The following is a 72,089-nucleotide window of genomic DNA, read 5'->3' on the forward strand; positions in this document are numbered from 1 at the left end:
CATTCCAATATTTATGCAAATAAATTTGCACTAAATTCACTTTTAAAAGTGAAAACGATTCAATACAACTCAATAGTTAATTACACGAACAACCCGGTACACCCTAATTCACACAGAGATCATAATAAAATAACACATAGCGATTGAAACTAATACACATATTTTATTTAACTATTTATTTAATAATTACACTTTTAAATAATATAAAAGTATACGAGTTGTTATAAATATAACTCAACATGAAATAAAAATAGATAAATAATATTGACTGTAAAGCATAGGAATCCTGAAGATGAAGATTGGATAAATACAAAGAATCAAAACATGGAATTAATGCTCTAAGTCCGTAACCAGGATATGGAAAGAAGTTCATTAATATGTTCAAGCCTTCGTGAAGAATAAAATGTCAAAGAACTTCCAGGGTCAATGAAATATATTTATTTGAAGTATTTGAGATCGAGGGTTTAGTGTTTGAAGCAATAAATGACCAACATAGTTGTATCAGCTCAGAATTGTAAAGATATTGAATTAAATCAATTCAGTGCTAGTTGTTTGTGAACCAGACCAGTGCACTAAGCATCGCCACATCAGAAAAAATTAATCTAATCAGGCAGAAGATATCAAGTTGATACAATATAAATGGGATTAAATGATGAAGAACTATTAAAGTCAGAAACGTTTCTAAGAGAAAAACAATTCTAGTGGTCGCAAGTTAGAAAGTAGTTCTACAAGGGAAAAACAATTTTATTAGTCATAAGTTAGAAAGTTTTTCTAAGTGAAAGCTTCAATAGTACTCGCAATTCAGAAAAGGTTTTTCTTAGTGAAATATTTCATTGGTACTCGCAACTTAGGAAAACTGTCTAAGGCAAATGTCTACCTTCCTATGCGCAACTCAGGAGTAATTATCAAGGCAAAGCTTTTCCTGTACTCGCAACTCAGAAGTAAAACAAGGAATTCCTTATTCCTTGTATGCGCAAGTAAAAACAAAGAAAAGACAAATTCTTCCCCTCTAGTCTCCAGTTAAATACTTTGTAATATTTATTGGATGCAGAAGCAATTGTTTTTTATTACTTGCTTGAAATTAAGCCACGTGTACAAATAATTGAAAGTCTACCCAAACAGAAGCAGAATAAATTTAATTTATTCAGTAATCTTCCTCACCTCCCAACTGTTATTTTACGAAGCTCCATTGAAGGTCAAATTTATTAACTTTTAAACATATTGTTATGTTGTTGAATTTATTGTAGCTAATCCTTTGATTGATTAGAGTGTAGCAACTTCAAGGTTTATAGTAATAAAATAATATATTTCTTGAATTGTTTTGTGTATATTTTTATTTTGTATATTTAAAGAAGAACTTGAAATGAATTGAAAAAGATTATACATATTCAACCCTCCGTCTACGATACCTTGGGACTAACAAAGACAAAATCATCTTGATAATCCTAAGGATAAGTTGTATGATAATTCAATTAAATTCTGTAATTATATTTCTTGAGTTTGTAAAAATACTAAGTAGATTACACTGGAGGATTTTTCTACAAATAACCATCAAACTAAGGAATAAAATCTGGAAGAAGATAAATATTGATCATGCCTCGGATAGAAGTGTAGAAGTTTAGAGTTGAATAATGTTGTTCTAAGATAAATGTTCTAAGTCAGATATCAACAATTCACAGATCAAGGAATATAGAGAAGTATGTCAAGAAGTCTAAAATGGCTTGTAGAGAAGTCCCAAGAGATATCGACAAGTCAATCTGCATGTAGAGAACTGGAGATATCGATAAGTCAAAAGCTTATGTAGAGAACTGAAGATATCGATAATTCATTCTACTTGTAGAGAAGTAGAGATATCGACAAGTCATTCTATTTGTCGAGAACTAGAGATATCAACAAGTTATTCTACTTGTAGAGAACTGGAGACCTCGAAACGTCATAACACCTATCGAGAAGTGGAGATATCGATAAGTTATTTTACCTATCGATACACGACATCTCTACACAATAGAACAGATCTTGACAAACAACCTCAGAATTCAGAATGCATACAACTTAAAGATCCAATATTATCAGTGAACAAATATTTCTATCATTGAATTGGAAAGCCTACAAATGCAGCTTGAAGATAACAAGATCAAGGGCCAATATGAACTAGACAAAGGAAGGTCACTGACCTAATAGATTATGCATATATATGATAATACTAGAAATAAAAAATAGATAAATTAGCTTTAGAAAATGTTTTAGTCTATTTTAGTACAAGTTATGTAAATTGTGCATGTTGATCTAGTTCATATGACAAGAAAATGAGTTGAATCCCCTGAATTACATCCTCTTGAAATCCTTAACCATTATAGCAGCCATTTACATGACATTAGAATCTGTCATGTTTTCATCAGTTTCAGAATCATTATCATCATCAGGATTTGATGATGAATCACCAGTATCTGATTCTGGTAGATAGTTCTTTTTCCTTGTAGTTTCCACTGTCTTGTCTTTTGAAGCTTTAGCATTCACTTTTAAGGCAGCTGATTTTGCCTTGATGTTTTTCCTCTGTTTTCTTTGCTGAACTTCCAAGTCATGAGTCTTCAGCATGCCATAGATTTCATCCAGAGTGACTTTTTCGAAATCAGACTGGTGTCGTATGATTGAGGTCTGTGTCTCCCATTCCTTGGCATGTTCATCAACAGTAGGAGTTGCAGGTACCAATTTTGTTGGCTTGTAAGATCCATGATTGATTATATCGAGATATTCTGGATCTGTAGCTTCCAATTGCATTAGCATCTTCACCTTCCATGTAGGATATTCAGCCTTCTTCAACATGGGATTTTGATACTTTCATACTTGTTCAGAGACATGTTTAGATCGTTTCTGATAGTAAATTATCAGTCCGCTCGGATACCAATTGTTGCCCAGTAATGATACAATTGTTTAAGGGGGGTTGGATATAATTGTATAAATATTTCGAACAAGTAATAAAAATATAACATTTCTTTATATTTCTGATAAAAATTGTTACAAACTCTCTCAAGAAATACTGATATTCTTGAGAGATGCTAGGTCGTACAATGCTCAATTTAATTCACTATGTGATGACCTAAACTGTGTTTATATAATACACAATTGCTGTTAATCAATCTAAGATATGCATTATCAAAACCTAACCGAAACTGATACATATCTTTAACTGAATAGATAAAGCCCTATGACTCAGACGTAAGAGATATATATTCCTCAAACTAAGGAACAAAACAAATATTCTAAGCTGACTGCCTCCAGATAATGATGACATATAAATGTTGATGATGTGTCAAATCCTGACGACACATCAAATACTGATGACACCTGAACACAATCAGATCCTGAGCTTCTTCTGATCATTGAGAATCAGCACGTAACAGTGAGTCCTAGTCGAATTATTTCGACTAGAAACCTTTTTAAAGACCAAAATTTCCTCAATTAGGATCCTAGTCAAAATTTAGGTCATGAATTCTGGTTGAAAAACTTCGACTAAGATGTAAAAGCTGGCCAAAATTTCGAGCAGGATCCTAGTCAAAATCCAGGTTGTGGATCCTAGTCGAAAAATAGAAAAAAAATGAGGAAAAAATCAGAAAAAAATGGAAAAATGGCAAACAATTCCAGGAAAATGTTTTTAATTATATGTAATGGTAACTGTAGTGATAAGAATAATTATATTCGGGGAACTGAATAGGTCGCGAAGCTCAAATCTGTTCCGTTAAAAGGGACAAGGAACCCTCTCTCAAGAATCTTGACCTTCTTAGAATACAGTGTGATTCAAGTTGGAAAAATATAAGTAGCCTTGAGAAAGGAAAAACAATTGTAAATGTGTAGGTCTCTCTGCACTTTACGCTAAAAATGATACCCTGCAAATGTTAGTGTTTATGCCTTAGAGACAACACTGTTATGTTCATATTATGAAAAATTTGGATTATTATGATTCTAGAAATTATTCTTTAGTAATTTATTATATCTCTATTTTCCGTGATAAAATGTTAGATTAATAAATGTTCTTGAAATATGATATGCAAATCTATATCTCTAAGTATATGACTTAGAAATGAGATTATGAGAAATGTATTATTAATCCCTAAAGGTCCCTAGTCAAGTATTATTGTTAAGGGACGATAATAAATACGTTGAGACTAGTGTGATTGTTGACTGATGATCACATCTCATTGATCATAGGTATGGTGATACTAAAGTCAGAACACAGGCACATGTATTAAATACATGGTGCTGGATTAACCCGTTGTGAGATACTACATCTTTAAAGTGTCATAAGTTAATCTCACAGTGATAATGATATATTGGTCCTTCAACCTGAAATCATTATTTTCGATACGAGAATTAATATACTTTGATACTATTGAAAGTTATCCTTGACCGGGTAATCATAAAAGTAGACATTGAGTATATTATGAATCGTATGAAAAATATGAATCATCTAGATGGGATTTAGCCCTCTTATATTAAAGGAGTGCTATTATTGGCCTCTTGATTGAGTAAGACTATAAAATGCATGGCCGTGCTCAAATATTGATTTGTTTAATAGTTTACTCATTGATCAAGGAAAGAAGGATTAAACACTTGCAGAGGATGACACAATGCATGCCTCGAGTTTGATCTACAATATAAGGCTAAAGCGATTATATTACATTGTACATTATTCACGAAAGGTTTAATTGAATCACCAAATTATTATTATTACTTGGGTAGCAATGATGTATTACTAGATGCCACTCATTATTTATAATTTTATTATTGGAAAATTAAATAATTGTCAACGTAATAATAACCTAAAGGGTCACACACAAAATGTTTATACGGAGTGTTATTTAAACTATGAAATTTAAATATTTTATTATTATTAATTAAATATAATTATTAAATTAATTAAGTGAGACTTGATTAATTGTATATATATATATATATATATTAGAATTCGAATAATAATACAATACCAAAACATAATGGGTCTTTTGGAGGCCCATTAGGTTTAGGGTTAGGCCCTAATCATCTCTCCCCTATATGTGCATTAAGATGTATATTTTTAGGGTTAGAAGTTGCATCACGTTTTTGGAGAAAAACCCTAGCAGCTCTACATCCTAGAGAGGCTAGAGAGAGAGAGAGAGAGGAAAAGGCAACCAAATCGGCTAGTACCGGCTCCGGTGATCGTTGGACGATCAGACGTTCGTGTGGATACCTTTGGAGAGCAGATCTTCGCAAGGAGGGCTGCTAAGCCTCATCAAGATCAGGACGTCCATTATAATCAGAAAGAAATCTTTATTAAGTTAAATATCTATTCTCCGCAATCATTCAGTGTTTGTACATAGATCCTACGGTAGGGATTCGAAATTTTTTGATTTTCCGTTGTGGTTTAATACTCGAATCCCTAATAGCAAGGGCATTTAGAAACTTAACTTCTACAAAATCTTATATGTTTTCCTAGAAGTTGGGGGACAAATGATAGCAGATAAAAAATAATCTAATTGCGTAATAAATAAGCGCATCAACTAGACCTGATTTGGTCTAAACCCGGTAATTAAGGCTAAGTAATTAATATATCATTAATTAAACTTTAAGGGCCCGCATATCAAAAATTTATTATTAAATTCGTATGTCATAAATCAGGTAAAATTGTGACTGAGAAAATAAGTTCAAATGGGACTGGAACTCTTAAAAGAGTAGGCGTGAGAAGCCTTGAGTCAGATTGGAGTTAGGAGACTTGGTCGGCAAGTCTTAGATTTAGACTGGACTTTGAAGTCATATAATGTATGAATTTGCGTCCTTATGGAAATGGGTGACTTGATTAAGTGAGACTTAATTATTAAATCGGGTTTTCTGCTGTGTGCCCATGGGCACACGCCAAGAAGTATACCTTTACACTTTTTAATGACACTTAATGCCGGTCAGCTACTTTTTTCTTTATTCCCATAAACTTTTTTGTTCTCACTTTTTGATTTTAACAATGTTTAACCCTGTTTAACATGTCTTACTCCAAAGTTTTTTAATTTGTTTGTATAGTTCATGTGTTCTTTTTTTTTAATTTATTCATTTATCCAAATTACATATTTTTATAACAAAAAGATTCGACCACTTTAAAAATATAAAGAATACTAACTAAAAAGATATAAATTCTAGAATATTGTGGCAAATCTTAATAATATTGTCATAAAACATTTAGAATTTTTTACAATATCGATAACTCTAGTAAAAATTTTATTTTCATTTCTCATTTTTTTAAATAAAAGTAAACTACTATTAATTTTAATAATAGTAGATTGGCCACCACTATTTATAAATTGACATATTCTAACTTTTTAATCATCGATTATTTTATATATAAATATAAAAAATTAAAAGATGAACAAAAATGTTAAATAATTTTAACATCAATGTTAATAAAACTGTAGCTAAATATTTTCATATCGTCTTGTATGAAAAATTCAACAAAAAATTAATTACTTCTAATATTTTCAAAATTTAAGATGATAAATTGGGTTCAAACTTTCACTGTTGCAACACTTTTACTTTGTTTCTGAGGCCTTTACAAGTACGTATGGTTTTCTTCCTCTTTTTCCTTGTCTGGACATGTAGTATAGTTGTGACCTTTAATTTTACTTGCTTCATATTCACCTCTTTTCCTCCTTTTGATCCTTTACTCTTTGGACGCCCTTTGGTCTTTGATTTAGGACGACAACAAACAGGGCCAGCTAAATTAGCATCTTCAAAAATATTGCTTTCTCCCTGAGTCTCACTAACCACATCCACCACCCTTTCTTGATCAAATATTATCTTACTATGCCAACGCAGTGGAAATTTGTCCATTCTCTATAACTTCATTCTTTTCTGTATCACCTTGAGCATAATGTTGTACTACAAATCCCCCAACACTATTAGTGTGTACAGTATAATGAGTAGCTCTTTCAAACTGTTCTTGAAATTTTAAGAGAATGAAGTCAAGACTTTCTGTGCTTGGTCTTCCAGGGGAGACAAAGTACGTAGGGAAACTTCTCTATATTTCTCTAACATTCTAGCGTGCAACTGATTTTGTCCAATATCTTCGATAGCCAAATCAACCTATAAAAATATTAATATCACAAATAAAATTACATCTTAATAAATAATGTTATGAAAAATAATAGAAAAGATACTTACATTTAACCTATATTTAACAATATTAATATTAAAATACAACTATATCATAATCAAACTATAACAAAAAAATTAAAAAATACTTACTTGCTTTGTACATTGGCTTAAACATATACGTGAACTTGTAAATCTCTTCATAAATGCATTGAAACTTTTAGATCTCCCAGTTGTGGTCATTCCAGCAAAAAAGTGTTCACGGAGATAAGTAGGTACCCAAGAATGCCTTATGTTGTACAAACCTAATACATGTGTGTTCTTCTCTAGCTTATATTTCTCAACCACTTCAGGACATCTATTTTCAAACTCATCATAAGTATCAAGTCTAAACAAACTATAAAAATCTGAACACCAATTAAAATATTGTTTACGGAGGATTCTTGTGAACTAACTACTAAATTTTGATGTAATGTGCCATATAAAAAAGACATGTTTAGTTAAAGGCATTTCTTCTACAATAGCTTGTGTCATCCAAGGATCTTGATCAGTTAATATTGATTTAGGAGGCTTATTCATTAGGGACATAAATGTCTGCATATAATATACATACACAAATATATAAACAAACAAATATATATGTATTTTAATTAAAAGGACAATTATATATAAATATAAAAAATGAACTTACCCTAATCAACCAAGAAAATATATTTTTAGTCTCATTACGGAGAAGAGCACATCCAAATAATATAGTCATACCATGATTGTCAATTCCAACAAATATACCCAATGGCATGTCATAAGCATTAATCTTGTAAGTTGTATCAAAGATCACAACATCTCCAAATGATTGATACCAAGTAAAAGAGTGAGCTGGCGACCAAAATATATGTTCCACTTTTCTTTCATCATCCAGTGTAACATAGTACTGAAAATTTTGGTTCTCCTCTTTAGCTATCTTGCAATATTCAAAAAAATATAATACATCATTTTTTGCTTGCTCACTACGAATTTTACTAAAAAAATTATGAATATCTTTTGAGGTGAATGAAAGGTGAGCATTTCTAACATTCTTTTCAAACTCCATCACACACATGATTTGTTTCACACTAAGACCTTCATTTTTCAACAAAAGAATACGTCTTTCATCATCTTTTGTCATAAAACGTAAAATCTAAGAAAACGTACCTCTTCTTGTAAAAATAACTCATGATTATGTGTAACAATAAACTCAGTGACATGCCATTGTTCTGGAAAAATTTCAAAACTTTTCTTTAATGTTACCCTCATATAAGCTTTGCAATCATACCTAGTAGATGGAGTATTTCGTTGTTTCACTACTGGATCCACCATCTTTCAAAGTTGCAACCTTCACGATGACACACAAAATCTCTTCTCTTGATTTCTCCATCTTTATTTTTGTCAAATCTTGCTTTACGGATAGAAAAACCATATTGTTTAGCAAATTTGTGATAAAACAAGTATGTTTTTTCTTCAATCAGGAAACATTGGCGAGTGAAAGGCTCAAAGCTCATATTTTCATTTTCTTGTTCTTCTTCTTCACTAGCTTCCTATTCTTCATCTTCAATGGCTTCTTCACAAGATTTGTTTAGATCAATATTATTCCTTTTCATCTTGTAAAAGTTTTAAGAAAAGATAGGGTTTAAGAAAAAAAAATGTGAAATAGGCGCAGTGAGTGTATATGAAACGATTATGCTTGAGTATAGTTATTTATAACAAATTAATAGTAAAATAAAGTTAGGTGACTAATTAAACTTAAAAGAAAGTAGACGAAAATAATATAAATTTATTAAAATTAAGATATTAAAAAATTATTATTAGGTGACAAACAAAACTTTCATATTAAAAATTCATATTAAAATATTTTTTATAAACAATTTCGTAATATTTTTTTTATAAACTTTCAAATTTTGTAATTTTGTAATATTTTTTTTATAAACAAAACTTATAAAAAATATTATTAGGTGACAAATAAAACTTTGATATGAAAATTTATTATTATTTTATAATTTTGTAATATTTATCATCATACAATGTTCTTGTCTAATAATTTCATGTCTTTTTAATTTGGAAAAGAGAAAACAAATTTCTAATATGGAAGTAAAAATTTTACCAGGGTCATTGATATTCACAGAATTTGTATAAATTTTTTATGATAATATTATTGTTACATAATGTTTAGTTAATATTCTAAACTCTTTTTTATTTTTAAAGTGGTCCAGTTATTTTAATATAAAAATATGTGATTTGAAGAACTTAATATATATAAAAAGAACACAGTACAAGAGGGTATGATAAATATAGAATAAGATATGTTAACCATGGTTCTAAGATCAAAAAGTGAAAATATAAGAGTTAATACTTTCTATGGAAATAAACAAAAAAGTTTTAATTGTCATTAAAAAGTGTAAAAATATAGTATTTCTTAGCGTGTGCTCCTGCTGATTAGTAAATTAAAAAGGGAAAAAAATCTTACTAATGGTTGATTAGTAAAAGTTAAAATAAAAAACACGAGAGGGGAAAATAAGAGGAAAAAATAGAAAAAGGAAAGGAGAAAGAGGGGGTAGAAGAGGAAAGGTCGGTAGGGTTTTAGACATTACGACCGAAACATCGGGAAACGATGGCGGCGGCAGAGGAGGATTTTGATTTAAATACAAAAACTACGCCGCAGGAGTTTGAGGCCTCGGAAAGCCCTCCCGAGGATAACTTTTATTTGGTTCAGGAGTTAGCCGAAGCATTGGAGATTCCCATCACGAGTACGTACACAGATTTGGATCAACGTGTCATGCCTCGTCATCAACTAAATTTAAACAAATTTGGTTTAATTAGAGCATTTGAGTGTTTGTATGGTGCTGCAACCGAAGAAATTGATGACAATATTGCGGAATCTTACTCAAAGTGTTACAGATGGTTCCTGAACCGATGCGGAGTGCTGATATGAAGAGAGCCGTGGTTCGGATTTTTAACTTGGGTGGGAGAATTCCGAAAGAATTAGTAGCCAGGCAGAACGAGTGGAGAAATAGCTCTAAAAAAATTCACAAGATTCCCGTAGATAGTAGTCAATACTTAAGGGACAGAAGGCTGTCCTGTTCCACCAGGCTGTCCCTCTGCATGAATGTGAATGTTTGTCTTTCTGTACGACCTACTTTGGATGTTAGATAATTGTTAGAGCATCTCAGCCGGAGTAACTATATTCATTAGCTATATTAGTATAGAAAATAGATATTATGTAAATATTGATGAACCTGTAAGAAATTGGGTATTAGCTATAATGATTAGCTATATTCAAAAAACGGTTTTTATTGTTATTTTCAAATTTTAACAGTTATGTTTTATCAAAAAGGGTTGGTAAGAAGTTATTAATAAAAAATATTTTTTTTAACTTAATTATAAGTGGAAATAATATATATATGTATAAAATAAAAATATTTACTGATGTTATTATAATATTTAAATCATTAAAAAAATTAGTTAACAAACATTACTTTTTTATATTATAAAATATTTAACTAATTTTTTATCCAAGTAATTTTTAATAGTTTTTTATATAAAAATGTACAATAAAAAATAATATAAGTAATTAATAAAATTGGTTAACATGATTTTTTTACGGCTTTTTGATATTAAATTTTTACAATTAATATTACATAAAGTTAAAATAAAAAATTAAATTAGTATTTATATATATATATATATTAAATGTAATTATTATATATATAAATGTAATTTTTTTTGTAAAACTCCACTCAATTCTAAAATCTCAAACCTTAATTATATATATTTGATGAAGCCAGATGTTCTAGCGGGAAGGTGTACCTTGAAGGGAAAATAAGCCGCGGGATAAATATTGTATTGTAGAGGGAAATGACGTAACCCAAATATAGATGATAGTCATTCATTCAACAAATGTGCATCTAAAATTTTACAGGATTGTCACGTAGATATTATTGCTAACAGGTGCTCTCCCCTGGAGATGCTCTTAACCATGTGTGCTCTATATCTGAAATCTAATTTCAAAAACTGTAGTCAGAATAAAACTGAATTTAAACCTTAAAGATCTGTTTTCTGTACAAGTATAAACAGGCAATTTTAAATGTCTAATGCAAATATTATTTTCTTATTGCTGTGTATCTCTATTGTCTTTCTGGTAAGATCAGAAATCTGGCTAGCAAAATCTGTTGAATTAATTATATTTAAAAGTTTTCTTATTGTGTCTGGTCATATAATAGTCGTGTTCGTGTCAGTGTTCCAGATATACGGATACATTTCGTGTCGTTTTTGTGTCTACACATAAAGTACACGAAACACGACATTACACAACACGAAACGACACGACCTGAATGATTTGCCGGGTCCTGAATCAGGACTATACTTTGTCAAAACTATCAAGATCTTCGGAATTTAGAAATATTCGATTTTCCATCATTGTTGTGTGAAATATAAGGTAGCACAGCCTCAGAGACCATTAGAAAATGGAGTCATAATATGACCATGGCTTTGAAGACGATTGCCATGGATGCGTTTCCGTTGAAAATAAAATTCCTGTAGATAAGTCATCATTCACCTTCATAGAATCAGTAGTTACGGGGCTGTGAAAAAATACATTAGTAATTTATTGATACGTTAAAAACCACATGAATATGCATCCATGAGTTCAGCACTTTTACCGAGATATTCGGAGGAATGTTGTTGATAGGCTTAAAATATGTTTTGAGGAATAAAAAATAATAATTATGAATTTCAAATATAGGATAAAACAAAAAACTTAATTGGTTAAGTATATTCTTGTGGAAATGGTTTTCTTGCATAGTTTGCAATGTTTTACTGGCCTGGTAAAAATCGTTTTGTGTAGTAAGATCATGGGTAAACCCTTCCAGGTGGTTTCCATGGTCTAATCCACTTGCCACTGAAAGATAATTGCAAGCCAAATTAGCAGAGAAGTAAGAAATAGGTACAAAGAATAACTTGAACTCGTATCCCAATCTGCTTCTTCCTGTACAATCAGTAATTTAGCAACACATTATGTGTACGCATTGTTTTTACCTAGTAAGTCTAAAACAAACAGTTGAAAGATCTATTTCAGACAACATGGTCCAAATTCCCAGAAAGAATACTTGTACTTGGATGAAAAGTAATACCAGTTTCAACATGGTCCAAATTCTCCTGGAGAGTACTTTAGATTAAATCTAATGTTACCCTCATATTTTCCAATGCTGTCAATTGTACGGAGTCTTTTCGATTTCGGTGACCCTTCAATATCATCGGCTAACTGAACTTGTTTCTCCTGTAATCTGCGCAAACATTTGTCAATTTCAGCATCATTCAACTTCTCCCCATTGCTAGTCACTTCCACACATTGCATTTTGACCAAACATTCTAAACAGGCACAGACAATCTCTGGATCATCACTGAATACTTTTAATGAATCCCACAAAGGCTGTACACTCTCCCCCAAGCATCTGTAGCAAAAGAAAACAGTATCACTCTTGAAGTAAAATAAATTGAAAAATGTTACAATATCATACTATAACATACATTATCTGATCACTGTTAGCACCACGAATCGCGTTTAAAATTGCCCAAGTAGCCTCCTCCTTCACATCTACCAACTTGTGCTTTTTTATAACACCGGCCAGAGATTTAATACACTTGTGTTCAATTACGGCCTATCCGATATAATTATATATGGAAAAAAACATAAATAATTAGTCACGAAGGTTTGATCACAAATGAAGACTAAACTAAAATTATACATGGAGAATACTCACATTTATAAACGTTTCTCCTCTGGCGGTTATGTTTGAAAGTATCCAACAGGGGTCTATCACATAGTTCTTGTCTTTTTCGTGTAACAAACATTCAAGTTCCAAGAGTCCTTCCTTATCAATTATAACCTGGAAGAGCATAAAGTTTAGGTAGATAATTTGCTTCCCAACTTCCATGTTTGGATTTTCAGTTCTACTACTTTACAACTAGTTTGTTTTTACCAGTCAAAAAGTCATTAGATCCTTTCAAGGTTCAAGAATCCCCTGACCTTTTCACTCCATCGGAGTAAATGGAATCAAGCTTTAATTCTTGAAAGGGCAACAAAATTGGAAAGCTTCTTACTTTAAGACTCTCAAAATTCTGAAGATCGGCCGCCAATTTTTTCACAAAGCCACTACCAGTTAATAAGGAAAACAGTTACAAGTTGCAGTGCTTTTAACCATGGAAGAGTATTAGGTATTTGCTTCAGGAATGCCATAATAGTGTTTTAGTTTCAGTGAAGAACTAATTTGTTCTCTAGTCAATTAATTCCTAATGATTTAGTTTCAGGAATGCCATAATAGTGTTACTTTGTTAGAATGATCACACCTCAGAGATGTTAGGATACAAGTTGTTATTCCAAATTCTGAAGTAGTATATTTTATCTCTTGGATACAGAATTTGCACTATTATGAAAATAAAAATGATCATTGGGTTCATTATTTTAATTGTTCTCACAATTTGTTCCATTCAATCTCACACTTATTTATCCTGTATTTTCCCTCCCTCCATAGACAAACTACCTTGAGGAAGTGTGCTATAAATCTTACCAGGCATATGCTTAAGGTAATGTCAAATGAAACCGATGACGCAATTGAAATCTTTTTTACGTACAGATTGTCTTAATTATCCTTTTTATCAAAATTTTATGCTATTAGTCCGTAGACTTGAAATTATAAGAACCAAGAACTGTACATGTAAAGTGCTATCCCTTGAAAATAACAACCCATTATCAAAGAGGAATTCATATATACACACATATAAATACACAAGAATATTGGGCAAGTTATGGTACATATTACACTTGTCACGTTATCATACCTGAACATCATCATCACTGCCCCATCTTACAATGCTTCCGAGTGCTACAAGTGCATTAATGACATTGCTAGGTTCTCGAGATCTGCAAAACAAATGAACACAACAAAAATAAACCCAAAACTAATTTGTTGGCAAAAATGAGATTATACTATATAAGCTTACTCAATGAGCACAAGAAGCTTCTCAGTAACATGGTCGAGGTCATCACGATTAACTAACACCTCTTTATTTCCATCACAAAGCTTTGCAAATCCTTCACATGCGTTTGACGCAATATCAAAACTTCCATATTGTAAAAGATTTATAATAGCACGAAGAGCCAACTTTAACTGCCAAAGTTTTAGCTACAGTTAATAATGAAATGTTTTATTTGTAGATGACTGTACAAAGTCATTTGAATTCTTGACAGAAGATAACCTTATCATCTGGAAGCAGTGGATGTACTTGACAAATGGCTGCCAAAGTCATACTGATGGTCCATAAGACCTTGTTGTCGACAGAGTCAGGACAATTTAACACCTAAGGGTTGGGAGAGTGTTCAGTGATAAAAAGAGTGATACTCTCCAAAGTCTCTTCAATTATAGTCTTAATTTCAATGTCAGGACGATTGGAAAATGCTAAAACAATACTGCGCAGTAACCAGGGAGCCTACAAAGTAAAAAAGGGTCTCACAAATTGAAGCACATTCACGGTTAGGGAGAAAAGGGGAGGTAATTTCGCTTCATTGCTTACCTGCAACCTTAAGTTATAATCCTCTGAGCGAAGAAGGTTTCCCATCATTGGAGGTTCAATAAACTTAATTACCATTTCCCTGTTAGCGGTATAAGCAACAACAGGTGCGAGAATGTAAACAGCATTCAGCTGTCAATGAAAAGAAATAAAACAAATTTATTCCAAAAACATGTTTGAATAAAAATTGATACAAATAACACCGCAAATGATTTGACAATGGCATTACCACAACAGACCTGAAACACTGGATTTTGGTCATCAAAGAGAAAATCAACAAGGAGCTTATAAAAAGGCTCCTTTAGTGCACCAGCCAACCTTGGATCTGTTGGACAAAGAATTTCAAGGATAGCAGTTTTTGATAGTATGATGAGTTAATAGATATATAAAATGAGAAGTGAGCATGTTTTACCTGTTATTATCATATCACCCAACTCTTTAGTGCACTTCTCAATCTCTAACCGGTCTCCGGAAGTGATATTATGTGTTAGTTGATTAATTTTTTCTCTCTGCAATCATAGAATAATAAAACATTGAAAATGGTGGATGCTGAATAGTAACCTTAATTTGTGGTCAAACTGGGTGTTTGCTGAATCTGGAGAGAAACCCCCCAACTTCTCATCAAATTACTCATCGAAAATTCAAGAATTTAATTTGAAATAATTAATTTTGAAAAGTTAAATACTTGATTTTGGTAATTAACACAAACACAATACCGGGGGATAAAAACCGAGGCTAATTTGTATTAGCAATTGCAAAAAAAAGATTATAAACACAACACAAATATACAGAGGGGGGAGAGAGAGAGGGGGGGAGAGAGGGAGAGAGAGAGAGAGGGGGGGAGGGAGAGAGGGGGGGAGGGAGAGAGAGGGAGAGAGGGGGAGAGAGAGAGAGAGAGAGAGAGAGAGAGAGAGAGAGAGAGAGAGACCTTGATGTCGACAGCAATAGGGTCAAGAAAGCGGGCGATCTTAGGTGGGTCGAACCAAAACTCATGAGATAATGAAATCGTATATCCATCATCCGGTCTGTGATCTCTTATAAAAGGATAAACTTGTTTAATATCAAATTTTGCTTCTGCTTTTGAGCCATTTGCCAATTCACCATTTCTTTTCACTTTTTTTCCGGAATCAACACCAATCCCTTCCGACTCCATTTTTATCTACTCTCTCTCTAACTCTTCTTCTATCGTTTTCTGATTATATCCTATATATAGAGCAAGGGGTTTTTGCGTCATATTAGTTGCACGTGGTAATATGTACCTGGTGGGCTAAAGGTTATATTTATTTCATTTATTCAATTATACTGTTATAATAACTACTAACTTCTATAACAAATACAAGTAACTAACTAAAAATTGAACTATAAGTATATGTTTTTAAATGATATTAAGTAATAATAAAAGTATTATATAAATATATATAACACAAGTAACAATTATCTTTTTGACAGAAAAAAGTAACAATTATTTTAATAAAAATAAATATAGGTAACAATTAAGAAATCATTTGTTAATCGTGTTAAAAATAGTATTATTTTTTTACAAAAAATCGAAAAGTGTAAGTTTGATTTAAAAATATTTTTGAAAGATAAGTTCATTTTAATTTTATAAAACAAGAAACACATTTAGATTATATTAGGTATAAATATTACATGATCAATCCTATAAAATATTAAAACGATGAAGAAATATAATAATAATAAAAATATTATAATTTAAAATTGAAATACAAATCTAATAAAAAAATATTATATACTAATTTTTATCATATAAAATACGAAACAAATTTAGATTATATTTTGGTATAAATATTACAAGCATTTTGTTTCAATTTGTAAAAAAAGAAAAGTTACGGATTGACTTTAAAAAAAATTATTAAAATAAGTAACAACAAGTAATTAATTCAGAAATTGAAGTATAATTATAGATTCTTAAATGTTATAAAATTAAATTTAAAGGGTTATATAAAATACAAGCAATAATTATCTTAATAAAAATAAATATAAGTACTAATCAACAAATCATTTGGTAATATCATTTTTTTAAAAAAAATGGAATGTGTAAATTTGATTAAAAATATATTTGAATAGATAATTTTAATTTTTATCTTATAAAATAAGTAACGCAGTTAGATTGTATTTAGGTATAAATATTATATGTGTTTTGCTTTTAACAAAATATTTTTGAATAGATAATTTTAATTTTTATCTTATAAAATAAGTAAGAGTTAGATTGTATATAGGTATAAATATTATATGTGTTTTGCTTCAATGGGAATTGCAGATTTTTTTAAAAAATTTAAAAATGGACTTTTAAAAATTTGAAAAAAATATAATAAAATAATAAGAATGATAAATTATTACAATTCAAAATTTAAATACAAATCTAATAATATATATTTAAAAGTACTATGACAATTAATTGTAAAGTATTTTTTCCCAAAATCATAAAAATTATAAAAAAATTATTACAAACACTGAGAAATGCAAATCCCAAACAACTTTCTAATTTTTGATCAAACTCCACAAGATTAAGAGAAAAATATATATAAATAAAATAATAATTACCTAAACATATTATATGATATGATTAAAATATTATATTTATAAATTTATAATGTGAAAAAATATCAAACAATGGAAGAAATAAAATATATTATAACACATATATATTATATTAATGTAATAAAATACAATAATAACTAAAGATTTAAATACAAAAATCTCAATTTTCGGAAAATACATTATTCATGAAAACATAAATTATATAAAAAAATGATTGGTCAGTATGGCTAACAATGTCATTTCATATTAAAATCATATAAAATTAGCCCAGCCCCTACCACAAAAGATAATTTTCAAGTAAGACTCTAATTATTTCTAATACATTTATAATATACAAGTATTGATGATAAAAAGAAATTAATTAAAGTTAAAATATTATAATATATCAAATTATTAATGTAATTAAAAAATAATACATAAATAAATATAAATTCCAAAGAAAATATTAATTTGTAGAGAATCAAATTAACAAAACGGAAAAATGTAACATGTAAAATATTATATAATACTTGACATGTTTAAAAATATATTCTAGACAATATAATTTAAAAAATATAAATAAGAGAAAATACTAATAACAAATATGTAAAAATAAATTTCACTACACTATTTTGGTAAAATAATAATCATCACATAGATATGTTATCAAAAAAACTTTTAAAGTAACTTTAAATTTGTAAGTACAAATTTCACTTACACTAATATTTTCAATATTTATGCTAAAAAATTAAAAATAGATTAACAAATATAATATAAAATTATACAAAAAGTAGATATTTAGATTTATTAAAATGAATATTTTACAAAAATATAGTTGTAAATAAGTTAAAAATATATAAAAAAACATGAAAATAAATTATATTTCGCTTGACATATTTAAAAATATATTACTATAAAAATAAATAAAATCAAATTTTAAGATTAAATTAACAAACATGACATTTTTAAACAAAAATAAAAATTATAAAAATATTTAAAAATTATCCCATGCATCGGTATAAAGGTAGTATAAGTAACAATGGGATTTTGGTGATAGGGTTTGGTCGTCACATGGTTGCAAGTGCTAAATTATTGTTATAATATATACAATATTTATTTCATTTATTTTATTATTTTACCAAAATATCTAATAATTTGTATAATAAACACAATAGGCAATTAATTAAGAAATTGACAACTATAATTATCTATTCTTAAATGATATAAAATAATATTCAAAGTTTTATATTATATATATATACATATATTTATAATGCAAGCAACAATTATTTTAATAATAATACATATAATAACAATTAACAAATCATTTATAATCAGACTAAAGTTGTATCATTTTAAAAAAAAAATATTGGAGTGGGTAAATTTGATTTAAAATATTTTTGAATAGATAATTTTCATTTATATCTTATAAAATAACGAACACATTTAGATTATATTTAAATATAAATATTACATTGTTTTGTTTCATTTTGTAAAAAGTGAAAATTACGGATTCTCTTTTAAAAAATTTAGAGCACATGAATCCTCTAAAACATAAAAACGAGGAATACATATAATAATAATTTATCTATTACAATTTAAAAAGGAAATACAAATTTAGCAAAAAAAATAATGGATATACAGATCTAATAAATACATTATAGATTATATTTATTATATTTATTTTATTATTCTATTATGATATTTAATAATCTGTATAACAAACACAATAGGTAATTATTTAAGAAATTGAACTATAATTAAATATTATTAAATGATATAAAATAATGTTAAAAGTGTTATATATATAATACAAGCAACAATTATCTTAATAAGATAAATATAAGCAACAATCAACAAATTATTTGTTATCTTCAAAAATTTGGAATGGATAAGTTTGATTTAAAATATTTTTGAATAGATAATTTTAATTTTTATCTTATAAAATGAGGAACATATTAAGATTACATCTGTTTTGTTTCATTTTGTAAAATAGGAAAATCATGGATTGTCTTTTAAAAAATTTAGAGTACATGAATTTTATAAAACATAAAAATTAGGAATACATATAATAATAATAATAATAATAATAATAATAATAAATAACTATTACAATTCAAAATTGAAATACAAATATAATAGAATACATTTAAAAATACTATCAATTGATTACTAAAATAAAGTACTATGACAATTAGATCTAAAGTATTTTTTTCAAAATCATTACTAGAATAAAAAAAATTATATAATATAAAATATTCTCCTTATAAATTTATAATGTGAAAAAGTCAGATAATGAAGAAAAAAAATAAATTATAACACATATATTATATTAAGGTTATCAAATGTCAAATATAAAAATACAATAAGAATTAAATATATAAGTACAAAAAGTACAATTTTTTAAAAAATATATTATTTTTGTAAAACATTAAATTTGTTTAGGAAATAAAATTATTATTTTAAAATTTAGTTAAAAAAAGAAAAAATATTCAAAAAAATTATAAAAAGAAATGATAAGTTAATAAGGACTCGGGTGGGTCATTGTTGGTTCGCGTCCTACTTGCGTGTGCATCTCACAAAAACATTTTAACCATGACAATGTTGTTTTTTCAAAAAATATTCTAAATTATAATTTTAAATAGGTCAACTAATCTTGCGGTGTTAAAAAATATTTTAATTAATACAAGAAAAGACTATTAATTCTGATGGATAAGGAAAATTTTAATGTATTTATATTATATATTAAGAATTTCTATTTTATTTAATATAAGATTAGCTTATATATTAATTTTATATCAAATTTGCTATCCCATTAGTTAAACTATATTAAAAAAATCCATAAGAAAATAAAAATCACATGTTTCCTAGATTTATGATCCCCTGGAAAATAATAACTACCGCTAGCAAACACCTCCAAAAAAGACACCAAAAATAATTCTATATTTACGTACAAATGCACGACTCTCCCTTGCGGAAATTCAAAATATACACCGAATATGTAAGCTAATATGCTCCCATACTTGGGTAGGAAGGTCAGGATTTTTATAATAAATAGATAAAGGTTTATACTTAATTAGCAAGAAGCAAAGTGATGAATAAATATTTTTAATTCTAATATGGTGCCCCATAAATGTATATGATCTATTTAGTTGGTGAAAAAGAACAAAAGAGATTATATCTTTGAGCTACATCCAAAATTTGTAAAACAGAAATGATAAGAAGAGGTTTATAATTGTGGTAGATATTTGTTAGGTAATGAATACAACACAGAGGGGTGAATGTGTTCTGGATTATTTTTAAGCTTTTTGAACTATTATGGATGGTGAACAAAGTAATTTAACTTGTAGAGATAATATGTTTTAACAGTAATAATGAAACATGCACATGAACACACTATCTTTCAAAACTCACTTAATTTTATATTAAAATTAAGTATGTCTTACTACAAATTTGTGGGTTTTTTGTTGATAAGAAACTCAGCTTCTCTCTTGAGAGTTACAAGTATTTTTTAACTATTTTGTTACTACTAAAACAAAGTATCCAGTGTTTTCTTTATAAAACAGTAAACACAGGTTTTACACAGCATGCAATAGCATGTACTAAACCCTACTTTAAGTTAACTAAAATTTTCTATTTCTGTCTTAGTGTCTCTTTGCAGATTGTGCATGTCTGTAACTTTACTTTGTCAGTTAATCTTGGACTTTGATCATGTACTCTTGAAGTTGCTTTTTGTATACTTTTCAAATCAGTGATTGATTTGTTTGTTGATTGATAATCTTGGACATTTAACTGATCTGCATTTTGTACTTGAGTTTTATATCGAGATCTCCAGTTTTTTATATAGAGAACTTGGCATCTCGATAAGTATAATGACTTATCGAGATCTCTTCTTACTCTATAGATGTTTTGACTTATCGAAGTCTTTGAGATCTCCATAAGAGAATTTGGCTTGTCGAGATCTCTGAATTTCTGCATTTAGAAGAGACTTGTCGATATCTCTGAAATCTCTATAGTCATATTGACTTATCGATATCTCTGAGATCTCTAGTGTGAATTTGGCTTGTCGATATCTCCAATCTTCACATATTCAATTTGACTTGTCGATATCTTTGAGTTTTCTATTGCAGAAATGATTTGTCGATATCTCCAATCTTCATATCTTCATTTGACCTGTCGATATCTCTGAGACTTCTCTATAAGCTGATTTTGACTTGTCGATAAATCATTCTAGAATTTTCGAATGACTTCTTTATAAGAATTAATCTTTGACTTGTAGATTTTTTGACTTAGAATATTTTTTCCAAAACAGATTTATTCCATTCTAAACTTCTTCACATTGTCTCTTAGGCATGATCTTCATGATCTTCTTCCAGACTTTATTCTTAGGCTTGAGATTGTTTACAGAAAAATACTCCAGTCTAATTTATTTACACTTTTACAGACTTAAGTGATACAATACAAAATGCAAATTTAGATTATCATATAACTTACTTAGGGGTGTCAATTTGACTTACTCTTGTTAAATTACAGACATGTATTGCACAATAATCTCCCCCAATTTGTGAGAAGATTGCTTATCACAAATTCATGCCTGGTAACAAGACTAACCCCAAGCTAAAATGAACAATAAAAGATTACACACAAAATTGACAGAAATACAACATTTATACATTAGGTGATTTCTTCAGTTTGACAGATACATACATCAGACAAATGTTCCAACTCATGTTTCTTCTCTAATGAGGTCATTTAACTTTACAAGTACTTCCAGTTCCTCTATGATTGGTGTCCCTCTTAGAGCTTCCACAATTTTGAGTTTGTCAGGTAATGGATAACCACTCAATAGATCAATCCTAAATTTTGAGAATCTGCCAGCTTTGACCTTTAGAAATCATCCATCCTTAGTAACTCTTCTCATCCCCTTTGCCTTGAGATCTTCAGAATTTTGAATATACATGTCTATCTCCTCCATATACTTTCTCTTTATCTCTTCACTTTCAGCCTTGTTTCTTACTCTTCTTTCTTCCCTTTCTACAAACCATTCAGCCAAAACAGATCTCCATTGCTTAGTTGCAATATCCTTATCCTTCAGTAAGCTTATCACCCTTTTGGTCTCTGTGGGTGAAAATATGTCCATTAAGTTGCTGCTCAGAAATGTGAAAGATCCATCATGATAGTAGATTCTTACTTCCCTTAGTGTTGCAACCCAAACTCTGACCATTTATTCAGCTAATTTTTGAAAGTGGTCTTTATCTGAGATGTACCATTTTAGAGGAAGAAAATCACTTTGATTAAAGCAGTTACAGATGGCCCTCTCAATTTCTTGAAGGGTCTTTGGTTTTCTACTAACAAACTTGAAATGAATTTTGGTTGGTGCTTAACAAAAGGTAGGTTTGAGATTTTCTAGAGATGTTTGGCATGAGGTGATTGGTATTTTCAGAAAGTGTTAGCAGTTTGTTTGTACAAGAATTTTGGCTTTAAGGTTTAAGGTGGTTTAGAATTTGAGTTTGTTGGCTTAGAGGGTTGAGCTTGGTTGATTTGGATTGGTAGGGATTGTTTTTGTGGTTCTGAGTCATCTTGCCTTTTCTTCCTTCTCCTTTCTTCTCTTCTTTTCTTGTCATCACCTTTCTTCTCATCTTGCTTCCTGTTTGAAGACTGACTTGGATTTGAGCCAGAAGGTTTTTGCTCATCATGCTTCTGCTCATCATCATCCTTGTCATCTTTTGAGTTGTTGATTTTTAGATTTGACAACATGGTATCAGCATTCTGTAAATACCTTTCCAGAATCCTTATCATCTCCTCATCCTCAACCTTCTTGTTCCTTTTATACTTTAGATCTGACTAAAGAGTCATGATCAGCCTTATGTTTGATTTGACAAAGTTTCTGGGAACAAGGAGTTGTTTACATTCTTTGGTTTTTGAACATACATAAGCCACCTCTTTGTTTGGATATAGATAGGCTTCAGGAAAAGCTGCTATCTGTGCATTTTTGAGCTCTATCAGCAGCTGGGTGTCCTCTGGAATAACTGGATTTACTCTGTCAATCATTATGTCCAGCTCAGATGCTCTTAAGGTTTTGAGATTTAGAAGAGACACCTGGAGACATCTGTCCACACCCCCATCATTGATATTTACAACAATCCTTTTCTCCAAATAATTATCAATTTTCACGACCACTGCCCTAATGAAGTTAATGTTCTTGGCCAATGCTCTTTTGTAGGTGATGTAGATGTTTTGAAAAGGCATCCTCAGGACTGCAAGAAGTTCACTGAATTCTTGATCTTGATTTGGTCCTTCTGCAACCTTGTTGATTCTGTCTTTTCCCACATCTTTGAATGGTTGAGCTTGTGAAAAACTTTGGACATGCTGAGTTGATGTGATAGGCTCCTTAGATTTAGATTTACCAGCATTCTTGGATTGTTGAATCCTAACTTCTATCTCCCCCTTAGTCTTGTTGACTGGCATGATTAGGGGAGTTGGTAATTCTGGCCTTACATCTCCAGGAAATGAAGGCAATGGTATATTGAGCTTCCCCATGATGGCTCCCAAAGCCAGGGTATTCTGCATTTGGAGATGCTTGTGAGAGTCCACTGGGGTTTTAATATCTGTTTGCTGACTTTGCACCAAGGATGTGAGAGCATGTACTTATGCACTAAGTAAGTCATTTGAAATTTGGAGAGAAGACACTTGTTGTTGAAGTTCTTGAATTTGCATGTTAAATGAGGATTGAGATGTGGAGGAAGTAGAGACCCCAAAAGTATCCTGCACAGCCTTTTTAATTTCTTCCATAAGCAAGGCTGAAGGAGTGTATCTGTTAGAGTGCATCTGATCCAGCTTCAATCTTGTGTCATTGAAGTGAGTGATATGGTTTTGAACTTGATCATGCAGGGCTACAAATGAGGTTTTAAGATTCTTGACACTTGTGTCCACTCCACTTAGATCATATATTGCCATTTGATCAGCAAAGGTTGTGAATTTATTTTTGATCTCTGTTTGTGAAGGGATGATTTGGTCTATCTTTTCTCTAACCATATTCCTTATCTTGTCTTGCTGCCCAATTAAAGTAATTTGAAGTGCTTTTCCAAAGTTATGGAAAGCTTTGATTTGATCTTGTATACTTCATTTACTGCATCATAAACTTCCTGTGGATATAAGGATCTGGCATTGCTCCCCAAGATGGTTAGATACTTCTCCCTGAATTGGGCTAACACAACATCCATTTTAATTGAAAATTCCTTGTCCAGCCATGCATCACATTTTGCATCCTGACCAGCTTCATTAACAATTTTAGTCTGTTGATCTTCAATCTCTGTCTGGTAGGATAACATGATGGCCTGGTAGTCTTGATTTGACATGTTGGATGTGAGAAGTTGTTGTGATAATTCTGTAAGGCCACCAAGTTGGTCAACCATTAGATCATCAACTGTTGAAGGTTGAGATGCAACTTCTTGTAACCATCGGGATATGAGGTGAGGTTCTTGTGGTTGAGAGGTGGAAGGTTAATTGGTTGGGTGTGAAGGAGATAGGGTAACGAAACCACATGTGATAGGAGTCACAGTTTGACTCACAGTTTGCACTGTGGTTGTGACAGGGTGTTGTTCTCCACTTGTGATGGGAACCTCCAGTTGAATTGGAGGGGATTTGGCTGGGTGACTGTCATGTGAACCAGTCTCAAACCCTTGTGCTTCTTACAGAGCAATGTCACATGAATGTGATGTTCTTGCCTCTCCCATAGGAGGGTCATTGGCAATTGAACTCTAGCTTTAATTGTTAGTGCAATTTCAGCTAGGTTTTTTAGGGGAGTTGTGTTAGTGTTTGTGCCCTAGAGACAACACTATTACGTTTATATTATGAAACATTTGGATTATTAATTATGAAATATTTGGACTATTCTTTAGTAATTTATTATATCTTTATTTTCTGTGATAAGATGTTAGATTAATAAATGTCCTTGGAATATGATATGTAAATCTATATCTCTAAGTACGTGACTTAGAAATGAGATTATGAGAATATTATTGATATTCCTAAAGGTCCCTAGTCAAGTATTATTGTTAAGGGACGATAATGAATACATTGAGACTAGTGTGTTTGTTGACTAATGATCACATCTCATTGATCATAGGTATGGTGATACTAAAGTCAAAACACAGGCACATGTATTAAATACATGGTGCTGGATTGACCCGTTGTGAGATACTACATGTTTATAGTGTCATAAGTTAATCTAATAGTGATAATGATGTATTGGTCCTTTGACCTGAAATCATTATATTTCTATACAAGAATTAATATACTTTGATACTATTGAAAGTTATCCTTGACCGGGTAATAATGAAAGTAGACATTGGGTACATTATGAATCGTATGAGAAATATGAATGATCTAGATGTGATTTAGCCCTCCTTTATTAAAGAAGTGATATTATTGACCTCTTGATTGAGTAAGACTATAAAATGCATGGCCGTGCTCAAATACTGATTTGTTTAATAGTTTACTCATTGATCAAGGAAAGAAGGATTTAAAGTTAACAGAGGATGACACAATACATGCCTCGAGTTTGATTTATAATATAAGGCTAAAGAGATTATATTACATTGTACATTATTCACGAAAGGTTTAATTAATCACCGATTTAATTATTATTACTTGAATAACAATGATGTATTACTAGATGCCGCTCATTGTTTATGATTTTAAATTAGATTTAAAATTGTTGCCAACGTATAATAACCTAAAGGGTCGCGCAAAGAATAATTGGAGGATTATTTAATTTAAATTTGGATTTAAATTAAATTTAAGTAATTCGAATTATTTGTTATTAATTAAGTGTGACTTAATTAATTAAATAAATAGGAAATTTGAATTTAATATTAAATCCGAAATTAAGTTATTGGATGATTAAGTGAGACTTAATAATACAATAATTAGAATTTCTAATAGGTTTAGGTTTGGAGGCCCATTAGCTCTTGCCTATATAATATCTCTTTCTAATATAATTAGGGTTACACGTTTTATTTGATAAAACATAAACCCTAGCAGCTTGAAGAGAGATAGAGAGAGCAAGAAGGCGGCCTCAAGAACGTGCTAGTACACACCCATCCTCCGGGCGATCATTCATGTGGATGCCTTCAAGGCGTAGATCGTTCCAGCGACGGACTACGTGGTGATCATTCAAGACCTCCATCTTTCCATTAACGTAAAGTTTTTTAAGGTAAACATACTGAACTACGAATTAAATATAGTTTTCGCATGGATCCTACGGAGGGTTTCGATTTTTAAGATTTAAATTTACGTTTTTCGTTACGTTTATGTGCTAAAACCCTTCAATGACATCAGAGCTACTTGCGAAAAGTTTTTAATTCGTTTATGTGTTTAACCGTTTTCGATATATGAGCATGTACGTGATTCGCCATGATTTGATGTTGATATAATATGCTTGTATGTGTATGGTTTTGAATATATGATATTCATGTGAGTTGTATAATCAGAAGATGATTATGTAATATGTATATATACTGATAAATACATGATTTATGTTTGTTCTAATTATGAGAATCGTATTAGATACGGATTCTGAATTGGCTGCTACAGATTTGCTGAAATCTGGGTCTGGTGTACCCTATTCGATAGGTAAACGAGCGTCTCAACAACACTGATAGCTAAGGCTATCATCGACTCATCTGTAAGGTGTTTGACGTCGTTTACTACCCGTAAACACTGATTCTTGTTTTTCTGATTTGATTCTGATTTTTCTGATTTTTGTCATATTTCTTTTTATGATTAGATCATGGATAATATGATATATTAAGATCAGATTATGTATTTTAACATGCTTTTATGTGTTGTATGAACATGGTGGATGGTTATGGCCTTTAGACCTTAGTGTAATGGTTTTGGTTTTGGTTTTTAATACGACTTGCATGTCGTCAATCTTTGTAATGATAAATCTCGAATGTAACTCGAGTTATTCTTGTAAGTTCATTAGATTAGTTTTACATTCAATCATGTAATGTAATTGAAGACTCAAGAAGGCTATCCAATGGAGGTGATTCAAAGAAGAAGATGAGGCATACAAGAAGTCTAAACAAAGAAGAAGACTTATGTAATAAGTAGTTGTATTTATTTCCATCACCACATTATATTGACATTGATCTTTATAATGAGCTTGATAAAGATCATATAGGATAGGGCCATAACCAAACACATTTACTTTATTGCACTTTACATATTGATGTATGAATGTATGTATAGAATAGTTAATGATGCATGCTTTAATTAGATTAATCATGCATGAATGTATGTATTAGATATGTCACCCATGCCATGCCTAAACAAGATAAAATCTGTAACGACTTAAGATTTTAAAATTTAGAAACGATTATGAGATTCTCGTGTTTATGAAACACGAAATAAAATACGAATCTTCTTTATTTCCGACATGGCGCGATTCTGTCAACAACGGGTTCATAGAACTTGTAAGGCTGTGGGTTTTAAGCGAGACCGATGTGACTCCTCCCCTACCTGGAAATCAAACCATTGACGATTATTGATTTGAAGTATTTTATTCAAGGAAAAAATTAAGAATCTCTTTATGGTGGGATCATGATCATTATAATACTAACAAAACCTTAATGTTTATATTAAGTTATTTAGATGCCTTCCAATATGTCCAACGCGTTAACCCCTAGATCGATAAGGAGTGAGTTTGCCAGAGCAAAGTACTCCCATCTATTGTGGGACAGCGTGTTGAAGTATATGATACTTTTTAGACCTTTGGGTTTTAACTTAACTAAGTTACCATAATAAGATTGTGAACTTAGAGGCATAGAGTTTGGTGAGATATATTGAATAAATAAGAATAAATGTTGTTCCACTAAACTATCCAAGAGTTATATAGTTGATATAATTGATAAATGTTGTCTACCTTATTGAATCATGTTTTAGGAGTAAAGCCAAAGTTGAACTAAAACGTTGTGAAAATTTGGATCTTGGCTCAGTAGAAAGTATATAGAAGATACTCTTTTCGAATTAATAGTTAGGGATATTAATTTGATAAAATAGTGGGAGATATATATTTTGAATATATATGAATAATCACTTGAATATAATTTAATAATCATCTGTAAACTAATTTATCTTATGCATTTTAAATATTATAGATATCAAATGGCAATCAATTCAAACAACTTCTTTGTGCGATCAGTCCTTGAGAAGGACAAGCTGACAGGAACAAACTTCCTTGACTGGCAGAGGAACTTGAGGATTGTCCTCAAATAAGAGCGCAAGCTCTATGTCATAGATATCCCTCACCCTGCACCTCTCTGAAAGGATTATGTCCTAAGTCCAATCAGGTATTAGGATTTAGGAATAACTTTTATGTAATCTGTTTTGATTTTATTGTTATTAATAAAAGACTTGTTTTGTTTTTATTACGGGCTTTATCAATTTAAGTGTTTAAATAAGATATACCATAGTTTAGAGTAAAGCTTTTTATGGATTATGATGAGATCATAATAGTGAGACCTAAAAAGATGATAACTCTAAACTTAAATAGTTCCTGGTCATAGGATTACTAACTGGTAATTAATAATCCGCAAAGATCGGTACATACTATGCTTGCTTCATTATGAAGGATGTCTGTTCTCATAGACATTTGTGTGGTGATACTATAGCTAGTATGTAAGTGCTTATTATAGAATAAGTTCACTGAACATGACTCGCACAGCTGAACAACTGATGGAGTTCACTCACGCGTCAACAGTTGTTCATATAGTGATAGTTGTACAAGTATCCTTAGACTTGAGGTCATCATAGTCATCTTGTGTACACTGAACTATGCTTTGGTTTAGTTCTTAGTCTCCAGGGACAATTATTAGGGCTCTTCTGGGTATAGGAATTTGTACACGAAGATAGTGTATGATCAATAAAGGATCTACCCCTTCCAGTGAAGGAAGCAAATGTTCAAGGCTGATCCACTTATGCTAGTTCAGGAATCTCTGGCCAGAGTAAATGAAATTAGAAAGGAGTTTCTAATTTGCATAGAACTACGCATAGTAAATGGTAAGCAAGTGATTGAATTAGATAGGCTTGACACGAGATCCATGCCATGTATTTAATCGGGACATTATAGGGTAGAAGGAGTTTATTGTACGGTAACTATTCACTGACAGGTTCTTGGTATTCTAAGCAGTTAATTCATATTATCCGGATAGTCGCGATATGTTGAGAAACATCACTCACGATGTAGAATAAATGTGATTAATTAATTAATCATATTTAACAAATTAGAGAATTTATATAAATAATGATAAAATAGTTTTATTATTATTTATTTCTACTACCGGCTTAATACTGAACCTACAGGGTCACACCATAAAAAGAGAATGATTTATTGGTGGAGGAATTAATTAATAATGGCTAATAATTATTTATTTGTGAAATAAATAATTAATTGGAAAATTTAATAATTAATTAAATGAGATTTAATTGATTATAAATTAATTAAGAAAAGTTCTTAATATTATTAATTAAGGATTTAATTTTTGGAAATTAAATCAAGAGAGAGAATTATTTCTAAAGTGTTTAGAAAGAGGATTAATAATTAAAAGGTGTTTTAATTATTAATGAGAATAATAAATGGGATAATAATAATATTATTTATGGGAAAATTTCAGCTGAAAATTTTGCCTATAAATACACTATTATAGACCCTATTTTATTCCAACCCACATAAAACCCGAAAACCCAAAAAGTTTGGAAAACTCAATTCTCTCCACCTTCCTCCTCCTCCTTAACATCGTTTTCTTGGTGGATACCGGTGGAGTGCTTCACACTTGAGGAGCAACTGCTGAGGATCTCTGATCGTTGTCTCCGAATTATTTTAAAAGGTTAGATTCGATCCCTCGAATTTTTATTCACGATTTATATGCTTTTATTTGGATTTTGTATGTGTAAAAGTGTTTTGCCATGCCCTTGCTGCGTTTAAAATCCAACAATGGTATCAGAGCATAGGTTGTATGCATATAGATCTGTGGTAAAAATTTCAGAATTTTATATGTTTGTACGAATTAATTATAATTTTTACAAGTTATATCATGGATTAATTTTGTCTGATGAGAAATCGTTTCTCAGAATAATTTTGAATGTTAATCTGGGTTCTACAAGTGTTGTAGATCGTCTGGGTATTTTTTTCATAATTTTAGGATGTATAGATTTTTTATTATGAATTTTTGAAGTTCTTACAATTAAAATTCGTAATTAAATAAGTAAATATATGTATATATAGTATATATATATATATATATATATATATATTTGTATATATATTATGTTGGCTATCTGCTCTGCCATTGTTTCTGATTGCACGGAGAAAGAAAAAGAACAGGTACGGCTGTTTGTGTCAGGCGCGGAAATCGAGAAACGGCGGCTGCTGTAAAAGAAAAAAGAAAAAAAAAGGGTGTTGCGCATTCCTTGAATGCGTTACAACCCTGTGGCGCATTCACGGAATGCGTTACACCGGTTGTAACGCATCACCGGAATGCATTACAGGGCTTGTAACGCGTTCCTGTAATGCGTTACAGCCCGTCTGTTAATTTTAAAATTGATTTTGTGGGAGTTTCGTAACTTCGTTTTGGGCGTGCAATATACCGTTGAATTCGTTTTTCCGAGACGGATCTAATGAAGTGATCAATTTTAGTTTATATAAAAGTTTTGAACTGTTTATATTTCCATGAAGTGTTTTAAAGCTATTTTTAACTGTTTTAGTTGCTTTTAAATGCTTCATATGATACATAGAGATGTATAATGCTTAGACCAATATGCTAGATGATATAACATGCCTACCGTGATGTTTATTCATGTTTATATATGTGATATATGCTTAGTTTATCATGTGATGATAGATTTAGGTGAACTTAAATGAACATAAGGCGTTTGTTAGACAACCTAGTATAGTGAAATTGTTTCATAACCTTAATAATAATATTATGAATACAATCATGAGATTCTTGTGTTTATGAAACACGTAATTGAATATGAATTTTCGATATGAGAGAAAGGATGATTCTGTCAACAACAGATTTCTATCTGTAAGAAAGGGTTATTAAGTGACGCCTCTTGATAATGCTCCACCCGATCTGGGAATCGTCCGATTATTGATTATTGATTTGAAATATTTAATTTAAAAGGAAGAATCTCTTTATAATATGATTATGATTGTAACGTAATATAATCCCTCTAAAATTAAATAATATCAAGTAGTAATTGGCCAATGATACAACGGGCTTGTGTCGGTCATAGCCTTCCAACATGATAGAAAAGTAGTTCTTATTTTTGAATCATTGTCGGTTCGTGCTACAGCCGAGGGCTTTGATTTCGAAATAAGAAATACTTGTATATTACATAGAGATGTGTACATTGAATAAGAATCTAAAGGTCGGTACGTGCTACAGCCGTGGGCCTTTGGGGACTGATTCAACTGTACGGAATGTTGGGTTAGACTTGACTTAGAATATTGAGTTTGTCGTGCTACAGCCGAGACTCAATTATTCAAGAGGCTAAAGTTTGATTAGGGAATAACATGAGATGTAATTGACAAGAGTTGTCTGCCTATTGAACATTGCATGGCGGTTCGTGCTACAGCCGGGGTTGTGTAATGGAATGTAGGATCCCTATTCCCACTAGCATTATGAATGCTTAATTTTTCATGTAGGGGTTTGAGTAAATTAGGAAAATTAGTGGGAGCAACTTATGAATAAAGACCCGATTCATATAGTGTTTTAAAATGAAATCGAATATTTGCTAAGTGTTGTTATGTGTTTGTCATTTACAGATTTACAATATACATTATGTCTTCTGCACTATCACTCAGGAGCATACTGGATGCTCACAAATTGACTGGTCCTAATTATGCTGACTGGCTTCGAAACTTGAGAATTGTTCTCAGGATTGAAAAGCTGGAATACGTGATTGACTCACCTAAGCCTACTGAACCTGCTAGTGATGCACATAATGATGAACATGTTGTGTATCGTAAGTGGATAGATGATGCAAATGTTGCTCAATGCATCATGCTAGCTTCCATGAACATTGAACTACAGAAGCAACATGAGCATATGGATGCTCACACTATCCTCATGCATCTATAAGAGTTGTATGATGTGGCAGGGAGGACAGCTCGATATGAGATATCGAAGGAGTTGTTCGGTTGTAGGATGTCTGAGGGATCATCTGTGAATGACCATGTACTTAAGATGATCAATTTGATTGAACGTCTTGGACAACTTGGGTTTGCCATGGATGGGGAGCTGAGCCAAGACTTGGTCTTGCAATCGCTTCCGAGTTCGTTCTCACAGTTTGTTGTGAACTTTCACATGAATAAATTGGATGTCAGCCTGCCTGAACTCCACAACATGTTGAAGACTGCGGAATCAAATTTTCCCCCTAAGAAGAGTTCTGTTCTTCTAATTGGTGAAGGTTCCAATCCTAAGAAAAGGAAGAGGAACTCTTCCAAGAAGAAGAAAGTAGGTGAAGAAAAGCCGGTTCCACCAAAAGCTAAAGACCCCAAGAGCAAAGTTGTTTGCTTTCACTGTAACAAGGTGGGGCACTGGAAGAGGAACTGCAAGGTTTACCTTGCAGAATTGAAGAAGAAGAAGGGTAGTGAGACTACCGCTTCTGATTCAGGTATGTTCATGATAGAAGTGAATATGTCATTAAATCAAATTTCTACTTGGGTATTAGATACCGCCTGTGGTTCTCATAACTGCAATTTGTTGCAGGGACCAAGGAGAAGTAGGACTCTTGAGGAAGATGAGGTGATTCTACTGATGGGAAATGGAGCAAGAGTTGCTGCTGAAGATGTAGAATCATTTCATTTACATATGCCTACGGGCAAGACTATTGTTTGAAATAATTGTTATTTTGTTCCCTCGATTGTGAGGAATATTATTCCCATGTTAGACTTGGCTGGATTTTCATTTATTATTGAGAATAATGAATGTTCTATTCTTAGAGATAATATTCTTTATGGATGTGGTGCTTTAAATAATGGTCTGTATATATGTGACATAATTTACTTCAGATTGAACAAACTAATAAAAGAAAAGGGATGATGAAAATCTCACTTTATAGTGGCCCTGCAGTCTCCATTTAGTAGACATGGAGAGAGGACTGCAGATTTGCTAGGAATGGTACACACAGATGTATGTGGACCGATGCCTATGCAAGCCATGGGTGGATTTTCATACTTCATTACTTTCATAGATGATAGATCTGGATTCGGATATGTGTTTGATGAAACACAAGTCTGAGGCCTTTGAAAAGTTCAAAGAATATAAGTATGAAGTGGAGAAACAACCAAACATAGTATTATAACTCTTCGATTAGATCGAGGTGGTGAATACTTGAACGAAGAGTTTCTAGATTATCTCAAAGTAAATGGTATAGTCTCCCAGTGGACTCCTCCAGATTAGTATCTGAAAGGAGAAATCGAACTTTGTTAGACATAGTTCGGTCCATGATGAGCTATGCAAATCTTCCAGTATTCCTATGGGGTTATGCATTGGAAACCTCAGCATATTTACTGAATAAGGTGCCTTCCAAATCTGTTCCTCAAACTCCGTATGAGATATGGAAAGAAAGGAAACCGAGTCTTAAACACGTTAAGATTTGGGGATGTCCAGCCTATGTCAAGTAAGTTGACCCAGATAAGCTGGAATATCGATCCGTAAAATGTAGTTTTGTGGGATATCCTAAAGAGATTTTAGGGTATTACTTTTAGAACGATCATCGGGTGTTTGTCTCCAGACATGCTACCTTCTTGGAAAAGGAGTTTATCCTTGAAGGAAACAGTGGGAGCAAAATTGAACTTGATAAAGTTCAAGAAGCACAAACTACTACGGATCAAGTGGAAACACCTATTCTGACTGAACAACCTTTTATGGAACAGCCCATTCATAGATCAGGGAGAGTGTCTCGCCAACCTGAGAGGTATTATGGCCTTGTCATTGAGAATGACAATGAGTTGTCGATCATTGATGATGACGACCCTGTGACCTATAATGAGGCTATGAGTAGTGTTGACTCAGAGAAATGGCATAGTTCCATGAAATCCAGAATGGAATCTATGTATACGGTATACAAAAGATAGATTATAGCAGATGGCCAGGTGGAGACCTATAAGGCCAGGCTTGTGGCAAAAGGATTCAAACAAAGGCAATGGATTGACTTTGATGAAACTTTTTACCTGTAGCCCTGTTAAAATCAGTTCGGATTTTGCTTGCGATTGCTGCTTACTACGACTATGTGATCTGGCATATAGCCAGATGGTTTTCTTTCCAAGAGAAATGAAAACCTAGTGTGTAAGCTGCTGCGAACCATATGTGGTTTAAAGCAAGCTTCTCGAAAGATGGAACATTCGTTTTGATGAGACAATCAAAGAGTTTGATTTTATCAAAAACGTAGATGAACCATGCGTCTACAAAAGGGTTAGTGGGAGCGCGATAACATTTCTTATATTGTATTGAATTAGAGTTGACACACATAACAACATAGCAGACCCACTCACAAAGCTACTTTATGAAAGTCACTTTGATCGTCATTAAGACTAGATGGGTATTAGATACCAGAGTGATTGGCTTTAGTACAAGTGGGAGATTGAAAGGAATATGTCCTAAGTCCAATCAGGTATTAGGATTTAGGAATAACTTTTATGTAATCTGTTTTGATTTCATTGATATTAATAAAAGACTTGTTTTGTTTTTATTACGGGCTTTATCTATTTAAGTGTTTAAATAAGATATACCATAGTTTAGAGTAAAGCTTTTTATGGATTATGATGAGATCATAATAGTGAGACCTAAAAAGATGATAACTCTAAACTTAAATAGTTCCTGGTCATAGGATTACTAACTGGTAATTAATAATCCACAAAGATCGGTACATACTATGCTTGCTTCATTATGAAGGATGTCTGTTCTCATAGACATTTGTGTGGTGATACTATAGCTAGTATGTAGGTGCTTATTATAGAATAAGTTCACTGAACATGACTCGCACAGCAGAACAACTGATGGAGTTCACTCACGTGTCAGCAGTTGTTCACATAGTGATAGTTGTACAAGTATCCTTAGACTTGAGGTCATCATAGTCATCTTGTGTACACTGAACTATGCTTTGGTTTAGTTCTTAGTCTCCAGGGACAATTATAAGGGCTCTTCTGGGTATAGAAATTTGTACACGAAGATAGTGTATGATCAATAAAGGATCTACCCCTTCCAGTGAAGGAAGCGAATGTTCAAGGCTGATCCACTTATGCTAGTTCAGGAATCTCTGGCCAGAGTAAATGAAATTAGAAAGGAGTTTCTAATTTGCATAGAACTACGCATAGTAAATGGTAAGCAAGTGATTGAATTAGATAGGCTTCACACGAGATCCATGCCTTGTATTTAATCGGGACATTGTAGGGTAGAAGGAGTTTATTGTATGGTAACTATTCACTGACAGGTTCTTGGTATTCTAAGCAGTGAATTCATATTATCCGGATAGTCGCGATATGTTGAGAAGCATCACTCACGATGTAGAATAAATGTGATTAATTAATTAATCATATTTAATAAATTAGAGAATTTATATAAATAATGATAAAATAGTTTTATTATTATTTATTTCTACTACCGGCTTAATATTGAACCTACAGGGTCACACCATAAAAAGAAAATGATTTATTGGTGGAGGAATTAATTAATAATGGCTAATAATTATTTATTTGTGAAATAAATAATTAATTGGCAAATTTAATAATTAATTAAATGAGATTTAATTGATTATAAATTAATTAAGAAAAGTTTTTAATATTATTAATTAAGGATTTAATTTTTGGAAATTAAATCAAGAGAGAGAATTATTTCTAAAGTGTTTAGAAAAAGGATTAATAATTAAAAGGTGTTTTAATTATTAATGAGAATAATAAATGGGATAATAATAATATTATTTATGGGAAAATTTCAGCTGAAAATTTTGCCTATAAATACACTATTATAGGCCCTATTTTATTCTAACCCACATCAAACCCGAAAACCCAAAAAGTTTGGAAAACCCAATTCTCTCCACCTTCTTCCTCCTCCTTAACATCGTTTTCTTGGTGGATACCGGTGGAGTGCTTCACACTTGAGGAGCAACTGCTAAGGATCTCTGATCGTTGTCTCCGAATTATTTTAAAAGGTTAGATTCGATCCCTCGAATTTTTATTCACGATTTATATGCTTTTATTTGGATTTTGTATGTGTAAAAGTATTTTGCCATGCCCCCGCTGCGTTTAAAATCCAACACTCTCCCTGAAGGAGCATCCCGTGCTCAACATAATATTTATCAGAAACATATCGATGATGACACGTATGTTCAATGTCTCATGTTAGCGACCATGAGTGTTGAACTTCAGAAACAACATGAGAACATGGATTCTTATGATATGATTGAGCACCTTAAAAGTATGTTTGAAGGAGAGGCTCTTCAGGAGAGGTTTGATACTTTCAAATCATTGCATGCATGTAAGCAGGGAGAACGTCATCCGGTAGGACCGCATGTTCTAAGGATGATTGAGCGAATTGGCACTGAGGAAGCCCACAAGACTAATTTTGCCACTTATCTCTTAAAGGGTGAGGCTAACTATTGGTGGGAAGCCAAGAAAAATATGTAGCCCCAAGGGATTTTTACTTGGGAAAGATTCACTGAGTTATTTTTAAAGAAGTATGTCCCGAAGTTTATGGAGATTTAGATGCAGCGAAAGTTCCTAGAGCTGAAACAAGAGAATATGAGCGTAGCGGAATATGAAGTTAAGTTCACAAAATTGTCGAGGTTTGTGCCACAGCTGGTGAGCACCGAAGAGTAAAAGACTGAGAGATTTCAACAGGGATTGAAGCAGTGGATTCAGAACAAGCTGGCAATTCTGGAGATAACTGACTACGCCACCCTAGTGCAGAAGGCCACAATAGCTGAAACAGGGAGTGAAATGAGCCTGAAAATGAAGCAAACTAAAAAATGAAAGTTTGATGGTCGAAGCAGGAGTGTGGGAGGGGAGAGCTTCCCTAGTAAGTTTGTCAGGGGGACGGCCTCCCAACCCAACCGCAGTACAGGATTCGGGGATCAGGGAGCGTGAGTGTGGCCCGGAGCGGGAACCAAATGGGAATGTCTTATCATAGCCAACCACGACCTTCTCTGCCAGAATGCAGGAGCTGTGGTAAGAGGCATTCTGGGCAATGTATCCAGAAACCGGTGACATGCTTTAAATGTGGTAAGGTAGGGCACTATGCCACAACTTGTAAACAGGAAGCGGCTAAGTGTTTTCAGTGCGAAAAGACAGGACACATGAAGAAGGACTACCCTGCGGCAGCCCCAGCTAGCTCGAGGGGTAGTGTAGCTGCATCTAACAGAGTTCCGACTGCCAGGACCTTTAATATGACTATGAAAGATGCCGTAAGGAACACCAATGTCATAGCAAGTACGCTCCTCCTAAACTCCAATCCCGCCAATGTGCTATTTGATTTCGGAGCTACTAAATCTTTCGTATCTAAGGAATTTGCTGAAAAATTGGACTTAAAAGTGGAACCTTTGAAAGAATCTTTGCAAGTGGAAATAGCTAATCAAGAGATTATACCTGTAAATCAAGTTTATGCTAACTGCAACCTAGAATTAGGTGGAGTGAGATACCCAGTAGATTTAATTCCCTTTCGATTAGGGGAGTTTGATGTGATATCAGGAATGGATTGGCTATCTAGGAACCATGCCAAGATTGATTGCGAGGGGAAGAAAGTAAAATTGAAAACACCTAGTGGTAAGAATATAATAATTAAGAGGCAACGACAAACCAAGAAATTTCTAACTATGGTGCAGACCAAGAGACTTTTAAGGCAAGGATATGAGGCCTACTTGGCTCACGTGGTGGATACCAAACGAGAAACCCCTGAGATCCACACCATACCTGTAGTTAATGAGTTTGAGGATGTATTTCCCAAGGATCTTCCCGGACTACCCTCGGACCGGGAGATAGAATTTGCCATTGATTTAGCTCCCGACACGACACCAGTATCAAAGGCCCCGTATCGTTTGGCCCCCGTCGAAATGAAAGAGTTGGATGATCAACTACAAGATCTATTGGATAAAGGAATGATTAGACCGAGCGTGTCCCCGTGGGGTGCACCCGTATTATTTGTGAAGAAGAAGGACGGTAGCATGAGACTGTGCATCGATTATCGAGAGCTGAACAAGCTGACCATTAAGAATAGGTACCCATTGCCAAGAATAGATGATCTCTTTGACCAACTAAAGGATGCAACGTGTTTTTCGAAGATTGACCTTAGGACAGGTTATCATCAACTTAAGATCAAACCGTAAGATATACCTAAAACTGCATTTTGCAGTAGGTACGGACATTATGAGTTCCTAGTTATGTCATTCGGTTTGACTAACGCGCCTGCGGCTTTCATGGATATGATGAACAGAGTCTTTAAGAAGTATCTGGATGAATGCGTGATAATCTTCATCGATGATATTCTAATTTACTCTAGATCGGAGGAGGAACATGCAGAACACCTCAGGATAGTATTGGAAATCTTACGGAAAGAAAAATTGTATGCCAAATTCTCAAAGTGTGAATTTTGGTTGAAAGAAGTTCAATTTTTGGGTCATGTGATTAGTAAGGAAGGAATTCTCGTAGACCCTGCAAAGATAGAAGCTGTCGCTAATTGGGAACAACCAACCACACCCACCGAGGTAAGGAGCTTTATTGGACTGGCCGGGTATTATCGAAGGTTTGTAAAGGATTTTGCCAAGATAGCAGGCCCGTTGACTGGACTTACTGGGAAAACATAAAAGCTTGTTTGGACAGAGAAATGTGAGGAGAGTTTCCAAGAATTGAAGAAAAGGTTGGTATCGGCCCCGGTGCTGGCCCTACCAGACGATAAAGGAAACTTTGTGATTTATAGTGATGCCTCCCATAAGGGTTTGGGATGTGTGCTGATGCAGCACGGTAAGGTGATTGCCTATGCATCCAGGAAATTAAAGGAATATGAAATGAGGTACCCCACCCATGACTTAGAATTAGCCGCCATAGTGTTTGCCCTTAAGATGTGGAGACATTACCTATACGGAGAAAAGTGTGAGATTTTTACTGACCACAAGAGTCTTAAATATATCTTCACCCGGAAGGAGCTAAACATGAGGTAGAGAAGGTGGTTAGAATTGATTAAGGATTATGACTGTGAAATTCTTTATCACCCGGGGAAGGCCAATGTGGTGGCCGATGTCCTTAGTCGTAAGGAAAGATTGAAAAGGATCACCATGTCAGAGGATTTGATCAGAGAATTTGAAAAGTTAGAGATTGAGGTCAAGATCGTTGAGCCAGGGACCGAAGGCTTGTATGAGATGGTTATGCAACCGGAGCTACTGGAAAAGATTAGGCGATGCCAAGAAATAGTTTTGAGGGAGAACAAGGAACTGGTAAGCGGAGAGGAGGCCAAGTGTGACCCAGACGAGAAGGGAATTAGGAGGCATGCCTACAGGATATGGGTCCCTAACATCCAAGAATTAAAGGATAAAATTTTATGTGAAGACCACAGCTCTAGATATACGGTTCACCCAGGAAGCACCAAAATGTACCAAGATTTGAAGGAGTACTATTGGTGGCCTAACATGAAGAAGGATATAGCGGAGTGGGTCAGTAAGTGTATGACCTGTCAGAGAGTAAAGGCAGAACACCAGCGACCAAGCGGACTCTTGCAACCCTTAGAAATTCTGATGTGGAAATGGGAGCAGATAGCTATGGATTTTGTAGTAGGATTACCCCGAACTAAGACTAACCGTGATGCAATATGGGTAATTGTAGACCGACTAACCAAGTCAGTGCACTTTCTTCCAATCAAGGAAACCTACACAGTGGATAGATTAACGGAGCTATACATTAAGGAATTTGTGGTAAGACATGGAGTGCCAGTAGCTATCGTATCTGACCGAGATCCCCGATTCAACTCCAGATTTTAGAGGAGCTTTCAGGAATGCCCAGGAACCAAACTAAACATGAGCACTGCTTACCATCCGCAAACAGATGGACAAAGCGAGCGAACCATTCAGACATTGGAGGACATGTTGAGAATGTGTGTAATTGATTTTAAGGGTTCTTGGGATGAACACCTGTCTTTGATAGAGTTTGGCTACAACAACAGTTATCATGCGAGTATCGGCATGCCCCCATACGAGGCGTTGTATGGCCGAAGGTGTCGTTCGCCCTTGTATTGGGATGAAGTTGGTGAGAGAAAGTTACTAGGTCCCGACTTGGTGCAAAGGACAAGGGACATAGTTCAATTAGTCAGAGGACGCCTAGCAGCAGCCCAAGACCCACAGCGTAAATACGCCGATCTGGCATGGAAGGATAGAGAGTATGAAGTGGGTGACCAGGTATTTCTGAAAGTGTCACCATGGAAAGGATTGATGAGATTTGGGAAGAAGGGGAAGCTGAGCCCCCGTTATATTGGACCTTTCGAGATTCTAAGATGGATAGGACCCGTGGCATACGAGTTAGCTTTACCTCCAAATCTTCAACAGGTTCATAATATTTTTCATGTATCAATGTTGAAGAAGTATAATACGGATGCCAAACATATAGTGGAGCATGAGCAAGTAGACCTTCAACCAGATATGTCCTATGTTGAGCAGCTAGTCGAAATCATTGACCGAAAAGAGCAAGTACTCCGGAACAAGAGTGTCAATCTAGTCAGAGTCTTATGGAGGCATCACAACATCGAGGAGTCGACTTGGGAATTAGAGAGTCACATGCAAGAAAAGTACCCCCATCTATTTGTGGATTGATTCCGGGATGAAATCCTTTTAAGGGGGGGAGACAGTAAGAACCCTGATTTTTGTAATATTTTAAAACTTTAGTGAATAGTAACTGAAACTAATTATGTAGTATGTATGGAGTTCATCACAAATATGAATAGTGGAATTTTGGAAATCCGAGATCATATTCTTGTTTATCGAGGAAAATAAGTGAATGTATAAGCCGTCGGAATTCGAAGATTCACGATTATACTATATGTTTTCGTATCCGTAAGGAATGGCATAGAACCGGGAATACTGGGTGAAATAAATATTATATCAAGGTGTTTCTATGATCAATAGAAAGGAATAGAGTTGGTTAAATTATTATAAGCGATAAAAGAATTCACTACGAAACGAAAATGTTATGCGAGTAAACTATCGGAAAGGAATGACAATCGCGTGTACGATAAATAATCAAATAAGAAATTAATTCTATGCAAGTTGGCCATGCAAAACCAAGCTAACTAGTAGTTAGGAGATGTAACTAGGGAATTAGAAGCTAACTATAATAGTTAGTGGAATAGTAAGTGAATAGTAAGTGAATAGTAAATGGGAGACAAGGAAGTACAAGGCCATACCTCCTCATTTCTACTCATCTAAATTGTCAACCAAGCCTTTTTTTTGCTGATTATTATGCCCATATATACACACTATCAAGCACATCTTATACACTCCCACCCTTTAACAAAAAATCAAGCCAAACCCCCCCCATCCCTCTCTTGCTCTCGGCTGCTTCATGCAGAAAAGAGGAAGAATCCTCTTCTTCACTTCACTTCTCCATCCTTCCCTCCATTAAAAATTCTATAAAAATTCATAAAGCTTCCTTACATCCTAGTAAAGGTATTTCTATGATTTTATGGCCAAATTATTAATGGTTTGTGAGAAACAAATTCTTGAAGTTCAAGAACTTAATGGACTGTTTTGACTAACATGGTTTCTTGGTTTTGTTTCTTAAGGATCTAGCCCTTTTAAGTGTTTTTCAAGCAAACCAAGCCCTAATCATATTATTACTAACCCTCCTAGTGCTCAATAAGGTTTAACTTCCAACTCTTTAAAGTTTTAAGGGTGGGTTTAAGAGTTATTTATGATGTAGTGTCAAGATCCAAAAGTTTGTGTATGTGTGAGGTTGTTTTGCTCATATTCTTGCTAAGTACTTGAGTTTTTGAGTTGTGATGCTTGTATATGATGCTAGATAAATTATATAAGGTGTATGTGTGTGGATATTGAGAAGTAAAAAGTGTTGTGTTGGTCCTAAGTAGTGATTGTATCAAGAACAAGTAATAGAAATGGAATGTAGAGCCTATTGCACTTGGTCTGTCTTCTACAGTGTATTCGGCCATATAAATGTTTGAAACTTGTGAGTCACTGGCCATTACTGGGTAGATCTTGATTTTTAGTTTCTGTATATGTGTGGATCGTCACGAGGGGATTTACGGTTTAGGAGTTATGACCGTTTTAGTGTAGAGCGTTCATACGAAAAGCCAACTGCACATAAGGCCACTTGCATGATGATTTTGAAAGGCTAAAAATGATTTCAGAATCTTGGAAAAATCATGATAATTAATTAATGCAGCAAGGAAGACTCTCCAAAAATAATTTTAAGTAAATATTAATTTTTCAATTTTATAAAAATATTTTAGTGAAGCGAATCGATAATCGCGTACTAACTAAGATCGTTGGTTATTGATTTTAGATGGCCAACAAAAGCCCCGAGACCATACCACTCCTAGCACTCGAGGCAAGTTTACGAAACCCTATCACAAATTATCCATTCTATATATATTGTTGTGATATTGATGCCATGATTTACAGTTTGAAAATATATGCTTGTTTGTGATATCAATACATTCAAATTATGCGATTGTTTATAAAAATAAACTTCGTTTTATACGAGTATGAGAAATTGAAACGTAATTTTTAATACACAAGATAGTGGGAGTTGGAGATATTTTAAATCGATTTAATTCCGGAACGAGCCGGACGAGAAAGATTTTTCTTTCAATAAACAAAGTACTTTCGCGTAACATACATATTAAGCAAACGATTGGGATTCGATTTATAACTATAAGAGATAATCGAATATTCACTCAAGGGATATCCTATTTGATTAATTATTTATAAGTAATACCTAAAGAGTTACTAAAATATCCGGAAAAAACTTAAAGAGATATTGAAAAGTTTTTAAATCAATTCACTCTATCTAAAACGTATGTAACCATTCGAAGGATAATTATAAGATGTCAAATCCTGTCTTAAGTATTTAATTAAGATTTTTATCAATTCATTGAACCTTATTGAGAAACATTTTGTACTTAAGGTTTTATCAATTCATTGAACCCTTCTTAAAAATATTATGAGACCGTAAATATTTAATATTCCGTACTTCTAAAAATAATTTAAAAATAGACATAGTTCCCAAGGATACTTTCCAAATTATTCAAAATTCTCGGAAGAGATCAATCATCTGAAACTTATCAAAACCTTAGGGAACTTAGTTTAGAAGCATAAGGGTTTTGCTTCCTCGCTCAATGAAAAACAAGTGAAAAATATATGTAAAACTCTACTACAGTTAAGGGTTTGAAAATAATTTTAAATTTAAAACTCCGACAACTTCCAAGGATCAATTAAATTAAAAGTGATGAATAAATCATCTTATTTAAAGGTCAACTCAGAATGATCTATTCCTTCAATAAAGGATTTTATGTAAATGACATAATTGTTTTGGGACTGGAATGTGGCTTGCCCGACACGGAGAGGTATCGGGTAGTGACCAAGCGCGAAGTGGCGCAGTATACAGTTATATGGTCTCTGTGACCATTGACTTTCGGACTTGCACGGAAATGGGCAACCATCGTGTAATGTCTTGATAAGCCCAAAGGCGACTAGGTTTGTATTCCTTCTACTAGTAGAGAAAATTTCGTATTCGGCTGATCACCGGTACGTGGTGTATTCCAGTATAGTCCCTTTCCTCCACTTTGGATAAATTGTTGTGAAACCTACAGCAGAAGGCCGATAAGGCTGAGTTTTAAATAAGGATGTTGATAAATATATATCACATCCATTTGAGAATCTTGGTTCAAGCATGATATTTAGATTTTGATATGAAATGAGTATGAGTATAAACTGATTAAACGGATACATTTAAAGTTGAGTTTATCATAAAATTGACAAGCATATGAACTTGTAGAAACCTCGAATATACAGTGCTAAATGGTTGTTTTTCCGTATTTGATCATACTTAAGTAATGGATATCTATATCTTGTTGAGCGTTAGTGCTCACTCTTGCTTTTATAAACATCATATCACAACAGATTACCAGCATGGCCCGAACAGGACGACTGCCCACAAGCGGGTAGGGGAAGCACGTGAGTACCGTAGACTGTTCGTCCTCCAGCCACCTCAGGTAGACGAGTAGAGATAGTTTCCTTTTGAGTACTTGAACCAAGACTATTTGTGACCCGAGCCAGTCTCATGTAGAGCTGTTCACGGCGTTCACCCTTTTGAGATAATTTCCTTTGGTCTGTAATAATTTAAATACTTTAACGTTAAGTTAGTAATGTTTCTGAGCATATAACCTGTGAGTGTAAGTTTGGTTAAAAGTCGAGTAATGATGTGAAAAGAGGATTAATTATTTATTAGACAATATTAAGTGATGGTAACAACCCGAATTCCTGACCTTGAATTTGGGGTTGTTATACATGTCTACTGAGTTATATCACCTGCGTGTTACACTCAAGTATCTCACTAAAGAAAACAATAAAATTAAAGAGAACAATGTGTTTTTAAATGAAAGAAACAATGTGCTAGAGACTCAATTTGTTGAGTTTGAAAAATTGAAAATAGAATGCAAGATTGTTAAGGATGAACTAACTGAATCCTTAAAGAAAGATGAGATTTTAAAAAAGCAACTTGAACGAGAACATGAAGTAATTAAGGCATGGAAATCATATAGAGATGTCCATGCTCAAATTATTAATGTTCAAGAAAAAAGAATCTTTTTGTGATGCAGCCTGGAAAAAGAACAAGGAGAAGCTAGATTCTAATCTGGTTGAAGGACTCTCGACGGATGATGAAAATTATCCGTCGAATAATCAAAAAGATTATCCGTCAAAAGACAATGAGCCACATTCATTGAGTGTAAGCAAACTAGTTAGCAAAGCTAAGATAGCTAAGTTGAATGAAAAATATGGATCAGATTCTAAGAACTTTGTTCCAGGAGAAATAAGTCAAGTGAAACAAAACAAAAGAGTCAATGTAGGTCATCTGTCTATCAAGAAATTGAATGACATATTGGAGAAAATTGAATTGAAAGAAGAGTCAAAAAGGAAAAATAATAGAAATTGGAAAGTAGAAATTAACAAACATAACAACTACACACCTGATAAATATGCATCAAGAAAAATCTGTGTTAAGTGTGGTAATGTTAATCATCTGTCTGTTAATTGCAAACTTACCATGCCTACTCCTATGTCTGCATCACTTTCATTTCCCAGCATGCCTACAATGCTTATCAATGCTATGCCTGCACACAATTTGAATGCACAATATGCTAACATGCGATTTGCACAAAATCCATATTATGCTGCATTTAGTATGCCACAAATGCCATTTAGCATACGTTACTGGAATAACATGTTTGCACAAAGTATGCCCTTTCATGTTAACCAATCTGTGCATGATAATTCTACAATGATAAATTGTTTCAAAGGTCCAACTCAAATGACAAAGGATGAACCTGAAATACCCAAGTCAAATGAGGTCAAATCTAAGAAACCAAAGAAAAAGGCTAACAAGACAGGACCCAAGGAAACTTGGGTACCAAAATCAACTTGATTTGATTTTAATGTGTGCAGGGAAACAGAAAGAATTTTTGGTATCCGGATAGTGGTTGCTCAAGGCACATGACTGGAGATTCTACCCTGCTCACTGGTTTTAGAGAAAGAGTTGGCCCAAGTATCACTTTTGGAGATGACAACAAGGGTTATACTGTGGGATATGGCTTGATTTCAAAGGACAATGTCATCATTGAGGAAGTTTCCCTAATGGATGGTCGCAAGCACAATCTGTTGAGTATTAGCCAGCTTTTTGATAGGGAAAACTCAGTTACTTTTAATGTAGAAGCCTGTGTTGTGACTAACAAGAAAAGCAACAAAGTGGTTCTCACTGGATTGAGAAAAGGCAATGTGTACCTAGATGACTTCAACTCAACAAATGTAGAATCTGTAACTTATTTTCTCAGTAAAGCAAGTCAAGATGAAAGTTGGCTATGGCACAGGAAGCTGTCCCATCTAAACTTCAAGACCATGAATGAGCTAGTCAAGAAATAATTGGTTAGAGGCATTCCTCAAGTGGAGTTTTCAAAGGATGGATTGTGTGATGTCTGCCAGAAAGGAAAGCAGATTAAAGCATCATTCAAAAAGAAGCTTGATTCAATAATTGAAGAACCTTTGAAAATATTGCGCATGGATTTGTTTGGACCAGTCAATGTGTTGTCCATCTCAAGGAAATGATATTGCCTAGTAATTGTAGATGATTTCTCAAAGGTCTCTTGGACATATTTTCTAAAATCCAAAGATGAAGCTAGTGAAATCATCATCAATCACATAAGGCAAGTCAACAATCATCCTGATTTCAAAGTAAGAAGAATCAGGAGTGACAATGGAACTGAGTTCAAGAATTTTCTGATGAGATTATTTTGTGAAGAGAATGGGATCATGCATGAGTTTTTTGCAGCTAGAACTCCACAACAAAATGGAGTGGTGGAAAGGAAAAACAGATCTCTTATTAAAGCTGCAAGGATAATACTAGAAGAATCAAAGTTACCAACATATTTTTGGGCTGAAGCTGTAAATACTGCATGCTACACTCAGTATATTTTATAGATATATTTGAGATGTCATGTCTAATATGATTTGTGTTTAGTTTTCAGAACTTGACAATAGGACAAATCAGGACTTACTGAAATCATAACTTACTGGAAGTCAGAACTTAATATCAGAACTTAAGTTATCAGGAGATAAATATCAGAAGATAGATATCAGAACTTAGGTACGGGAAGACTTTCAAAGAAAGACTGAAGCTGATTTACAGGAAAGAAGATCTGGACTAAGACAAGAAGATATGCATGGAAAGAGTTAGAAGACTGGAAGACCTGTATAAGATATTTGATTAATATATTTTAGGAGACATAATTATATTCCATATCAATAAGAAGTTATCTTGTAACTGTGTACTATATAAACACAGGCATAGGTTTATACTATATGTGTTATCATTATCGAGATACATTATTCATTGTAACCTAGAAGCTCTTAGTGATATTTGTTCATCACTGAGAGAGAACAGTTGCATTGTAACAGAATTTATTATATTGAATATATCTATATACTGTTACTTGTGTTCAAGATCGATTTGATTGTGAAAACACTGTATTCAACCCCCTTCTACAATGTTGTGTGACCTAACAATATTTCTTTTGTCAATCAAGTGAAATGCATGACACCCTACTAATTGTTCAAGAATAAGAAGCCAACTCTAAATTTTCTTCATGTCTTTGGATGCAAATTCTACATTCTAAGGAATCAAACTGAACAACCTAGAAAGTTTAATGCTAAAGCAGATGAAGGAATTTTTGTTGGATATGCTGTTGGAAAACCATACAGAGTCTACAATCTTAGAACAAATATTGTTATGGAATCTTTACATGTTGTGTTTGATGATAAGAAGATTGAAGGACTAAAAGATGAAGGATTCCATGATAGCCTGAAATTTGACAATGTTGAGACAATTTGTAATGATAGTGATGATGATAGTGATGAAGAAATAGTGGCTAAGGATAATGCATAAAAGTCTATCTCCAATGATGCACAAAATTCAACATCAGTCGAGGTAAAAAATGCATCATCCGTCGGAAGACAATCAGCTTCATCCGTCGAGATACAAAGTGCATCATCCGTCAAAACAATCAGAGAAGCTGAGAGTCAAAATAGATCACTTGTAGAAAGAAATCCTTCTTCAAATCAAAGATCCACAATATCAGGGGGATTTCTTTTAATCAAAACTTAGTCACACATCAATACAACAATGAGGCCTCTTCATCTAGAGCTAATCTACCTCAAAAGAGAAAATGGACTAGAGATAACCCATTTGAACTAATCATTGGTGATGTATCTCAAGAGTGCAAACAAGGAAAGCAACTCAAGAAGAATGTCTATATAACGACTTTCTATCTAAGGAAGAGCCTAAAAAGGTAGAAGAAGGGTTGTTGGATCCTGATTGGGTTTTAGCTATGCAAGAGGTGCTAAACCAATTTGAGAGAAACATGGTATGGAAGATGGTACCCAAACCTAGAGAAAAGAATCCAATTGACAGTAAGTGGGTATTCAGAAACAAGATGGATGAAAATGACATAGTTGTCAGGAACAAAGCTAGATTGGTTGCTAAGGGCTATTGTCAATAGGAAGGAATAGACTTTGATGAAACCTTTGCTCCTGTTGCAAGAGTTGAAGCCATCAGAATTTTTCTAGCCTATGCAGCCCATGCCAATTTCAAAGTCTATTAAATGGATGTCAAAAGTGCCTTTCTAAATGGAGATTTGGAGGAGGAAGTCTAGGTCATTCAGCCTCCTGGTTTTGAAGATCCAAATTTTCCAGAATATGTCTACTATCTTTTGAAAGCACTATATGGATTGAAGCAAGCACCTAGAGCCTGGTATGATACTTTGTCAAAGTTTCTCTTAGAAAATCATTTCACAAGAGGTACTGTTGACAAAACTTTATTCTTTATAAATTTTAATGGCTCTAGGATACTTGTTCAAATTTATGTAGATGATATTATATTTGGCTCTACAGATGAAAACCTTTGCAAAAAGTTTGCCAAATTGATGCAAAGTATGAAATGAGCATGATGGGAGAACTAACTTACTTTCTTGGTTTACAAGTTAAGCAAGTTAGTGATGGAATATTCATTAGTCAAACCAAATATGTTTATGATCTTTTAAAGAGGTTTGATCTAATGGATTGCAAATCTACAAAAACTCCCATTGCCACTGCAACTAAACTTGAATTAAACACCACTGAAAAGTGTGTGGATATTTCAAGCTATAGAGGCATGGTTGGCTCACTTTTGTACTTAACAGCTAGTAGGCCAGATATAATATTTGCTACTTATCTCTGTGCTAGATTTCAGGCTGATCCTAGAGAATCTCATTTGATAGCTATTAAAAGAATTTTCAGATATCTTAATGGTACACCAAAACTTGGCATTTTCTACCCTAGAGATTCTGGTTTTGATCTAACTGGTTATAAAGATGCAGATTATGCAGGTTGTAAAATTGATAGAAAAAGTACAACAGGAACCTGTCAATTTCTAGGAAATAAGCTGGTATCCTGGTTCAATAAAAAGCAAAATTTAGTTTCTACTTTTACAACTGAAGCTGAATATATTGTTGCTGGTAGTTGCTGTGCACAAATTTTATGGATGAAAAACCAATTGTTGAATTATGGTCTGCAAGTGGACAAAATTCCTATTTTCTGTGATAACACAAGTGCAATTGCCATTACTGAAAATCTAGTACAGCACTCAAGAACAAAGCACAAAGACATCAAGTACCACTTCATTAGAGAACATGTAATGAATGGTACTGTGGAACTTCATTTTGTTCCATGTGAGAAATAACTTGCAGATATCTTTACCAAGCCACTGGATGAATCCACCTTCTCTAGGTTGGTAAGTGAGTTAGGTATGCTTAATAATTCTTAAATCATTTTTGATAATTTTTGCAAGTTGTCATGCAGCCAGAAACATAATTGATTATTATGCTCTGGATGAAAATTTGGCTAAGTCAAATTCTACATCTCGACGGATGTTCATTATCCATCAAGTTTGATCATCCGTCGAAATAGAATAGCTTGGTAAAAATCAATTACTTTTTTGGATTATTTTTAAATCAACGGAAAATTGTTTATTCTCATCCGTCGAATTGTCTACATCTTAGCCGTTAAAGTTCTGAACATTATCCATTGGATTTACTTACAGTCTGTAAGTATATCACGACGGATGATTGAAAGAAGATTGACAGTTTATTTTACTTTTAAACGGTTATTTTGGGCAATTTTCAATGGGTCTTTAATTTTTACTTTTAATTTTTATCCCATTTTATCTGAGAATATATAAAAGCCTAACTTCAAGTTTATTTTAGCTTTTATCTTTCTCTACTGCAATTAACTGCTCTCTTTTTCCTCAAAGCAAAACCCTCTTTCTTTCTGCAAATTTTCTTGCTTTAACAATGACACCAGTAGTCAAGATCATGTCTCAGTGAGAAGAACAATTTCGTGGGTCTTGTGAACAAAGAGATTCCAGCCTCTGAAGATTATCACAAAATGATGGATTTTGTGAATGGATGCAAGCTTAGCTATGCCATGCTGGAATCACCCACAATCTACTATAAAGTTGTGAAGGAGATGTGGACCACTACTATGTATCAGGCAACTGACAAAACTATAACTCTCTCCAATAAAGGTAAAGAACATTGCATTAATAGTGACACTATCTAAGCATGCCTTAAAATTCCTGAAAACACTACTACTAAACCACACACAGATGCTGATTTAGTTAACTTGCTTAATTCTATTGGCTATGCACTTCTTACCACTAATTTAAGTAAAATTAAAAGGCTAGGTCTTAGGAAAAACTGGAGTTATCTGTGTGATGTAGTTACCAAGGCGTTTTCTAGTAAAATTAGCAACTTTGATTCTATGAATACTACCATGCTTAACACGCTCTACATGCTGCTTACTAATAATTACTATAATTTTAGTGATGTCATCATGTTTGAGTTAGGATACAAGTAAGGGGAGATTAAAAAGAGATCTAGGAATATTTAGTATGCTAGATTCTTTATGATTATTGCTAACCATGTTTGTGAGGATATTGTGATTGAGAACCCAACCAATAAACTGGATTGTTGGGTTCAAGAAAGAAGAATAATTGCAGATTTAAACAGAGCTGATCACCACAAGGAGGTGCCCCTTGTCTATTTGCCTATCATGGAGGGCCCTCAGGTAAGTGAGGTAAATGCATATGTCCCTACTCCTTCTACCTCTCATGTTTCTTTGCCATTGACTGTGGCTATGGCATCTGTGTCAATGACCCAACAGATGCCTACCCAAGCCACAAAATCCAAACCTTCAAAATCCAAATCAAAGAAACCACACTCTGATGTCTCTCAAAAGATGCCAGTTTCAAAATCTACCAAAAACAAAAAAGGGGAGTGTGAAGGTGGGTAAGATTGGTGAAGGACATGGTGAACATCAAAGAAACTCTAAGAATAAGGATGGTGAGGTTAGTGTACCTAAACCTAGCCACACCACAGTTTCCCAACAAACTGTGGTGCTTAATAAGGAAATTAGCACATCTCTTCTTTCATCCTCCCAAAAGAATGCTACTATTGAAACAAGCTCCCAACCAGGAGCACAGGCCAAAAAAGTTAGGGACATAGACTCATCCCAGACTTATGCAAGAAAGAAAAAGTCTAGAAAAATTGGGGATGCACAGGGATCACACAAAGTGCACATTGCAGCTAAAGACTCAGTCACTGCACCTTCTCAAACTCAGTTTGATGTGGCTCCAATAAATGTGGAGTCACAGCCAAAATCTCTCACTATAAACACTTCACACACACCTGATTCATAAAATTCTCCCACTAATTCTATGAATGTGAACATGGTTCACACATCAACTCCTGATTCTCCATCTTTAAATCTGTTGGGGAAGCCAAAATTCAGTGCAAGTGAGAATCATCTTCTAGATGATCTGTTGGCTCACTTGCCAATTCTTTCAGGAACTATTGAGATTTCTATGCCTAAATTATCATCAATCTGCACATAATCCATAATAGTTTCTACTCCAAACTCTATCATTTCCTCTAATCCGATGGATATTGTTCATCCATCGGCTAGTGATTGTATCCCGACGAATGTGCCTAATAGCAGTCATCCGTCGGCTATCCTAAGTACTACTCTGATGGATGTTCCTCATCCGTCGGTACTCACTACGCAAGCTAAATTTTCAACAATTGTTACATGTGTAGATGAGCTAGTAGTTGTACAATCAATTCTAGGATTGAAGGAATGGATTGAACAGAGTGAGAGGTTGAGTTGCACTCAGGCAAAAGGAGAGGAAAAGAGAGAAAATATGCAGGCTTTTTCTTCCAGCCTGGCAAAAGTAAGTGAGGGGAGTTCCACCTTAGTAGGTGATGTTGAGGGTGGTGAGCCAAGGGGAGCCCTTGATGCAAAAAGAGAGAGAAAATGAGAGAAAAACAGGTACAAAAGAATGGAAAGAGTCCATTGTAAGTGAGTTAACAAATGTCAATGAGGCTGAAAAGACACAGCTAATTCAGCAAGAATATCAAGTTGTCTTAGACTTTGTTTCTTATGAGGCTGAGGCATTTACTCACCCTATTTCAGCATATCAAGTTTTAGCTGAACAAGACAATTTGGTTGTTGAAAGAATGCTCAATTTGGTGCATACTACTACTTCTATGCAAAGGGCCAAGGATGCCATCACATCCATGCCACCCAAAGCTGATGATGATGTTGATTATACATCTGGTGGTTCTGAAGATATATTTGAGGATGAAGATGATGATGATGAAGAGTTTATGGATATAGGGGGAGAAGCAGGCCCTAACTCCAGTTCAAACACTCCATCTTTGGTGTTTTCCAGGAATATGATGAGCAACATTTCAAGTCTACTCTCTTCCATATCATTCAACAAACTCAGACAGCTCTTCAAGCCACAACCAATGCCAACACCAAGAAGCTTCTTCAAGCATATCTCAACCCTCTTCAACTGCACAAAATTCAATCTCTTCAACATAATCTGGATGTCACTGCAATCAAAACAGAAATAGATCAAGTCAAGCAGTATGTTTCTGAGAGACTGGATGCTAAGTTTCCCAACATAACCATGCTTGACATCAATAGACAATTAAGGAAAAATACTGATCTAGCCATCAAGGTAGGCTCCTTGGATTTAAGACTCAAAACACTGGAAGCATCTATAACTGCAACCCATCTACATCAAGCTCAATAGACTCAACTTCTTCAAAAACTGGTGGTTGCACAAAATCCTTCCTCTACTCAACTTGATGCTAACAAAAAAGGGGAGAAAGAAGATTCAATTGTTTAAGTTAGCCAGGGAGAGTCAACTACTGAGGGGGAACAAGTGCTAAGTATTCAATTCAGTAAAGTAATTGTGCCAGCAATTGCTTTCACAAAGCCACCAGTCTTGGACAACATTGATCTAATCAAGTTAGCAGCTGCCAAGTTGGAGTCAAATGAACAATTTAAACAAATTGATGTAGCAGCTGTTGAACAAGAACTAGATTCACAGTGGAAGAAGCATGGTGAAAACATCAAGGAAAAGTTTGGACAAATTGAGAAGAAAGACAAGCTCTTTTCTCACTGCTCCAATTTGAGACAAATCTCAGTGAATGAATTAAGTCTGGGTAATATAAGTCTCCAAAAGCCAACTTGGTTTTGAAGCCTAAAAGAAATTATCCAAAGTCACCTGACAAGAACCCCTTGGATCTTATGTTTGAGACTCCAAGGCCAGATGAAAAGAAGCTGTTGGCAAGGTCCATTGCATTCTTCAAAGATCCAACTAACTCTGCACTAAAGAGAAGAATGGCTGAGATCTACAGGAATGGAATAGAAATCCGTGTGGTGGTTGAAAACCCTCAGTTTGCAGAAGCTAAGAAGGAAGAAAATGAGAGAATTAAACAAGAAAAGAAGCAAGCTGCTTTAGATGCTAAGAAGCTCAAAAAAAAGAAAAAGCAAGTTGCTATAGTAGCCAAGCTCCAAGCTGTGAAAACTGCAACTGAGATTTCAAAAAAGCAACCTATGATAGCTGAAGCTCAGGATCAGAAAATGCATAAGGAACTTTAACAAAAAAGAAGCCAAGATACAAACAAAGGATCAAAATAAAATTGGACTTCAGTGATGATGAGATGGAAGAATACATTCTCAACCAGTCTATATCTACAACTCAAACATCCAAACCCTCAGTGGTGCATGAGGAATTTAAGATAGATCCTACAAGGAACTTTCATGGTGAACCAATAGTTCCCAAAGATGAACCAATAGACTGGGATAGTTTGCCTATTCCTGATCTAAATTTACCAATCTTCAACAAGTCAAAAAAGACAAAGATAAGAGCAATCAAGAAGGTCAAGCCTGTGAGTCTCAAAACCAAAACTTTAAACAAAACTCAACCAACTGTCAACAAGGGAGATCTTCTATATATCAGTGACATCAAGAAGTTTTTAGATATAAACCTCTACATAGATGAACTAGAAGAAGTGAGAGCAATTGATGCTCACAGAAATATCCCCGAAAGACTGATGTTCAAATATAAAGGTGGGAGAGAGTTCACATGGCCCCTTCACAGGATTCTTCAAGAGAACTGTTCTATTTTGATAAAAATCTTCTCATCTTACAAGAAATTTTTTGGATTTAATGTGATTGTCAAGAGAATGATTCTAAAGAAGATAGAAGAACTAATGAGTAGAAAAGCCTCAGATGCACTCCCAAGGACTCTATCAATTCCCTTCACAGGAAATCGAGTGCACTTGAGGCCTTACTGGCTGATGGAATTCAAGGATGAAAAAGGTGTTAGGAGATTCTTCAGACTGGATGATCAATTGAGCATCTCAAGCAATGAGACTCTATTGGAAATGCAAGAAAAGCTAGGGCTATCAAATACTGAAGAACTTAAATTTCACAGACAACTCCAAAATCAAATAGAAGAAAACAACAGGAAGCTTGGGAGGAAATCAAGACAATCAAGGAGATAAATCAAATTTGCTCAGACTAGAGGAGCACCTTGAAAATGATTGTGAGAACTCTTTGTATACTTTACTTTGTTCAATTTTTAAATAATTTGTAGCACTTACTAGTTTTATCTATCAAAATTCAGTTTGTACATTTAGGATGTTTTGTTATCATCAAGTTTCTCTTCTAGACTAGATGACCAATTGAGCATCTCAAGCAATGAGACTCTATTGGAAATGCAAGAAAAGCTGGAGCTATCAAATACTGAAGATCTTGAATTTCACAGACAACTCCAAAATCAAATAGAAGAAAACAACAGGAAGCTTGGGAAGAAATCAAGACAATCAAGGAGATAAATCAAATTTGCTCAGACTAGAGGAGCACCTTGAAAATGATTGTGAGAACTCTTTGTATACTTTACTTTGTTCAATTTTCAAATAAATTGTAGCACTTACTAGTTTTATCTATCATAATTCAATTTGTACATTTAGGGTGTTTTGTTATCATCAAGTTTCTCTTAATTTATGGCTATAATTCCAGTAGAAATAAATTGGGGGAGATTGTTAGGAATATGTTGTGAAGTTGATGATAAGTTAAAAAAAATACCTTAGTAGATTTAACTTGGTGTTTTGTATCTCTCAACGGATGTTTACAATAGTCCAACGGATGAACTTTATAGTCCCAATGGATGACCACTGTACATCCATTGAGAGTGTAGCTTATGTAATAATAAGTCTTGTAGCACATATCTGCAAACAACAATATATTAGTTGAGTAGATACGGTAGGATTCTTTAATTCATGTTGACTACTAGATTGATATACTGAATAGGATGACTAATTATAAATATAAGATGTCTTGTAATTCTGTATAAGTGAAATATAGTCAAGTGGCAGAAAGGCTCTCGACGGATGATCTACAAAGGCTCCCGATGGATGATCAACAAGGAATCCGACGGATGATCATATTCAAAATAGCTGTTGACAATGACAACACAGTCACATGCGTCGGGTGTTTGCAAATGGAATTTCGCAGCCTAATTGCAGGATTTAGAGAACAAAGAAGCATTACCATTTCCATGCAATTATGAAGATATTCAAAGATGCTGGAAAGTGTAATAAAGTAGCATGAAATCAGGCTAGAAACAATTTTGTTTTACCTATTGTCTTTTTATCATGTAAATTGGTAGCATATAAACCAAGTGTAGAAAGTAGAACAAATAACTAAGATAGCAAGCATTATTTTTAGAGAGACAGAAAAGGCTGTATTTGTTAAGCATCTCTTTGTAATTATGCGAAGTTCACTTGTAAGAAACTGTGTGTTATTCAAGCATCACAGAGTTCTCATCTTAATATATATATCTCTGGTAGATAAGTTTAAATCCACCAGAAAGTTTTAAAGTCTTGTGTTTTATTTCTTTGTGTTTGATTTTCATATCTTTACCATTCCGCAATATAGAAAAATCTACACAGTTATATTATTAAGTAAGAACACTTTTAAAATTTGAAAAAGAAACCAGAATTACATTCAACCCCCCTTCTGTAATTTTTACTGCATTGTCTGGGAATAACACTAGTGTACTTTTATGATTTGTGCAGCATGTCATATACAATGATCAATGTGATCGTGAGTAACAGATAATAGCTTGCTTAGAGGAAATGGACAAATCGAATAACCAATGAGGTGGAGTTGATGGTGTCATTGATCCAACTGGTTATTCATATGTAGATTATGTGGGTTATAAAATTGACAGAAAAAGTACTACATGAACCTGTCAATTTCTAGGAAAAAAGCTAGTATCCTTGTTTAGTAAGAAGCAAAATTCAGTCTCTACTTCTATAGATGAGGCTGAATATATTGTTGCAGGTAGTTGTTGAGCACATATTTTATGGATGAAAAATCAACCGTTGGATTATGGTCTATAGGTGAATAAGATTCCTATTTTCTGTGACAACACATGTGCAATTGCAATTACTAAAAATCCAGTACAACATTCAAAGACCAAGCACATTGACTTTAAGTATCATTTCATTAGAGAGCATGTTATGAATGGTACCGTGGAACTTCATTTTGTTCCAAGTGAGAAATAACTTGCAGAAATCTTTACCAAACCACTTGATGAATTCACCTTCACTAGGTTGGTAAGTGATCTAGGTATGCTTAACTACTCTTAATCTATTTTTATATCAAAGCAAATTGAAATACAGCCAGAGCAAAAGTTGATATTTCATTTTTTAGATAAAATTTTGACTAAGTCAGAATTTGTATCTCAACGGATGTTCATTATCTGTTGAAAATGAACATCCATTGAATTTTAACATCCGTTGAAATATCAATTATTCCTTTGGGTAATTTAATCATCATCCGTCGAATTGCACTCAATCTTAGCCGTTATTTTTGCGCATTATCCGTCGAATTTACTTACAGTCTGTATGTATATTTCAACGGATAATCTTAGAATTGTGACAGTTTTTCTTATTTTTTAAATGGCTATTTTGTGGGTTAACTTAATTGGTCACTCTATTTTACTTTTTACTTTTTGACAGTTTATTTCTGAGAAAGTATCAAAGCTAATTACATTTCTATTCTTTATTTTTATCTTTCTTAAAGCAATTTCTCTAACCTCTTCTTCCCAAAAGCAAAAACTCTCTTTGCAACTAATTTCAATCACAGAAGTGGCACCCGTAGTCAAAATTATGTCCTCAACTCGGTACGTCTGTGAAAAGAACAACTTTGTCGCTCTGGTGAACAAGCAAATTCCGGCATCTGAAGACTATCACAAGATGATAAACTTCATACTAAATTGCAAATTAAGCTATGCCATGCTTGAGTCTCCAACCATTTACTGTGAAGTTGTCGAGGAAATGTGGTCTACAATTGTGTTCAATTCAAGGGACAAGACTATTACCTTCACTCTCAAAGGTAATGAACACTCTATTAACTGTGATGGAATTGAAAAATGTTTTAAATTCCTCAAAAATAACACATATGCTCCACACACTGACACTGGTGTGAGTATCATGCTAGTCTCTATGGGTTATGCTCTAACTGCCACTAAGTTAGGTGAAGTTAGAAGACTAGGCCTTAGAAAAGAATGGAGTTTCTTGTGTGATTCTTTTATCAAATTATTTTCTGGAAAAGTCAGTAATTTTGATGCTATATCTTACTCAATTGTTCACATGCTTTACATGCTCCTTAGTGATAAGTAATTTAATTTTAGTACTCCTGTTATGTATTAGTTAGGGAGTAAATTAGGGGACATAAAGAAGAGGTCTAAGTATATTTATTATGCTAGATTCTTTATGATGATATCTAATTTTGTTTCTGAGAATCTCTCAACTGAGAACCCAACAAACAAGTTAGCTTGTTGGGTCCAAGAGAGAAGAGTTATTGCTGATCTTAACAGGTCAAATCATCACAAGGATGTTCACCTTGTATACATGCCAATCATGGAACAACCTCTGGTAAGTGAGGTAAATGCTTCTGTTACCACTACTTCTTAACCTATTTCTTTTCAAACAACTGTGGCAATGGTATCTGTGACAATGACTAAACAGATGCCTACCCAAGCCACAAAATCAAAAGTCTCAAAATCCATATCAAAGAAAGCACCCTCTAGTTTCTTTCAAGAGAATTTAGTTGAAAAATCTACTAAAAACCAAGAGGGGAGTGTGAAGGGTAGTGAGATTGGTGAGGGACAGGGTGAACATCAAAGAAGCCTTAAGGATAAGGATGGAGAGGTAAGTGCATCCCAGCCTAGCCACATTACAGTTTCTCAACAAACTGTAGTGCTTAATAAGGACATAAGCTCATTGCTATTTGCATCCTCCCAAAAGGATGTGTTTATTAAACAAATCTCACACCCAAGAGCACAGGTCAAAAGGATTAGGGACACAAGCTCACCTCAAACTTATGCCAGAAAGAAGAAATCTAGGACACTTGGGGATACACAGGGTGCACACACTATGCAAACTTCAGTCACATACTCAGTTACTGCACCTTCTCTAATTCAGCTTGATGTGGCTCCTGTAAATGTGGAGTCACGACCAAAATCTTTGATAATAGAAGCACCTCACACACAAAACTCTCCCACCCATTCTCTGGATGTGGACATGATCTATTCATCAATTCCTGATTCTCCATTTCTAACTCTCATGGAGAAGTCAAAAATCCAAGCAAGTGAGCATCATCTTTTATTTCCAAATCTCAAATCAATCACCACATATTCTAAAGTAGTTTCTACTTCAAAATCTTTCATTTCCACTATTTTAACGGATATTGCTCATCCGTTGACAAGTGATTGTATCTCGACGGATGTGCTTAACAGCAGTCATCCGTTGAAACTCTCAACTACTATTTCGACGGATGTTCCTCATCGTTGAATATCACTGCACCACTTCAAACCTCAACAATTATTACAAGTGCAGATGATCTAGTAGTCGTACAATCACTCGTAGGACTGAGGGAGGGAAGTGAATTGAGTGTGAGGCTGAGTTGCTCTCAGGCAAAAGGAGAGGAAAAGAGTGAAAGTATGCAAGCTATTTCTTCCATTTTGGAAAAAGTAAGGGAGTGGAGTCCCACCTTAGTAGGTGAAGGTGAGGGTGTGAATCCAAGGGGAGCCCTTGATGCAAAAAAAGAGAGAACATGAGAGAAAAGAAGGTACATGAGTGATAAGGATGGAACCAATTGCTAGGGAGTCAGTGAATGTCAACTATGTAACCTATTTTCGGATTCGATATGTAAATGTAATTATCGAATTATCGAAAATAGGTTACTTAGCCGCTAGTAACCTGTTTTTCAAAATGACGAGTTTACATATTTTCTGAAAATAAATACCGAACCGAGTTTCGAAGAGGTGAACCATAACTGTTATGTGTATTTCGATAATACATATAAATATGAATTCGGTTATGAAATCGTATGGGTAGAATAGGATGATGATTTGATGTTAAGTTTAAGCGGTTATCTGAATTAGGGTATTTCAACCCTGTAGGTTTAAGACGGAAAACCCGAGACGTGACATCGGACTAGGAACGATCTAGTGATTAGATGTCGAGATCAACGAAGTTTCAACTGAAGGGTCTGAATGTTGGGATTGTATCCAGAATAGGATAGTGGTTTGACGATGAAGCCAAACGCTCAAGGCAATACAAAAGTCGACCAATAATAGTGGTTAACGCTTATCGAGGCAAGTATTCTGGATTTTTCTTTTAAATATTGCAAGTATTCCCGAACTTTCTTTTAAATACTGCACGTATTCCTGATTTTCTGCAAAAATTTATTTGTTCCTATTCTAAGTTCAGAATAGTTAAATGTTTTATATTTCGCTGCAATTACTATGATTATGCATGATTCTTTTATTCTTGTGCTGATAATTCGATTGCTCTCTTGAGCAAATACCCATTCTTTCGGATTATTTGCGAACCCTGAATTGGGATGTTTTGAATTCAAAATGATTTGACATCAAAACACTCTACGGGTTGAATAGTGATATTTTTGGGATTGAGTTTTACTTAATCCTGAGGACCGGGATGACTGGTGCCTCGAGATGGGCCGTAGTGCCTGGGGACCCGACTAGATCTATATATTGAGATATAGATCTGCATTATATTCAGACTGATCCGCAAAATATAGATGTGAACTAGTGTCCAGTCTAATTTGTTGTTGATCGCCATTAATGGCATTCCTTCTTGAGAAAAAATGTGATTATGGATTAAAGTTAGTTTTCCTTAGCACTCAGTTTCGGGAAATTACAGTGTTTCTAAATAAATTCTAGGTTCAGATTGTTGCTGCAGCATTAGTTGCTCAGTGATAGTTAGAATCTTGAATGAATTGAGATCTTCTTAATTATTGAACCCGTCCTTATCAGGCTGGTTTAGCAGGCTAAGTCTATGGAAACTTAGTCGATAATGATGGATACTGAATAGTTAGGAATTTCTTGAACGTCATTTTATGAATAGTTATTGCATTCGTTGCTCAAGTATGAAGTGTTACCAGAAGCTATTTTGAAAACACGCGATCTCTGAAGCTCTTACAAAAATGTCGTTATTCCCTATGTGATTTATAGCAATGCAATTCAAATTGATTTTAAGTTGATAAAGTATATCCTTTAAATGATTTCGTGTTTCGCTCTTCAAAATATTTCAGAGATTTTGTCTGGAAGTGTTTCTTTGATATTAATGTTTGAAACTCAAAATATATACTTGCTGGGCATTTTTGGTTCACTCTTGCTTTGTCAATTCTTATTTCTTCCAGAAACAGATAAGGATAGAAGTGAATAGCTTTGATAGACAGCAGAAGTTAGAGAAATTTCCGCTGCGAGAGGTTGAAGAAGTTAGAAGAATATGATACGAGCAGTAGTTCAAAGGTATTTACGTTTGTATTTTAGTTGTTGTAAATAGTCGAATGTTAGATTCTTGTTTCATACCATAACCTATAAACAATCCAGATTCAAGGGGTCATTTGTTTATTATTTTATTTTATGTAAAGATGGTTTAGTGACACCAAATCTTGACCCCGGATTTGGGATGTTACAAGCTGGCATCAGAGCTGCAGGTTATTGGTCACTGAAATAAGAATAGGTGAGAGTAAGATAGGAATGATAGGTCGTACAGGATAGGAAAAACTCTAGGCACATTCAGGATAAATTGAGTTGAGTGCGAATTAGGGTTAGTAGATCCGAGATGGAATTCCTAAGATAGGATTGCTGAGAAAGTATAAGGTGAATGTCGCAATGCTATAGGTATATTGAATTCTTAGATTCTACAGTAAGGAGAAATTGACAGATCGACAGAGATGGGGTATGTTACCCAACTGTTCATGTGATTTTGAGAAAAATGGGATTGATTCTTGTGAGCATTTGTGAAAGGAATGCTAGGTGAATTTTGGTATGATCTATTTTAGAATTAGGTATTAGGATGAGTTCCGCATCAAAGGCAACCAGTTGATGGAAGCTGATGAAGAAATAACGTTGCGCGTTTCGAAGGAACCACTTGCGAGAAGATTCTTATCACTTATCGGGAGCTGCGTTCGGAATAATATCTACCTTACTAGGTACATGTAAGACTAGCAAAAAGGTGCGCCCTTACCTACGGACTGAACATCGAATCACATGCGCGGTTGTAAGCATAACGTCAGGGACGACGATAAGAATATGAAAGACAAAAGTAAACATTGTTTAATAAAATCAATAATTGAATCAATATATAAAAATATTATTTACCCAATTTATAAAATTATTAAAAGTTAACGAGATTTGTGATTCGAATGGACGGAGGATGATTGAAGGAAATGGCAGAATCTTCTAGACGGTGGGAAGATTAATCATATTATATCGACAAAACTGAGGCGTTGCGTGATCGATGGTTATTCTATGCGGAATAAATGGAATCTAAAGTAATGGTTATAAATTCCGAAAGGACGCGATTCAGATCAAATTATTGAAGTAGTTGATGTGAAGGCATTTCCAGGAAGCATTTCGAAGCAATGATGTGACTTGAATCGTGAACCTGTATCCGCACGATCCTGAAGGCATACGTAAGTAAAACGTGGAGGTGATCGGCATTGACATTCTTTCTTCTAATACGATAGCATATGTTTTTCTTGATTTTTGAATACGTAGGAGCTTCTTCTGTTGATAAATTATATGAGGCGAAAATGAAAGAAAATTTCTTATATTCCTTTTGAATTGTTTCTCTTCTCCAATTTCTTGATTCCTGATTGAGACAACAGTGTTGTGGTATGATGCTTTGTCGAAATGATGAAAAGTCGGGTGGGACGCCACCTAATCATGTGTTGTATGCCATATAGTATGAAAGACTAGCCATCTTGAGTACGAATATGGTTGTCTCATTCTTCACTCATTTTTCTTCCTCCAATTTTCTGATTTACAAATTCTTCCAATCGGTTATTGTATTGTTATTCCTTATTCCGTTTTTCCAACAAAATCATGTTCACAAACTCTCCTCTTGCATCGAGTTTGTTCGTTGACGATTACAAGAGAAATAGAATAGTCCCGTGCGACAGGTAGAATTACGGGTCGAAGGAGAATATGATTGCAAGCTGATAAATGATGGACAATTGTGAGCAAGAAAGAATGGACATACCGACAACGTGGTCGCGACGAAGATATCAAGTCAGTCCGTTGTTCTTGCTACAGGGATCTCATCAGTACGGTAGATTACGTTAACGCAACGCACTTCGAATTGGAAGATTTCGATGAGAAATGAATCGTTAGTAAACTGTAATAATTAGATCAATTATAAAATAAGGAAGTAAAGTTGTGTGTGTCAAATGGAGCAAACGAATATCGGGACGACGTTCAAAGATCAAGAAAATTCTGAACAAAGACTCAGACATGTAATTACTACGTGAAACATCCCTTCGTCGTGGGAAGATATTTGTTGTGAAGATTTAAGATTGAAGAAATCTTAAATGTAATCGAACCTCAAATGTGTTCTTTAAGGAATTGTGAAGTTCTCTAACTTACGTAAATAAGTGATTGTGAATTCAATGCTCATACCCAGGTCAGTGACGAAAGTTCGATGCAAAGCCATAAGTGGAGATGAAGCAATGTTGACTCGTCTGTGAAACTTTTCAAGAAATAATGATCTAACGATTGAGTTTCCACCAGATTGTGACGGTTATAATAAAGACCATGTGCAGTTATTAAAAGATAAACCGATTAATAATGGTCAGAAATAAATTAAAGGAATCATGCAATCAAACCTTAAGTTCATTAATAACAATTTATAATATTTCTAATGGATTGAGAAATGTATGGTTATATTAATCATTATGGGTTTCAGACCCAATCCCAATTAAAAAGATAGATACTATGCTAGTCAGATGCTGATCAAAGGTGAATTGTGGGAATGGATGATTTGATTGATGGAAGTGGACGGATATGATTATGGATGCTTTGGTTGATTGATGGTGACGGCTTGAGCCCGACTGGTTGTCAATGGTGTAGGGGAAGTGCTTCCCAAATTTTCAGAAATTACCCTATAGGAAGGACAAAGAAGTATATTGTCGTTCTCGTCAGTACTCCAAACAATTGCGATCTCGGTTCTTGAGAAAGTTGTTATGACCAAAACGACTTTATATAATTGGTCTTTGATTTCAGTTAGCTAGTCAGTATTTGGTTTAAGTGATCAGCTAAAGGAGTTAATTGATCAACTTTACCAACTAATGGTTAGTTAAATGGAGATCGATTCCAATTAGATTGAGTCAAGCTCTAACATAATTCCGAGCTCCGAAATCAAAGCAATAAGAAATTCGGAAAAAGTAATGGCGTTAACGTAAATTGAAGGCTTAGTTCAACTAGTGTGATGTTACTGTGATCAGGTGCAAGGTGTGATCCAAAAGAATACGTTTTTTTTGATGAGTAAGAGGAACAAGAAGTTATTGGTACACGCTAGTAAGAAGAATATTTTTAAGAACTAAAGGGTTCAAGATAAAGTAAAGGGATTATATCATCTGCAATAGCGTTCCAGGAAGGACTTCGATGTATACCCATATCGAATGACGAATTAATGGAAGGTTTGAATGCACACTTCTTTTGAACGACTATTGAATGGAAGTTGCTGTAAAATAATGGAAAGCTCGCAAAATTCAAGCATCCAATGAAAGACGGAGAGTGATGAAGTCCGCATGTGAACTCAGGGAAAAGAGATGATGCTCAATGAAGAGAAGTCAAACACGCGATCTGCGATATGTCAAGCAAGGCTAAGAAAATAGCTACCAAGGAAATTCGATGATTCTATTAGTAAGAATTTAAATAGTACAAATAAAAGCCTTCATTCCAGTATGAACTCCAGAAATGACTTATACAGTAATAAACAGAGTAATATTACTAAGAAAAGAAATTCGTTACGTTTGAAAGAGATAATGAATAATAAAAATGAAGAACTAATCAAGATAAGAAGTGGAATCAAAAGGATGATAAAGAAATTTTATAAAATAATCTAACATGTATGCAAGTTGGAAACGTCGATAGTTGGAGATAAGAATTCGTTCCAAAATTTCGTGTAAACAGGAGTGATTAAACACAGGTATTAATGGCAAACTGCTAAAGGAAAAAAAAACGTTACAACGAATCTCATGTCGAAATTCTTTAAAATTAAAGTGAAGTCCCGGAGGTTCGACCAAATGATTTACCGAGGGTATCTCAGGGAATGAGGTAAGAATTTCTCATCGGTTACTGCACAGAGTCAAGCTGGTGTCAAAAGCCTGTAGCGTCTAACTCAATAGGGATAAAATAATAAGTGAAGGAAAACTTCAGAAATATGGAATGAAAGAATAATGAAATGAAGAGTATCGTGCACCGTGCACAAAAGCGGTCATAGAAAAGAGAATGGAGGTATGAAGTTACGCATCGATTATCAGAAATCTTAAATTTGAAGATTAAGTGGACAATGTACCAGGAGTATTGGGATAGTGTGATTGTATTTATTGATAACATCCTCGCTAATTCAAGGACTAAGGAAGACCAAGTTGAACGCCTGAAGATATGCTTGCGAAGAGTAGGAAAATAACATGTGCATTCTCAGCTTCAAAGATATGGATTCTGGTTATTATTGATTATGAGCTCCAGTGTGTGGGTAAATACCAAACAGGAAAGATCCATTTAGGAACAGATGTTCAAATAGAAAGAAAAGAGTGAACACCATTAAGATTGTTCGGAAATGGTTAAAAGCATTGGAAAAGTTAGGAATTGAAGAATAGGTTTTGATATGTCTTCTGGGTTATGCTGATACTTACTTTGTTGTTGGATATCAAAGGTGGTATTAATGCAGATGATTGATGTTGACTTCAGTATGGAACGTTGTGAACATCAATGTTCGTATTGATATCTAATTTGATATGACAACAAAATGGGTATTAGTACCGAGAGACCGGGTTTTGAATAAAGTTATGATTCATTCCGTTCCAAATTAATATTTCCTTTTAGATAGTAACAGATTCTCGCCCAATGAATATACTCGATAATGATTAAAAATAAATTGAAGTATACCTCAAAGTGGTGAGTTAAATGTAATTGTCAAAATTTTTCCTTTACTTTTAGTTTTTGAAATAGATTTAGAACGTTTCTAAGTATAAGACGCCATGAGCTTAGCATACCAGGCGCAGATGGATAAAAAGTGTAAGAAACCGATTAGAGATTCTTGTATGCGACTGGAAACAATCATAGGTCAGACTGACCGAACAGAAGAAGACATGAAAAGTAGAGTAGAACGGTCAGTGAAAATAGAAATCTCAGGAACACGAACTATTAGAATTGGAAGGAAAAGAAGGTTAATGTAAATTAAGTTGGTCCTGTGGAACAGTAAAATAAATAAAAAAGATTGTGAATGAGTTGTTCCTGTTGTCACAGGTGCAACGAGTCTATAAGGAATTCATGTGTGTATGACTACGGAAATTCAGTCAGCCTCAAATGTATGAAGTAGAGATTGAGATAGGGGTTGCATAAACAACTGATAGAGTTGATGACGGTAAAAGGCCGTTGAGTTGTGCTTAAGGTAGTGAGAACTGAGAAATTAGGAGAAAGACACTTGAAAAACATCATGGTCTGTTCTTTAGCATGATTCTGAGGATAAAATCCTTTTAAGGGGGAAAGGATGTAACGTCCGGGAAATTTATGTAATTATTTTTATCAATAAATAATTATTATGTGATTTGTATGTGAATTTTGGTGAATTATTTGATGATTTGGATGTTTATTTCTGATAAAATCTAGATATTTTAATTTTTAATTATCCAGAATTAAATCTAGATAATTTTGGTATTTTTCTGGTAATTTTTGGAATATTATATGATTTTATAAGGATTTATAGAATTAATAATGATTATTTTTACATAATTATAAAATTACTTTTTAGAATCAGTAATCGTCCCACTTCAATCGTTTTTGCGTTTTTACAACCCGAAACTCTTCCGAAAACTCCTTCCTAACCTAATTTGATAATTCTGAACACTTTTCATGTTTTGACTTTTTCGATCCGAGGTACGGTTTGACCTGTACGAGTCCCGGTGTGAAATTTTCGATACGCAAATCATTTTATATATCGATAAGAATCCATAGTCTCAAAAGGCGAGACATTATCACCTTAATTTCGTATAAAGTATTTTATAGGGAGCTCTGTTTTGATAATTATCCCAATTATGGTATTAAAATCGTATCTTCTTTTTAGTTACTTAGCGGCTAAGTAACCTATTATCGGATTCGATATGTAAATGTAAATATCGAATTATTAAATAAATAAAATATGTGATGGTTCTGTCAGCTATGTCTTGTTGTGGTATTAATTGTTTGTGATTGTTAGATGTGGAGATTAATTTTGTAATTAATTATCGAGCTGTATGCATTTAACTCATTTTAAAGTGATTTTATTGAATATTTATTCTTAAAAATGTTAAAATTATTTCTAAAATTAATTTTATTGTTTTATAATTTTATTTATTATTTTTAGGGGTTTATAAAATTTAGAAATCAATATTTTATTAATTATTTAGTTTTAAATGATTTTCCGATGTCATTAAATTATAAAATCAGTAATTAATTCGGAAATGCTTCAAAAATTATGGAAATTTCGATTCTATTAACTTTTAAATATTTTGAGAATTTTAAAAATTTCTTCGGAATTTTTAAAATATGTTCGGATAAATTCTCGGGTTATTATTACTCGTAGGTTATTTGTTTAAAACGAAAATTTCGATGCGAATCGAGATAATAACGAGAAAAAAAAGAAAGAAACAAAAATAAAAACCTAATTTCTCCCCACCCCCTGTCCTGTATCACTCCACCGCCTCTCGTCTCTCTCGCTCAATCTCTCTCGACCCCTCCTTCATCGATCTCTCTGACTCACCCCTCTAATTTCTGATATTTTCTTTTCTCTCACTTAATTCCTTCCACTCTTCCTCTTCTTTTCTTCTTTCTTCCGTGCCCACTCGGTTTCACCGGCGCCGTTTCCGACTGCCCTTCTTTTCAGGCGGTTTGCTGATTCGTTTCTGCTGGTATATATATACAAACATATGTACTTGTATATATATATTTGTTGTTATGTGTGTGTGTGTCTGCGTGTGTGAGATTGACTGTGGCTCTCCGGCTGTTTTTCCGGCCGCCCCTGTTTTCTGATCCCAACATGCCAGTCCTTTTTCTGATGAAGACAAGGAAGATTACATGCCAGTCCAATCTACAACTTCAAGCCAAACAACCATACCTACAGTAAAGGAGGCTGAATTCAAGGTTGATCCCAACATCACCTTTCATGCTAATCTTGTTGTTCCTAAGAATGAACCAATAGATTGGGACAACTTGCCTCTTCATGATCTAAATCTTCCAATCTTTGCCAAACAAAGGAAGACAAAGGAAAGAGTGGTCAAGACAGCCAGACCTACCAAGCTTAAATCCAAGCAAGTGGCCAAACCCAAACCTACTGTCAACAAAGGAGATCAACTCTTCATATGTGACATCAAAGAATTCTCAGACATAAATCTCTATCTGGATGAGCTTGGAGAAGTCAGGTCTATTGATGCCTACAAGCACCTTCCAGAGAGATTAGTCTTCAGGTAAAAGGGTGGTAAAGAGATTATATGGCCACTTCATAGAATTCTTAATGAGGGATATTAAACTCTAGTAACTGTCTTCTCCTCATTTAAGAAAAACTTTGGATTCAACATAGAAGCCAAGAAAATGGTACTAAATAATATTGAGGAAATAAGAAATAGCTGGAGAGGACTAAATGCACTCCCAAGAGTATTGACTATTCCCTTCACTAGAGATAGGGTGCATTTGAGGCCATACTGGATTATGGAGTTCAAAGATGAAAAGAACATTAGAAGATTCTTCAGACTGGAAGATCAGCTAAAGATTGCAAGCAATGAAACTCTAAAAGAAATGCAAGAAAAGCTGGATCTAACAAATAATGAAGAATCAGATTTTTTCAGACAACTCCAATTCCAGATTAAAGAGAATGATGTGAAACTAGGAAAGAAGTCAAGGAAATCAAGGAAATGATCTAAATTTGCTCAGTCTAGAGGAGCACCTTGAAAATGATCTATAAGACTCCCTACAAATCTTTCTTTGTAAGAATTTTCAATAAATTGCAACACTTTTAAACTTTGATCTACTTTTTCTCATACTGTATTCATAGAGTGTTTTATTATCATCAAGTTTCTCTTAATTTATGGCTACAAATTCAGTAGACATAAATTGGGGGAGATTATTAGGAATATTTTATGTACTTGATGATAACTTGAACAAAACGCTTAACAGATTTTAATTAAGTGATTTTGTAGCTTTCAACGGATGATCATTTCAATATCCGTTGAAAGAGTAGCCGATGTATAATAAGTGTAGTAGCACGTTCCTGCATATCCAAATAGCTTAATGTAACTAGTGCTGTAGAATGTATAGGACTTGTTAACTACTAGATTGATATGAAAGTAGGTTAATTAATTGTAAATATCGGATGCTTGTAATCTTGCATAAATGAAATGGAGTTAACTGCCAAGAAAATAGTCTCAATGGATGTTTCATAAAGCTTTCAACGGATGATCAACATAAGTCTCTGTTAGATATATTTGTGATATCATGGCTAATAATAATTTATGTTTAGTTTTCAGATCTTGACTAACAACACAAATCAAGACTTCACTGGAAATCAATACTAATACTGAAGTCAGAATTTAAGATATCAGAACTTAAGTTATCAGATATTAGAAGATATTCATCAGAAGATAATATCAGGACTTAAGAAGACTTTCAGATAAGGAAGGCGGCTGATTGAAGGGAAAGAAGATCAAGACTAAAACAAGAAGAGATATACATGGAGAAGAATTCTATGAAGAATAGAAGACTTGGAAGAAAAGATAAATAATTGATATATTTTAGGATACAGAATTATATTCCATATCAATTAGAATTTATCTTGTAACTGTGTTTTATATAAACACAGACATAGGGTTTACACTATAAGTGTTATCATTATCGAGAATATTATTCATTATAACCCTAGCAGCTCTCGTGATATTTGTTCATCACTGAGAGAGAACAGTTCCATTGTAACAGAGTTTATTATATTGAATAAATCTGTGTTCTGTTACTTGTGTTCTTAATTCGATTTGATTGTATTATACACTGTATTCAACCCCCTTCTACAGTATGTGTGACCTAATAAGTGGTATCAAAGTAATCTGTTAACACACATATAGTAAAGATCCAAAACAATCATGTCTGAAGAAGAACAAACTCCAACCAAGCCCACCAAAACTGAAGAAACTCCAAAAATTCAAACCCACAGTCGATATAAGACTATTAGGGTTCCCATGCTGAGACCTTCTGAGTATCCCATATGGAAAGTGAAGATGGCTATATTTCTGGAAGCTACAGATCCAGAATACCTTAACAGAATTTATGAAGGACCACATATGCCAACCAAACTCTCTATTGTAGTTGCAGGTCAGCCAGCAAAGTCTGTATCAAAGGAGAAAAGTGATTATACAGCAGAAGATATCTCATCGATTGCCAAGGATGTAAGGGTAAGACACTTGCTATATAGTGCCATTGATAATGTCATGTCAAACACGGTAATTCAATACAAGACTGCAAAGGAGATATGGGATGCTTTGGAAATAAGGTGTCAGGGAACTTATGCAATCAAGAAGAACATGAGGACTATACTCACTCAAGAGTATGAGCACTTTGACTCAAGGCCTAATGAGTCATTAACTGGTTTATATGACAGCTTTGTCAAACTCTTGAATGATCTGTCACTGCTAGACAAGGAATATAATCTTGAAGATTCAAATCTTATATTCCTGTTAACTCTTCCTGAAAGTTGGGATTTGAAGGCCATAACAATAAGATACAACTATGCTCTTGATGAAGTTTATGGCATACTCAAGACTCATGAACTTGAGATGGATCAAACAAACAAGAGACATGGGAGAAAGTCAAGGACAGTTGCTCTTAAAGCTGAGGAAGAATTCCCCAAAGTGGCTTCCTCAAAGAAAGGCAATGGAAAGGCTCTAATCCCAAAGTCTGATACTGAGTCATCAAGTTCTGATAATGATTATGATGACTCAGAAACTGAAAGTCTATCTGAGATGGATGCTGATGAAGAGATGATGAAGCTGTGTGCTTTTATGGTGAAAGGTATCACAAGGATAGCATACAGGAAATTCAGAAGGGGAAAGAAGTTTTCCAGGAAAGGCACAATTTGTGATAAGAAAGGTTTTAGAAAATCTGAAGGCAAAGGAGGAAAGTCTGACATAGGGGATTACTCAAATGTCAAATGCTACAACTGTGGTGAGAAAGGCCACATATCTCCTGATTGTAAGAAAGGAAAGAGTGACAAAGGCAAGGCACTTGTCACAAAGAAGAAAAGCTGGAAAGACACTTCAGATTCTGAAGATGAGGAAAACTATGCCTTGATGGCAAATGCTGATAGTAGTTCTGATGCTGCTGAGTTTAAGGTACCTCAAACAACTTATGCCTTTCAGACTGATGATATTACTGAGTTGAGATTATATCTTAAAACCATGTTTATTAGTTACAGAGATCAAACTTTAACATGTGAAAGATTAAATTCTGAAAATCTTGCTTATAAAAGAGGAATAATTATTTAGAAAAAGAGTTAGTCAAGTTTCAACAAACTCAGAAAGATAGAGATGATGCTTTTTATGTTAGAGATGAAGTGCTAAAAATGAATGAATCTCTAAAAACTGAGTTAGAAAAGGAAAGAGAGATTATCAGGACTTGGACTAACTCTGGCAGAGCAACTCAGGATATACTAAGTAGTGGAAACTGGAAAGAGGGCTTATGTTATGGAGATGAGAAAAGTGAAAATGGTGAAAGGGATCACAAAAATTGCATACAGGAAATTCAGGAGAGGAAAGAAATTTTCCAGGAAAGGTGCAAGTTCTGATAAGAAAGGTTTCAGAAAATCTGAAGGCAAAGGAGGAAATTCTGATAAAGGAGATTACTCAAATGTCAAATGCTACAACTGGTGAGAAAGGCCACATATCTCCTGATTACAGAAAAGGGAAGAGTGACAAAGGCAAGGCTCTTGTCACAAAGAAGAAAAGCTGGTCAGATGTTTCAGATTCTGAGGATGAGGAAAACTATGCCT

At 33.8% G+C, this 72,089-nt stretch overlaps 3 protein-coding genes across 3 annotated transcripts; 1 reads left to right on the forward strand and 2 right to left on the reverse strand.

The window, feature by feature from the left end:
* Positions 1-6,966: 6,966 nt before the first annotated feature.
* Positions 6,967-8,275, reverse strand: LOC141666295 (protein FAR1-RELATED SEQUENCE 11-like). Its single transcript, XM_074472286.1, has 4 exons — positions 7,802-8,275; positions 7,566-7,704; positions 7,264-7,517; positions 6,967-7,101 (listed from the first exon to the last, which is right to left on the reverse strand). Exons 1-4 carry the CDS (start codon positions 8,273-8,275, stop codon positions 6,967-6,969), a joined length of 1,002 nt encoding a protein of 333 aa, XP_074328387.1.
* Positions 8,276-12,086: 3,811 nt separating this feature from the next.
* LOC141668496 (importin subunit alpha-like) lies at positions 12,087-15,904 on the reverse strand. Its single transcript, XM_074475383.1, has 10 exons — positions 15,638-15,904; positions 15,122-15,218; positions 14,949-15,034; positions 14,713-14,841; positions 14,398-14,499; positions 14,143-14,309; positions 13,981-14,062; positions 12,903-13,028; positions 12,670-12,800; positions 12,087-12,593 (listed from the first exon to the last, which is right to left on the reverse strand). Exons 1-10 carry the CDS (start codon positions 15,860-15,862, stop codon positions 12,278-12,280), a joined length of 1,461 nt encoding a protein of 486 aa, XP_074331484.1. The 5' UTR covers positions 15,863-15,904; the 3' UTR covers positions 12,087-12,277.
* Positions 15,905-37,617: 21,713 nt separating this feature from the next.
* LOC141666296 (uncharacterized) lies at positions 37,618-38,687 on the forward strand. Its single transcript, XM_074472287.1, has 2 exons — positions 37,618-38,451; positions 38,673-38,687. Exons 1-2 carry the CDS (start codon positions 37,618-37,620, stop codon positions 38,685-38,687), a joined length of 849 nt encoding a protein of 282 aa, XP_074328388.1.
* The last annotated feature ends 33,402 nt before the right edge of the window (positions 38,688-72,089 follow it).

This window comes from Apium graveolens, chromosome 6 (genome assembly GCF_009905375.1).
Source record: "Apium graveolens cultivar Ventura chromosome 6, ASM990537v1, whole genome shotgun sequence".
In the NCBI taxonomy this organism is placed as follows: domain Eukaryota; kingdom Viridiplantae; phylum Streptophyta; class Magnoliopsida; order Apiales; family Apiaceae; genus Apium; species Apium graveolens.

Coding starts and splice junctions, on each gene's coding strand:
- LOC141666295 (XM_074472286.1), bottom strand. CDS start 8,275: ATGACAAAAGATGATGAAAGACGTATTCTTTTGTTGAAAAATGAAGGT. Junction 7,705..7,801: donor TATTTTCTTGGTTGATTAGG/GTAAGTTCATTT, acceptor TATTATATGCAG/ACATTTATGTCCCTAATGAA. Junction 7,102..7,263: donor TAAGCCAATGTACAAAGCAA/GTAAGTATTTTT, acceptor ATATTTTTATAG/GTTGATTTGGCTATCGAAGA.
- LOC141668496 (XM_074475383.1), bottom strand. CDS start 15,862: ATGGAGTCGGAAGGGATTGGTGTTGATTCCGGAAAAAAAGTGAAAAGA. Junction 14,842..14,948: donor ACCAAAATCCAGTGTTTCAG/GTCTGTTGTGGT, acceptor TTTCATTGACAG/CTGAATGCTGTTTACATTCT. Junction 14,500..14,712: donor ATTATAACTTAAGGTTGCAG/GTAAGCAATGAA, acceptor CCCAACCCTTAG/GTGTTAAATTGTCCTGACTC.
- LOC141666296 (XM_074472287.1), top strand. CDS start 37,618: ATGAAGAAGGACTACCCTGCGGCAGCCCCAGCTAGCTCGAGGGGTAGT.